Below are 72,089 nucleotides of genomic sequence, written 5' to 3' on the forward strand. Positions count from 1 at the left end.
TTATAAAATCAGGGGCTCTCCTGAGGCCTCGTTTTGCCGCTTACATGTACCGCACTGGAGCAGTGCTTGAAAAAATCCAATCTATCGTCGGGACGAAAAAAGCGACCCGCGACTCATATAACACCAGTCGGAACCTTGCCCCATCAGGCACTGCGATCACCTAATGGGGCGTCGTGCCCACTGCCTCACCGCGCGGGCAGCCAGCGGCAGAGCGTAAACAAACTCAATCCCACTACACAATGCCGGCACGCCTAGGGACAAACGCCTAGAGCACCCGCTACGAAACCTCCTCCATAGTGCCTATACACCGTTTCATACATCAGCTGCAACGCTGTGGAGGCTAGAGATACTTCTTGCAGTGGCCGCGTTCGCACTTGGAAACGGTTCGGTGGCTTTTGACGTAGTTTTCTGAAGTTGTTTTTCATATAAGGTCAGTTCTGAATGAAAATAAGAATTCACCCTTAGAAACAGGCGAACCATGCGCTCATTCGGCTGCTAATACGTTGTTTTATATCAATTTTCTTTTCGTTGTTTTTTATTTGCATTCCGTCGTGGCAGCCGCACCTGCATGCTCGCGCGAGCAAACGCCGCTGGCGCCAAGCGAAGCATAGCCGGAACTCGCGGAGTTATAAAATTTGGAAATCGCGCTACTTTCGTAACTTCCACAGCGTTCCACCAGATGTATGAAACCGAGGATATGCAGAGTCACATATTCAAGGAGCGAAAGCCCCCGATTTTCTCGCTCGCGCCCGCTCTTACTCGTGCCTACGCAGAAACGACTGGCGATCCCTCAAATGAACGTCTCGTCAAAGCAGGCGCCCAAAGCCTTGAGCCCTGAGCCCTGAGTCCCTGAGCCCCATGCTTAGCCCGAAGGAGATAGCAGCGCTACGGTGTGGCCCCTCAGCCACTCCTGCGCCCGCAGCCGCGGGCCGCGTATTTTTGACCGCGATTGTACATGCTTTGAAAGGTTCGATGCTTTCATAAGAAAACGCTAAGCGCAAGGTATCGCAAAAATTACAGTAAAGCGTGCAGCGTGCACGGGGTCCCTCAAGGTAGACGAGGGGAAGGATGGGAATGACGAGGAAATGGAGCCTACTGAAATACACTGTGACGCGGATGTTAGACTAAAGAAAATGGAGCATATAGAGGAAGGATGAGCTTGTGAAGCGGATCGAAGAGCTGAAAAATGAACTCGGTACGCGGCGAGATGCACGGAAGGCAGTAGAAGAAATGTTTCGAGCAGCCGAGGAAAAACCTAACAGGTCCGACAACCATGGACGGAGACGGCAGGGACGATGGAATACAGTCTCTCGGCGTAACAGAACAGGAACTGTCAACAAGGCACTTGGAACGTGGGCTGGTAGCAGCTGAGAAGAAGCGCACCTACCTTGAAGCGACCACAAAGGAAAAGGAGGAACGAAGGGGTCAATGCACCCGCGTCAAACCCGAGGTACGCAGAAAAAGGTGGCTAAGAGGCGCAAGAAGAGGCCTCGGCAGTAGGAGAGAGTGAAAAGGTGATTCTCAGCGGCGACTCAAACCTGGCTATGTGCTGAGAGTCAATTACTGAGAGGGCGAAAGGCGACAAAAGAGTGGAGTTAGGGACATTTCCAGGGCGAACATTGGGCTTGTCATTGAGCGAGAAAAAGAAAAGCTCGTGGAAAATGCCCAGTGACGCAAGCTTGTAGTAGTAGCTGGTGGGCTAAATAACGTGCGAAACAGAAAAGGGGTTGGGCTGGCCCAGCACTCGCTTGGCAAAAGGGGTAAACGACAAGCGCAAGACAACCGCCCAGGTGCAGATCGTGGTGTGCACGGTTCCGGGGGTGCCTGTACGTGAAGTCACGTACAATGAGCCGTAGTAGCTGCTAATGAGGCGATATGGACAAAAAGATGAGAGAAGGATTTTGAGGTTATAGAAGTAATTAGAGAAGTGAGAATGTATGGTGGTTTTCAACGAGACGAGATCAACTTCAATCACAGGCTTGTGCGAGCAGTGGGCTGGTGACTTGCTGGTTGCGCAATTTCTTTTTTGAAGGTCCATGGGCGCTTAGGAGGTCAGGGTAAGTAGTAAGGAAGAAGAAGGTCCCCTAGAGGTCCCTGAGACTAGCATCGCCGTCAATAAGAGATAAAGGCGGAAAAGAAGAAACAACAAAGCTCGCAGTGAAATCGGCCGCATAAACATGCAGGGTGGTAGAAGAAAGCAAAAGTGCTTAGAGAGTGAGGAGCCGGTAAATAAAGAACAAATAGGTGTATATATGGTTAAAGCAATGCACCTTGGCGTCTTGAAGAGCCACCAATGATTGAGAATTATCTTTGGGAAGAGTGCAAAAGAAATAAATGGGAAAGAAAGAGAGGGGCAGTCAGAATGCTCATACATAACGGAGCCAGAAGGGAGAGGGTAAATTCAAAATGTCAAGAACATCTTTGGTTGGAAGGCACGATGAGTGGAAAGAAAAGTTGGCTGGGAGTAAGTTACTTGTGAACGGGAAAGAATTGCAAAGAGAAGAACCAAGAGTCGGTGGAATGCCTAAATGCGGATATTAAGGGTTTCGGGAATGATGCCGAAATTATCCTGTTAGGTGACATGAACACCCGCACATAGAAGCTAGATGGTCATACCGACAACAACAGGAAGTTAATACTAGATCTCTGTGAGCAACGTAACCTCGTTATCTTAAATACGGGTCCTAAATGTGAGGACCAGATCACATCTGAAGTCGGAAACAGGCAATCGACCATTGATTACTGCGTTGTGGCAGGATGTATTTATCATAAGTGGAGATGAAATGGTCATTGACGAGGAGTATAGCAACATAGGGAGTGACCATAAACGCATCATTTTGAAAATAGGGTACGAAGTTAGCAAAGAGAGCAACCAGCGAGGAGTGACTAGTCCACATTTAAAAGCTGAACAGATATATTCACCAGAGTGAAGAAACAACTTAGCATATGGCCAGTCACAGAGGGGGAATGTAGTGAGCTAAGTGTAATGACGAAAGCAATAATAGGAAAGATAAACAAGACATTTCTTGGGAAAAAATGGAACCGTAAAACTGCTGGAATTGGCATATATGGGAAGCGATCGACGAACGACATAAAACATCAAGCGAATAGGCAAAACAAAAATATTCACAGTTGCCGCTTGTTGAACAAGACAGAAAATGGGAAGTATACCGTGAGAAAAAAAATTATAGTTAGAGCATGGGTTCAAGAAAAAATAAAAGTTGAAAGTCAACGTTGGTTGTAAGATATGTGTTCGAAAAAGAAGATCGCACCCAGAATACTTTGGAACCACTTAACCTTATAAAGCAGGAAGTCTGTAACACTACAACATATCCTGGAAAAAGATAGAGACAAACTGAAAGGGGATGCGGTGTTAAATTGCATCGGAAAAATAAGAGCTGAGTCACTCAAAGGCAATGACAAGGTTGCTTTAGATAAAAAGAAGAACTTGAACGAGAACCAGATGGAAAGGGAGCTGGTGCTGAGAAATTCCAACTCGAAGAAAGCCGAAGAGAAACCTCATCAGCGCACAGCTACGGGGCCAATAAATTTGCACAATAAATTTGCACAATAAATTGGTTGCTAGATTGTTCAGATATTTGCGCAGGAAAAACATTGTTTCGCAGTGGAGGAAAGGAACTAGGAAGCTTACCAGCAAATATGCGACCGGTATAGAAAGTAACATGGCAACAAAGGACGTCAAGAGCAATGTCAGACAGGCTGAGACCATCTCATGGATGGTGGCATGGATGGCGGCAACCATCTTAGAGGAAAACAAATTCAGTAAAGAAACATTTTACGGTATCTTAAAGGGTAGTTCTTTACTTTTCAAAGCGAGATCAGGATGCCTAAAAACGCGTACCCACAGAGCCATGTACAACCAGAAAGAAGAATGCGCGTGCTGTGGTTAAGCTACGGAAAAGATGGAAGATGTTTTAATGTGAAGATATCTACCCAGCTGTCGGTTTAGGCTCCTCTTGCCTCCTAGAACCTCTTGGTTTCAGTGACATCAGGGGGAAAGTAAACATGTTCGACATCGAGATTAGTAAGAGGCGATTGGATGTTTGGTGCCAGAAAAGTGCGCAGATCACAAACAACGAAAGTGTGCAAAAACCGAATTATCTGTAGTGGTTAAGAAAGCTTGATGCTGGGAGCTTGTTCTTTCTTTTCGTCTTTTTCTGTTGTTGGTTTTTCTTTCTTTGTAAATATAGGTGGGACATTAGGCAAAATAACAAGAGCCTGGTGTCGCTACGGGACGCTCATAGCATCCATCCACCCATCCATCCAGCACCCAGAGCTGCGTCTCCTGCAGCGGCCCAGCCCAAGAGGGCTTTCTGTTAATTGACTAATTAGCTTGTAAAACTATTAGCGCATTTCGGATGTTGTCCGTGTGGCCCAGTGTGCGCGCGTACCATTGCGCACCGCTTGTCTCATGCCGAATTTCAGGGATATTTCGTTGATTTTAGATGCGTGGACATTTACTATAGTAGGTTCCAATGTCAATGTAGCGGCTGTTAAACAATCCAACTTTGTACGTCCGTATATTTTGCCGAAGTTACAGTTGTTAATAATAAACTGAAATTAAAAGCTGTAAACAACTGCCTGACGTTTGTGGGCATTCAATATATCATCCAGAGAAAATCTTAAGTATAGCTTGCTTGCGTGCAGTGAGGACGTGCCACGAAGTCTTCGTGGGTCAGCGCAAAAAAGAAAAGGAAGAAGAAACGCCATTTAGTAACTGCACACTGCAAGCCGGGAACCGAGTTGGCGAGCAGTGTGGGCAATGTCGGAACAGATTAGGGGATCGCTCGTGAGCATGAAATATAGAATGTTAGCCAATGTGCATTATGAACAGGCTGGGAGAGTGACCAGTTTAGATAGCGTGATCTACACACGCCTGAAGGAAATCATGCGTTTCAGCATGAGAAGCTGCGACGATTCATTGTCCAGTTAATAACGACGAAATTAATATCACCACAGATCATAAGCGTAGAACCAAAAAAAAAGCACGCATATTTCATTTTCAATCCTTCGAAACTCGCTTGAAAATACATCGTTTATACTCGCAGGGCGCTTCAACGCACCCATGATAGCATTTGCGCTTGAGCAGTCAAGTGATTGAAGCATTGAAGGAGTCAATAAATGGGAATTGGAATGGCAAGACTCGCCGTTTTTAAATGTACGAACACGTGAACTCTTTTGCAGTTATGTCGATCACAAGGAAATATGTATGCAGACGTGCAGGAAAAATTTCTTTATAGGATTTGGTATTGTTTACCCACGTTTTGGTTGGTACAACCAGAGATACGGAGCTTGAATCAATCAGCGATGAAAGTGTGACGTTTTCAGTTTTTTTTCTTTTTTTTTACATCATACTTCGAATGCTTGTGCGTAAGAATAAGAGCTTTGTAGAAGTGTTCTGGGTGTGTGGTTGAGAGGGCTGTCTTGTTTCCAGACTTGCAGGCGATGAAGGTTTGGCCTGTCATTCCCAAACATGCTGCTACACACGCATTGCACAGTTTTCTTGCGTGTCCCAAAGAAGGTGTCTCCGCTCCCCAGGAGCTTCTTAAAAACTAAGCGAACCTGGTCACCATTTTTCTTAATCGTATTCGAATCGTAATCGTATTTGGCAGGCATTCTCAGATCATGAACTGCAGGTTGCCATTATCCCTCAAGAAAAAAGTGTATAATAGCTGTGTCTTACCAGTACTCACCTACGGGGCAGAAACCTGGAGGCTTACGAGAAGGGTTCTACTCAAATTGAGGACGACGCAACGAGCTATGGAAAGAAGAATGATAGGTGTAACGTTAAGGGATAAGAAAAGAGCAGATTGGGTGAGGGAGCAAACGCGAGTTAATGACATCTTAGTTGAAATCAAGAAAAAGAAATGGGCATGGGGAGGACATGTAATGAGGAGGGAAGATAACCGATGGTCATTAAGGGTTACGGACTGGATTCCGAGGGAAGGGAAGCGTAGCAGGGGGCGGCAGAAAGTTAGGTGGGCGGATGAGATTAAGAAGTTTGCAGGGACGACATGGCCACAATTAGTACATGACCGGGGTTGTTGGAGAACTATGGGAGAGGCCTTTGCCCTGCAGTGGGCGTAACCAGGCTGATGACTATGATGATTCGAAAACTGCTACAACTTTAATCGTGTATTCAGTACTGCTTCCGAGTAATAACGCGAGATGTCAAGATTTGTGTCTTTCAACTTATGCCCATGGTTCAGCCCGAACTAATCTTCTTCCGTCTTTGGAAAACTTAGCTATTATTGGCCCAACTTTTCCTAGTGCGAAGCGGCCTAGCCAATGTTCCTTGCAAACCCATGAAAACGATACTTCAAGGAGGTTAGTACAAATATCTACTGCAACTCGTTCGGAAGCTTACCATGATTCATTTTGTTCCCGCTTCTGTATGCCGTAAATTATTTAAGTAGTTCGTCTAGATGGGTTTTCAAGGTCGTCAATTTTGTCCTGCATTTTCGAAATGTTTACACTGCTTGGTGCCGTCTGTATAGCATACGCAGTTTTAACCTTGGAATCCAGTGCGTCTAGCTTGATCTGCTTGTCACTAACGTTCTTGTCAATGTTTGTTAGAATCCCTCAAAAAACCACTGATTCAAATTTCGGTTAAATGAATATTTAAACGCGAGTTATTAGAAAATGATACGAACAATTCAAAGGTATGCTAGATGTCTAACGTAGCGTAACGCCCAATAACATAAAGTTTTATTTACAAGAAAGAGAGAAATAGACATGAAAATGTAAAGCATGCTGAATGTGTACATGTAGCAGCTTAAGATGCTGCAATAACAGATTAACGGTATTTGCAAAACAAAGGAAGCGAACGTTTGAAAAGCACAGTTCACTGATAGTTCCCTTAACATATACACCACTTCCCGATTTCTTGCATTTTTTTTTCGTTTCGCGCTTATGATATACAAGTCGAAACTTATATATATAAGTTGCGACTAGTATATATCAGTTTGACTTATATAAAAGTCGAAACTGATATAGAAGTCGGCGCTCCTGTTTATCTTACTACGTGTCATGACCCCAGACGGCATGACGACGACTGTACGATGACGATGCGGTGGCGACGATGAGATAACAAAGAAGGAATGGCGTCGATAGCGAAAGACAAAGGCAGTACGACAACGACGGCACGACCACAATCGAATGACGCTATCTGAAATGATGAGGGCGGTATCACGAAGACAGGGTGACGACTATGGCATGAGGACATTGAGAGGACGACGTGTATAGCGGTGACGCATTGACGAGGATCAAATGACGCAAAAAGAACGACATCGATAGGATGACGAAAGCGGTACGACGTCGAGGGCACAAAGACATTGGGATTGACGACTGTATGATGATGATGGCGCGACAACGGAGGCTCGACGACAGGCACATGACGAAGCTGAAATAAGGGCTATGAAACAACCGCGGCGAAACGAAGACCGCGAGCACAGACCTAGTGGGCGAAGCTAACAGATAACTTGGGTCCCTGGGTCAGTGTAAGAGGATAGATAATAGACTGCCAATCGCATTATAAGATGTTCATCATCGGCTGCCATAGCCGAGAGCGGGTCACTGGCATGCGCACCCAGGGCTAATCTTGCTCTCATAAACAACAGCCAAGAATGTCAACATGAGGACCGCTAAATCAGTGGGCTTACTGGTAAAGTACAGCGCACGCAATGCGGGAAATGGGGGTTCGGCGTGCAGCTGCGTCAAGTGGTCCTTTGGCCCATTTTCTTGGCTATTAATTATGCATTTGAATTAAAGGTAACAGTTACCCTGCCCTGCTAGCATAGTGAGCTTGGCATTGCGATGCTAAACCTGAGGGCGCCAGATCAAGTCCCCGCCGCGCAAGACGTAATTTGATACGGGTGAAAGGCAAAAACGAACCTGTATCACGCATTGGGTGCACGTAAAAAGCCCAGGTGGTCGAAACTAATCCGGATCCCCCACTACAGCGTGCTTCATAATCGAACCGTAGTTTCCGTAAGCAGAACGTCAGAAAAAAAAAGAACACGTAACCATCATTTCGCTCGCGGTTTCTCTGGCTTCACAGTCTGGTTACTTCATATGACTGAAACTAAAGAAAAACATTGAGCCCCTTGGATCCAATTAGTCTTGTCGCTTGTAGCTTTTGACAGAGAGACTAGAAAGGTTCCGAAAACTTACAAGCAACATTTATTTCCCAATATGCTGGGAAAATTGATGTGCCAAGTTGAAGTTTATCGTGAATTCGGCTTGTTGCATTCGAATGCACTCTGACAGTGCAGTTGGCATTGCGGTGGCCAAAATCGAGTGCTCTGAACACCTGCGCCCGGTTTATTCAGAGCGCTTCCAGCTCGGAGACCTCGGAGGTGCTCTCACCTTTAAGTAGGGTGCGCGGCCAAGATCTGACAGAAACTTGTCACGTGGCTAAGCCAAATGCTCTGGGAGCGGTTATCACTTTCGGCTGGAGCAGGCTTTCTCTGTCTCCAATCTCGAGGCGCCTCCGCATCACTACAGAGTTGCAGCTCGGTAGGAGGCAGTCGAATGTACCATTAGAGTGCACGTGGGAAATGTTAGGGATGATATGCGGACACAAATTCAACTGCGTGGTTCACTTAGGGACTAAATTAAATTTGCCCTTTCATTCTGTTTAGCGCTATTATATGAAAGGCGTAGTAAGTTCGCCCGGTGTCCGGGAATGACTATAAGCGTGGCAGCTGCTTTTCATTTGGAAAGGCGAGAGGTATGCGATATAAAGCGAAAGTTTTTCTTCAAGGAGCTACAGTCTCCTTAATATTTCTTTGAATAAAAAAAGAATAAGCGAAACGTGCTGGTTGGCGTTTTTTATGTATCTAAAATATATGTGTCACTTATATGTATGTATATACACGTAGGTGTATGAAGGTGGTGCATGTACGACCTATATGCTGCGTGTATGTAAACTAGTGACATATATATCACATGGTTTTTGTAGTAAGCGTTTAGTTGTGAATGGGCACTCGCCCTGTAGTGTTTAGAGTCCTCGGCCTTTTTGTAGTCTCAAAATGCAGCATAGCAGGAAACTTACGCGGTCAGCTTGCGGTACCATTGCCGTGTGAAGCACAGAAAAGCAGACCGAGATGTTTGCACACCTAACCCGTTTATTGAAGTTGGTTTCCACAGTGGTTGTCAGCAGCGGTTCATAAACACTCGTCTCTTATATGGAAGCGCCACCTCTTGAACTAAAGCGCACATTCTTGAAAACCGCCTTGCGATGTATTCAATAGATGGCGGTACATACCTATTGTTTGCAGCAGATGCAGGCTATGGTTCTCAGTCGTCGCCCTTAAGTGATACAGTTACCAGGAGCTGCTGTATGCCTTTCTTACGTTCTAAACTAACGTTTCGCTATTCTGTGCAGACTACCGAGCCGGTACTGAACCAAAAGTAAAAGCCGTAAAGTAACCGTTATTTTTGCTCGAACCGTAACTGAACCCGAAAGTTACGAAGCTTCTTTTTTTAGCTTAGGAGTAAAACCGAAAAGAACAAATAACGTATTCCGCAACAAATGCTTTCATCAAAAAGCCTGTATTTACAAAACCCATTTGTTAGCGCCAATGAACAACAGGTACTTTAGCGAAACAAAAGAATGTTACTGGGCCCTTGGCCATACATATAAGAACGAAGCGACTCATCAAGGATCTCTCTGAATCTGTAGTTAACGCCGTCTTATATTCAGTGGCTGTGAATGGGCCCTTCGGGCGAGGATAAGTGTATAATAACATCTTTGTGCCTGTCCTTATTAGCACTCATCGTATCTCTTTTTTTCCCTCCTTTTCTTCTTGCCTCGGCTGAGTAGCAGGACAGATGCCTCTCTGCGTGTTGCCGATAAATTCTGCACTCTCTCTCACTAAAGTTTCGATTCACATATATTTCAGCATTGGGCGTTGTATCTGCATAATGCTTTGGTAACTACCGATTACACGTGGCCAGAAGAACAACACGGGAAATCATTCCGTGTAGCATATTAGCAGCCTCCAGCTCTCCTGTATTAAGAGATACGCTGTTTTCCTATGAATAATCTTTGCTTATGCAAATGAAGCTGAACCTGTTCGAAGCGGTTTGAATTGTTATTTTTTCTCTCCGGAGTTACATAGCAAATAGTGTTTTCGCTTATGCAGAATGAAAACCTTAACGAAAAAGGTTTTGGTTCGAGATCTTGAGAGTTGTGGTTACAGCTGCTAGGAGCTCCCGCGTGCCTTTTATTGCGACAGTGATGATGTTTACACTCCAAATACATTTCTGCTGTTGCCGACGCCGTGAGGTTTCGTATAAAGTCTACGGGCGATAAAATCTCCGTGGCCACAAAACTACAGAGGCAAAGCGCGCACGAGTCATAGCGTTTCTGAAAAGAGTCCCGCGTTTTAATCCACGTTAGTTTAGGTTCGGGAAGAGAAAACACAACCACCTTATTAGCAACAGTTCAATAAGACAGAACAGACCCCTGAGTGTAAACGTTTGCTTATTTTGCGGCTTTTCCCTTCCGCGCTTGGGGAAACGCGAGACCACCGCACGCGGAAGCTGCGTCGATTCAGTGTCTGTTTCGAGCAACCAAAAGGACTGTGAAACAATGCAGGGCTACTTCGCGCGGTAACACATGTCCAGTAGCTACGCGACCGTAACTTTATCTTCATAGCCACTAAATGTTTTCCTCGAGTATGGTATGCGTATGTTTACAACTTTATATGGCTGCTAGAACTGCTATCTTCACTTCTTATAGCTGCCCACTAATTTGCTGTCGCAATCGATGGTTCGCCTTTCATGCGAAACTGCGACTTTTTTTACAGTGTTAACGAACGTGCAAGAGTCAGCGCGCGTAGTTCAGAAATAGATGGAGGCGTAAGTGCTTTGACCATTGGATATATGCCAGTAGGTGCAACGCTCCTCAAAGAACGTCTTTGACGCCTACTTGGGTAACTAGGTAAGTGCTACTGTGGATAGACGCTTTACAATGGCGAAAAAGTGGAATCGAACCCAAGTATGAATGGTTCCTCAAGGACGCCATCCGAACGCATTAGCAGGCTACGCCACAAGTACATTGGCTATGTGCCGCTTGTCAGTGATCGTCTGTGACGCCAGCGCCTTAGCGAGCAGCGCCGTGGATGCGTTGGTTATTTGGCGCTTTTCATTGAACCTCTTGCTAACATGGGTCACTAAGGTCAGATGACACTGCATGTTCAGGTAGAAGCGCGACAGAGGAACCCAGTTGGCACGTGATGGATTTCTCAGCGTTCGCACGCACCGCTGTGCCATGCATTTCGGATGCCACGCGCAGGCTTCGTGGCGTTCGCGCTAGATGGCGCCCAGTGTTTTTATAGAAGCGCGAAAGAGAAATGCCGCTGCAGTACACGCCTTATACACAATTCTGTTCGACGGTGGCAATATGTTGTGCAGCTATGTCGATTCAACGCTAAACGGGTTACCGTCGATAGTCACCGTGAAATGGGTTCTGCTGAATGTTTTTCCTTTCTCTTTGCTGGGCGCCTGCGGCAGATATCAAAATACCTGGAATGGATAATGCTGCCACTTTACTTTGGTAGTGAAATGAACCAAATGCGTAAGGAAGGAGAATCTTTCGGTTGCTGCCTGAGGAAAGCAGCCGTTGGAAGCAGTGGATTCGCAAGACTGACGAGGGCTGCGCGTCACTCAAGGTCACGCTCCTCCGGTAGCCCAGAATTTTTGGTCGTGACCGTATGAGCAAGTGCATCTCGGTGGTGTGCGCGCAGTTGGTAAACCAGACGAATTAAAGTTCTCCAGACTTCGCAATATTTCAGGGCGTTTCTTGTCCTACAGTATCGATGCATGGTGTGTGGCTTAACTGCCAAGAAATAAATTTACAGCTAGAGGCTATCACACAGTTCTCGGCGTCGTCGCAGAGAACATTTGCGCGTTCTACAGAATATGTGGGGGAGATGCTTTATGGTTCTCTACTCCACCGCTAGAAAATCTTAGTAATAGAGTAAATACATGTTTGCTACAGCAGATCTGCATGTACGCTAAACCATTACTCGTTAAATTTATAGAGTGTGTATAATAATAAACATATACCCAACAGTAGGTAACTTCTTTAGATAGAATACCTATAAACAGGAAATAATGCGCGCTAGGAAAGAACCGCATGAAGTATTTGCAAAAAGCTGTCATGTGAAAACCTGCTGTGATGGCGGAAGCCGTTTAACCGGGCTATGACACCTAATTTTTAGCCGTCAATAACGTGTTGCATATCAAACAGCACGCATCCCACATCAAGCTTATAGATTATAAGTGCATTTTATGCGGCACATAATCCTGAAGACCATGCATTTATGTACTCCGAGCGCCGGATGCGATTGGCAGATGCCAAAATATAGGTCATGGTCGTGATGCGTGGTTTTGCGTTCACATGCTTGATTTGGCGATCCGCTCGAAATACGTCTAATGAAATGCGCAGGTGCGTATTTGGCAGACGTAATACTTAGGGCGGCTGGCGTCAGCCCAGACGCCGCCGGAGAGGACGTCATCTCGATGAATGTGAAGCAACATTCTATTCTCGTCGCCATCTTCAGCACGGAAAGGAAGCGAAAATACGCTGATTTGAAGCTGCTCGTGTTCGAAGGGGGAAATATCGAAATGACTACGTACGTCACTATGCCGGAGGACTGCGGGATAGGCGTCGTGCATGAAGTCCCTTTGTCCTTCTCGGACGCAGATACATTGAAAAGGCTGCAAATCAACGGCAATCCACCGGTCTTGGGAGTGCGATGACTCGGAAGAACGTCGAGGACAGTTCTAATACTGTTAGAAGACAAAGAGGTCGCGCGGTGGGTGAGACTCACGCCCGTGGCGCAACGCTGCGTATTCTACCGCAGAAAGCAGGAACTTTGTAACGCCTGCGGGCGGCTCGGACACCGCGAGGACGTCTGCCCGGACCTCGCGAATGTGAAATGTCGTGGCTGTGGCATGGAGCAACCACCACAACGCCATTTATATGAACCCAAGTGCCAACTGTGCGGAAAGGACACCCGCTCGGTGACAGAAAATGTAGAGACCTCTACCGTGTTCCTTACGAGTTGAAGAAGAGGCAGTGGGAACGAAAGATCAACATGCTACAGCAGCAACTTCAGAAGCAACAGCAGCAAGCTGGAGCGACTGTCGAGGTGAATCCCCGGGGTCGTTCCAAGGTCAGGCGCGGAAATGAGGACTTTTGCGTCAGAACCGACTCCTTCCCGAGGCTGGAGGAGCCCACCGGAGGGCACCAACAGCGTGGCCGTTCGCGGTCCCTCACCAGGGGGCACTCCGGGTCCAGACAGAAGGTGCGATAGAGCTCAAGGGACCCGGTGCACCCATGGACTAAGAAGCGGAAGCAGAGTAGGGACCGAAACAATGTAATTTGGCAGTGGGGTTTCCCAGGCAAAAGATAAGAAGGATGAAGCAATCGATAAATTACGGGAAGAGGTTGGGGAGCTTAAAGAGGTCATTAATAAGCTCACTCATGAGTTGCATAGAATATAATTGCAGACGTGTACGGGGTCCCCCTCCCCCCTACAACGGGCAAACAAAATTGGTACCGAAACCAGCCCACGCGGCCCCTAGGGCTGCGACTCCCATGCAACCTGCGGCACCGGAGGAGGAAAATATGATTATCGAATCGGCTAGACCATGCCCGATGAAACGCCAAGGGGAACAGGTTGATCCGTTGGTGGCATTAGAGGAAGGATTAGAAGCAAAAATCGAAGCTAAATCCGAGTCTTTCATGGCTCAAATTATGGGAGCAATACAGCAGGCTGAAAGCCAGATCCAAGCCCTTACGGGCGAAGTACAAAAGCAAAGGGCAGAATTAGTAACCATCGGAGAATGGCAACTAAAAGCGGAGGAACAATTCGACCAGCTCCAACATGGCCAGAGGCGCGCAAAGTGAGCCTTTAATCTGGCAGTTGAACTGTCACGGCTTCCAAGGCAAGCGGGCGTTAGTGCAACAGTGCTTGACGCTATTAGATGAGAAACCCTGCAGAAGACGGGCAAAGCAGCACAACTCTCGGGATACTAAGCTTTGTCAAGTGACAGGGGTCGAAAATTTCGCGTCACAACATTGATTAAGAAGAATACTGCGGCAATCGCGCACGAAATCAACTCGAGAGACATTGAGGCAGTGCTAGTGGAAATTCTTACGGGAAGGAAATAGGAACCGAGCGTGTTCCTATTAAACTTGTCCAGTACTCCACAGCAGAGAAAGGTGAGATTCAGGGCCCTCTTTCGCAAAGCTATTCAGGCAGCCGGGACTAACCCCTTGCTAATAGTCGGTGACTTTTTTGCGGCACATCCGGAATGGGGTTACGCTAAACAAGATCCAAAAGGTAGGCAGCTATGGGAGGACGCGCCCGAGCTAGGACTCACCCTACACACGGACCCTAGCAGTCCGACCAGGGTGGGTAACAGCGTGTGCGCAGACACCTCCACTGACCTGACCTTCTCCAAAAATATGACAGATCTGAATTGGAAAAACTCGGAGCTCAATTTCGGAAGTGATCATTTCATTCTGGCCTCGATCCTTAAAAAAGGGGTGAGGACGCGTCGTGCGCGTCAACCGAGGATCACCGAATGGGGATTATTTAGGGAGAAGCGAGAGAAAGCGGCCATAGGAAAAATCACAAACATAGAGAAATGAACGGCTGTCATCACGCGTCCCGTTGAAGAGGCAACAAAGACGCTTGAAGGGGCGATGCCCCGGAAATAGTCGATAGCAAACTGCTTCACATGTGGGAGGCAAAACTTTGTATGGAGCGCAGACTAATCAAGCAAAAGTGGAACTGTAATCTTAGAAAGCGAATTGCTAGACTTAACAAAGAAATTGAAAATTATGCGATCAGAATTTATGCAGCATATGCGACGAGATGGAGGGGGGCATCAGCCTTTCCAAAACATGGGGTCTACTGAGACACCGATTAGATCCGAACAATTCGAAAAGCCTATCGGTAATTAGATTATCAAAAGCCAGGCAGGCGTATGAAGGTACAGACGCGGACTTTATAGACAAACTAATCACCATGTACATTGGCTATACTCATAGCACCCCCCCCCCCTCCCGGAGTACGACGGAGCTCCCAATGAGGAGCTCGACGCACCCATCACGGAGGTGGAAGTCAGCGCAGTAATATTGGGACTAAAAACTAAATCAGCCACGGACCCTGACGGGATAACTAACAAAATTCTAAGAAATCTGGACGATGCCTACATCAGCGCTCCGACGGAGTACACGCAAGAAATTTGGACTAAATGCCACCTGCCACGCCAGTGGAAGATGGCAAACGTGATCCCAGTCCCAAAGCTGTGCAAACCCCCAAAACTAGAAAATCTAAGACCCATTTCCCTAACCTCATGTATGGGGAAATTGATGGAACGCGTAGTCCAGGCCAGACTGACGCGCTTTATGGAGCAGAACGACATGTGGCCGCATGAGATCACTGGCTTCAGATCGGGCTTGTGCACGCAGGACGTGATGCTCCGACTCAAACACGAGATAATTGACTCACGTTCTAGAGACGCCAAGGTGATCCTCGGCCTGGACTTGACAAGGCTTTTGTAAATGTTAAACACGAAGCGATACTCCACGGTCAACAAGAAAACGGGGTAGGCGCGAGAACATTCGACTATGTCAAGGGCTTTTGTCAGACAGGACTGCCTGCATGAACTTAGAAGATATTGAATCTCCAACACTGAAATTAGGAGGCAGGGGCACGCCGCAGGGGTCGGTTCTCTCCCCGTTCCTCTTCAACGTTGCGATGAGGGGCCTCTCCGAAGCTCTGAGAAGAATACAGGGGCTAAATTTCAGTATGTATGCGGATGACGTCATCCTCTGGACCAACCAGGGGAGCGATGCGAGCATCGAGGAGCGCCTGCAGGCAGCGGCAGACACTGTCGTGGACTATGCTGCCAGTAGGGGTCTCTCATGCTCTCCGCAAAAATCGGAATTATTCGTCTACAACCCAAAATCGCTCCTGTGCAAGCATAGCTGGGAATTTGACATTAAAGTAGAGCGAAACCAGTCCCAAAGGTAAACCAAATCAGTATCTTAGGACTTTTCATATTGGAAAATGGATATAACGATGCTACAATCAAAAATATAGAGGGATTTGCCACGCAAGCCCTTGGCATATTTAGAAGGGTCGCGCTGAACGGACGAGGCCTGAAGGAAAGAAGCTTGCTTAAACTAAACCCAAGCATACTTAATAATCCGCGTGAGCTATGCCACGCCTTTCTTAAACATTAGGTCAGAGGAGAGGTGGAAACTCGACTCACTCATTCGACGGTGCATAAAGGGGGTCTTAGGCTTACCAATTAGCACCTCCACAGAGAAGCTGCTCTCTATGGGAGTGTACAATACCTGGGACGAAATAGCGGAGGCTGTCAGAATTTTCCAGCTCGAAAAATTAAGCCGATGGACCACGGGTAGAGCTATCCTCGATATGGTAGGCCTGCAAACAGATAGGGGACCACGTGGCAAAACAAACATCCCGCGGAACTGCTAAGAAAATCTAATAATTCCCCACTTCCCTCGTAACATGCATCCCATATTCAACACGGAGAGGAGGGAAAGGAGAGCAGAAGCACTATTCAAACGCTTCGATTCGGTGGACAGCAAGTCGCGTGCGTACGTGGACGCGGCAAGTGGCAAGTCGGGTGCGGCGGTCGCCTCGGTAGCCGACGGCCGAGCTGCCCCGTATCGGCCGCCACCATTAGAAGCCGCAACTCGGAAACGGCTCAAGAAGGTGCGATAGCGCTCGCTTGCGAGGGAACAGAAGCAAATTTCATAATTAGCAATAGCAAAACGGCCATCTGGAATTTTGTAAAGGGCAGGATGTCGTCGGAAGCTGCAAGGGTTCTGGCCAGTAGACAGCTAAACAGAAGAATTAGCCTAATTTGGACCCCCGCACACACGTCGATTCCTGGCAACGAGGCGGCCCACGAATTAGCCCGAGATCCCTACTACCGGGTGACTGTGGAACCGCCCGACTGCCGGAAATATGGACTAGCGTCTGCAAAATTATACGGACATTGTCGAAAATTATCGGCTACGCAGGAGACTGGTGCCACCACCGGATAAAAGTCTAAACAATAGAGAGGCAGTCGCATGGAGGCTCCTGCAAGCTGGGAACTTCATAAACCCGGTCTGGGCATACCATGTTATACATGATAGAGAAAACGATGTGCAAACACTGTGGGGCGAGAAGGAGCCTCGATCACATAATCTGGGAATGCGCTAGCTCCCCAGGGGCTAAAGAAAGCATAAATTGTAGAGAGGCCTGGGAAGCCCTGCTGCGGAGCGAGGACCCTGCTCCACAGCAACACGCCATCCGCCTGGCGGAAGAATCCGCGAAGAGTCAAGACCACTTTGCTTGCTTCTAATCGCGGAGGTCCCGGTCCCCGTCCCCAATGCCTGTATGATGGGAACGGGGAGTAGGGGGCCTCCTTAGCCGGCGGTACAATAAAGTTGCTATCATCATCAATCACGGTAGCAGGCATGTGCGCGGCAATACCCGCCCGCTTCCTGCACCAAGACAAACACAAATAAAGGCCCCTGCTTATTCAGGGACTTCAGAAAAATACGAATATGTTACTACCGCGCCACAGAAAGAAATGTTGATTGGGGGTAGGAGGGAGGGGGTTATGGTTTATAGTAGACACCGCGAAAGCACAAAGAGTGAATGTGTTGCGACGTCACACACTTTAAGAACACTTATCTTCTTCTACTTACAGACGCCGGCTCAACCAAAGAGCGACAGCGCTTTTCCGTTTACAAGTGCGATCAATAACAGTGAAGATGTACCTTTCGACTGGCAAGTGCTCCTCGCGAAACATTTGTTTAGAAGGTCAGGATTATTTGACTATTCAATATTATGTACCGCACAGTGGGTGTTGACAGTTATCGCAAACCACCAAAACTGCCCACACACACAACCACTCACACACAGATCAACCCACTCGTTTCACCCATGCCAATAGTTTCATCGAGTGCACTGTGTATGTAAGTTAGCGACACCTTCAAAAGATCGAGGTCCCTGGCGTGAAGCGAAAGTTTAGTGCAAATGTCGACAATGTTCGCTGGCTAATTCACCTGGTGTAAAATTATCTCGGTGTACGTATGACGTATCAAAGGAGCTCTTACCATGTTGGGGAAGAAATGCTAATGAACGAACTCACAGCTGTATAATACGCACTGAAGCTCTGATGCCTGCTTGTCCGATGCCGTCGTCGTCTGGCAACGTTCTCATCCTAATCTTCACACCCATCACACGGAGAAGGAAAGCCAAGCTCTAAGCACCATCGCACTGTTGAATCGTAATCAACATCAACATTGGGGAACGAACCATTGTCCTGCGGCAATGCGTAAGTGGCTCCTGGATATTCGCGATTTGAAACTTCTGGCGGGGTTAACAGTAAATTATGCAATTTATCATTGCGAAGCTGCGCACTGGACTATGAGGCATGCCGTAGTGGAGTGCTCTGGAACAATTTGACAAACTAGATGTCTTTAACGCGCACGTAATTCTATGCACACGAGCATTTCCGCATTTCGCCCCCAACCGAATGAATCGAACTTTCGGCCTACTGCTCTGTATCAGAACGGGATGCACAGCCACTAAGGCACCGCGGTAGGCATTTTTGCGGCGTGTTGTGCATCATGCGTACTTTTAGAGTCGTGGCGCCGGGTAATATAATTTGCGGTGTACGGCAGGCAAAATTGTAGCGGACGAAAATACGTTGTTGTGAGCATCACGAACTTGTCCGTGACTGCACGACAGTCCTACGAACTACTCGAACAACCACCTTGCACACATATAGTACGTATCACGCTCTCTTCAAAGTGCTCTTGCTTGCCTCGCCGACTGCACCACAACCGCGGCCACCACAGCCGAAATGCTATAGTGACGGTGCTGTAGCAGCCGCTGCAGAACGTGTTATAGCGCTCCTTTACGTCTCGTTTCGGGACAAGGTTAGGCTTACGAATGTGGGTTTCTTGGTTGGAATCGCGGTGTGGCATTTTTTTGTTTTTCATGTTAACGCTGCTGCATTAGTATTTTTCGCGTCGACTTCTGCCATACTCGTTCTTTTGTCGTATTCTTCACGACAATGCCGGACACGGAGGGCCCCTGCCGTAGGAAGCGAATCTATCCGTTGCGTAGCCCAGGGGAAAGGAGGTGGGTGTTAGATGCCGCCGTAGCGACCGCAGACCAATGAATAATGGCGCGTTGTTAGTTTGCGCCTCCGCGAGACGGCCCAGCCCCTGACTAACGAAACTGTGCACATAACAGGCTATGGAATAAAATAGGGCCTCTTCACTTTCTGGAACTACGGTGAGGGGACCTCTCAGAATTGGGTATAACGTGTTACGACGGCTCCTTCACCATAGTGAGTGTCAAAACGAAATGCGAGGAGTACCGCCCGAAAGTGACATTGTCGTGCTTCCTTGCTTTTCGTTTTATTATTGCTACTAGTCTTCTTTCTTTTTTATCGCGCGCAACCAGTAGATAGCGTGCGCGAAGACAATATACGCGTGGAGGTACGTCATCTCAACGAGTGAAAGGCTGTTCTTGGCACGGTACACCCGGCGAATTGTGAGCCTTGAAAGGGCTGGGGATATCAGCGGACAGGCTCTCCGACTTGCACGGGAGAGCCAAGGAGGGCAGGGAGACTCCCAGACGATCACTGCCACCCGCCGATGACAGAGTTGTCCGCTTGCTGCGAGCCACAGCGCTCGGGTTGAACGAGCGACGCCGGCCAAGCATGTTCTGGACATAGAAGGAGTGCGGGAAACGCAGGCGAGAGCTTTTATTCAACTTTGTGACTCAAAAGCAAATGCGAGGAAGGAATTTTTAAGCATTAAATTAGAACGACTTCACATGTCTTCGGTGATTAGTATGTCGACTAAAAATTTATTTTAAGATGAAGTTATTTTGAAAAATTTACAAAGGAAAACAAACAGTGGCAAGGAAGGCTAAAGTCCTTATTCACACATGACCACGGCCTGCTCCACCTAAAGAAAGCAAAGGCAAACATTGGCGGTTATCTATTCGCCCTTGTCGATACTGGTTAGCACTTATGCGTTACTATAGTTATCGGAGGACGTGCGTATTTTTGTTTCACAATAAGTGCTCAAATTATGTATTACAGCAACTTCAGTGCTGACAAAAGTACACCAAGTTAGGTAGGCATTATCGCTGACGATATGTAGACATTTCCTCAAGATATCATGTACAAATGCATCAGAAGAGTGCTACTACGTTCCTTCACAATGCTAACACCAGGACAGCCTGAGGCGTCCATGTGCGAAAGAGAATAAATGGAAGGATCATATTTTGCTGGCGTAACACTCTCACGTGTCGCACTGCAGCATACAAGATGAAATTATTAAATATCTGATAACCGAGCATAGAGAAACCATAGTTAGTGCGCGCAACACATCTCGTAGAGCTGCCCGAAGGAAGAAGCACAGCGGTATAAAATTTCTGGCTGACAGCTTTAGAAAGGATGAACATTCGATCAAGAGCAGAGCCTGTTCAAGTGCCTGTAGCAGTTAGGTCCACATACAGGCGGGAGACTCAATAGCGTCGATCTTAGCAATCACACGTTAAGCGCATCGCTTTTCTACAGTGACAGTAACTAAATATCGGCATCCTAGTTATAAAATCGGCCTACTGCATGTACTAGATTTTATCTTCTCACCTGAAATGCTACAAGCTTCATCAAAACTGGTAGAGTGGTGGCCGCGAAAAATGAGTGCAGCGTTCGCATGTATTTTCATAGGAGCTCCCGAACTCGAGCAGTTTCTAAAATAAATAAAATATATCAAGCATCGATGACGACCATTAGTGTGTAACACGATAAGCCTCAAAGGGTGCGAACATTTCTCTTCGGCGAATGCTACGGCAGTTTCGGGGCCTCCTTTGCGCCACGAGAGTCGGACGTAGTGCTAGGAAGCTCGCCGCTCGCGCGTACGCACCTCGACGGGGCATTCGTCGAGCAGGATGGTCTCGAGGGCGAGCTGCTTCGTCTCCGGCATGAAGTAGTACAGCACCAGCCCGTTGGCCAGGGTTAGCGTGCCGTAGAACCAACCAAGTTCGCTGAAGCCGAAGTCTCTGCGAACGCGCTCGAAGAAGGCCACGCTGCAGAAAGCGCACGCCCAGTAGAAGGTGCACACGCTTCCTAGTTCCACGCCGTGGCCGCGAAGGGGCGTCAGCTCCACGGCCTGCGGCGCAAGCAGTTCGCACTGGCGATGAGCAATGTGATCCGAGGTCGAGTGAAGAGGGGCTGCACTGAACGTCGAGATGCACAGCGTTACAATTTACAGCGTTACAGCTTAAAAGAGAAAAATGAATTTTTATTTAGAGCAATGAGAAAGTCTTCACGAAAGACTTGCGACTGGCACGGGGAGCTGCAGACGTTGGAAAAAAAGCTACTGAATAGTTTTTCTTAGTTCTATGCACTGGGTCGAGGCACGAAGGCAAACGGACAAATTTAAATAGAAGCCAAAAGATGCGCCATGTGTTACTGACTCAATAATTATGCTGGCAACTTTAAGATTTAGGAAGACGAGAGCATCGATCAGAGAGAAAAACGTGGCAGCTTACACCGAACAAAATCTAATATGCATATTTTACGACCTTCGTCCAGTCAAAACCCCCCCTCAACTCTAATGCCGGCGGTGTGCCTCAGCGACAGTAATCGTTGGTTATTGAGCAAACATTTCGTAACATATGGTATTAGCCGCGTCTGCTCGAATGCACTGGAATACACGGTGCTTGTATGCTTCTAAAAGAAGTCTTCTTCGTAGGTATGTATACCAAGGTGCGTAAATTAGGCAGAGTTTTTTCTTCGCCGGAGAGGTGCCATGGTGCTTCACTCGTTGGCATAGAGTTACCTGCAAGAAATACTAGAGGGAATTTTGGCACCAGTGTGTACGAGAGCTGCCAATAAGGCCTTTCGTCCAGCATGGTAATCTTGACAGGTATATAGATTTGCCTAAGTAGCGTCCTATTTCCTTTTAACGGCACTGGAATTTGCTAATTTCATTTCATTCATTTACTTTCAGGGCCGTCGAGGCAGCACAGAGAGGAGTGGAAATGAAACAAAATAAAGAAGACTAACAGAGAACGAAATGGTCAGAGACAGCAGACGTCAACTCCTCGTGATCAGTGATGCTAACACTATAGGGGTGAAGGCGATTACAGCCTTGACTTGTTTTAGGAATGAAAGTACACGTAGCTCTTCACGGTGGCACCCCGACTTTCATTTGACGATCAGTGAGAGATTACACGTGGCTGAGAGGTGAAAAATGTCGATTATGAAATCGTTATCAGTGCAATATATTTTGTGTAACACACACTGTGGGAGACTGAAGGGAGGAAATGCTGTGTCGAGTAACTAGGAGGGGCAGGTCAATTTCTTGTTTTATGGGAGAAACACTAGCTAAGCGAGAATAATTAAAAAGGATAAATGTAGCATAAACGTTTTGACAAATGCAACTCGAGCTTCTGTTTAATTGATTATTTACAACGATCTAGGGCGCTATAACTTAAAACTATTCCAAACTTTTCTATTCCAATTCTGCAATCAGCCTACCGCGATTGGTCAAAAGCATTGCTGGACCACCCTACTTCACCTGTCTGTCACGCGACGTCACGAAAACCGTGATAGCACCGCACTGATATGACTTGTACACGCTGATTTTACGTGATTTGACCTAAAAAACAAAAATAGTTATTTCTGTTTCGACGCCTTTTCACCATCAGCTCCCCGGCTATTGGTCAAAAGTTTTCGGGCTGCACCCACTTCACCTGCCTGTCACGCGACGTCACAAAACCACAAGAACTTACCGCGTCAAAGTTACGTGTGCGCATTAAAGATGCATTAATATGCCGCACAAAACTGAATTTTCTTCGCAATAGCAGCAGCCTGTCCCCTTCCGAAAGGAATAAAAGATGGCAGCCGCCGATCGCTCAGGCGCTGGCTACTCGCACGTGCCGGAGAGCATGGGTTTATAAACGTGTAATAAAACTTCTTGCGTGGCTGTGTAACGTTTTCGATAACTTTCGGCACGTTTAGGACCTCGTTCTGCCAACTCTTCTTTGCTGAAGATCCATTTTAGCGTCATTATTAAGCTTCCGTTGCATACCGCCGCGGTTGTCGACGAGCCACCGCAAGCTAAGTAAGAGAAAGCGCACCAATCGCAGACGCCGGCACCACCCTCTTCATCCGGTTATCGATATTCAGTGCAGTGTCTCGGCCCCATCGAATCCCTCTCCACTTGAGCATGCTTCTAGCCTCTTGTGATCCAATTAGATAAGACAAGCCGCTCAGTGCAGGCACTGTTATTCGTTTTTCAACAAACAAAAGTGACCTCCTATGAACGAGGGGATCATTTGATTGGTTTGTTCAGACAACCCTGCGATTGACCGCCCGATGCTTGCGTCTGCAGTTACGCAAATTTGACGTCAGGAGATTGGAATAAAGACATATTGGAATAGTTTTACGTTATACGGCCCCTATTCTGTTACAAACGCGATACTTACTAATGATTACGCATGTGCGCAGTAACCTTTTGCTTTGCCCTGTTTAGATAACTGTTTGCTTGGAAATTGAGAGAGATAAAGAGTTTTATAAAAAATGATCCTTCAAGGACCCACAAGAGCGAAGATAAGATAAAATTCATGTACATCTAGCACCTCTAGTACGATTGCAAAACCAGAGTTCGCGCCAGTACGTTTTTTGAAAAACTACGACTGATGAAGCCGGAGGAAGAGGTACTTGTCGATGGTAGTTTGAGGTTACAGGATTAACTGGAGCAAGTGGAGTAGCGACGGGTTTCAAGCGCGGATACATTTTCATCGTACTTTAGTGATATATGTTATGATCGACACACGATGTTGGGTATTGTGCCGTCCGATTATTACCGACTGGTTCCTCAACTAATATTCCGCATCGGGCAGGGCACGCCGCTCGAGCTCGGAAGCCACGGCAGGAGCGCCGTGCAACGATGGCAACGCGGCGCGTGTGCTCGCCGGAGCCGCGTGCTATAGTGTCGGAGATTCGCTGCAAAGAATGCTGTACTTCTCCAGCACGAAGCTGCTATATGGAGTTGAAGCCGGTGGGGCTGAACACTTCACAGCTAATACGTGTTTTGTATTTGCCTCTTAGATCCCGTCATTAGCAGGACGCTGGACAAAGCTGTCCGCCGAAAGCAGGACAGGTTCGAAGCTCGCTTCCAGCCTGTCCTGCTTTCATGCGACGAATCAGCTTTGCGAAGCTCACAGTACTTCTTATCGCACAGACCCGCGGCGACACCAAGGTGAGACACGTTTGACGGATAAAGGAATGATAGACGTCACTTGGTCGCCAACCTCGGCACTGGGACCGACAAACTCCAGTGATGTTGCTTTCAACGCCGCTTCGTTACGGCCACTGCTGGTCGCCAGAGCCGACCGACAGATGAATGCGCTAATTGGGCCATTCCAGGAAATCTCCTGTCAACTAGCATCCCCTCATTTCTCTGGGGCAGTGACACGTGTGCCCATGATGGAACTTCTCAGATCATGTTCAGTCAACAAAGGTACCGGAGTGATCGTGCGCACCCTCGCCCGCAAGGCGAGGGTGTGCTCCGGCGACTACGAACGCCCCAGATTGGGGGATTTTGTGACCGCGGAATTCCCTGGCCTTGTGATCTAGGGAGAGAAAGCGGATCTAAGCGCACTGTTTCGTATCCTCCGGTGTGCTCTCCGAAAAGATGTCTACCATTACTTGTAGGTCGTGCTATCCGAAAAGATTTAGTTTGCTCTGACATGTAGCTTATTCTACGAGCACGCTTCACTGCCCTCTGTGCTTCGGCCAGTATGAGTATCCCTTGTTCTGTAAAAAAGTTTTATCTCCTATACAAATAGATCCTCTATCCCGTTTCACCATCTTCTTGACCTCCTACTCAACACGAAGGAAGCAGTGCTGCAGGGGTATTCTGTGAGAGTCCACCTAGTGGACTGTCCACTTTGGCTGCTGCCGATTGGATGTAGCTGTACGAGAGAGGAGGAGACGAGCGACCTTAGCCAATCAGCAGTGGCCAAAACGGACAGTCCACTAGGTGGACTCTTACAGAATACCTCCGCTGATCAAGAACGCTGGGACGACGGCGCGAGCCCGCTTAGCCTCCGTGGGAGGCCCCGGTCGCGTAGGCCAGCTAACCGTTGCGACACGCATCGGCGGCGTGGGCTAGAGAGCGACCCTCAGTTGACGCCAGACTCGGGACCACTACCCCCGAATCCTACGGTGTGTACATACTGGCAGAACGGTGGCGTCAATGTGGGAGAAAAATCTATACGGATCCCCCGGAATGTTGGAGTAGCCGGACCCGAAACTACTTAATCACATCCGTCGTAATGCCGAGACACTGTTGGCCCCCCGGCGCTGCTTGAAGGCTGTTCCAAATTAAGCTTTCTCGTTTTCTCAGAATTAAGAACTGGGAGGCACGCGAAGACTACCTGTGCAGATAAGTTATGTCGCCAGTGGGACACAAAGACACAAAGTGAGATAATAATTATCGCTGTCAAACGCAATTCACTAAAATTGAATAAATAACTTTTTGACTGCAGTAAGTGGGTATGTTTGTATTTAAAAGCTAGAGGCAGTCGTGTCTCTACACAGTGTCAGTTGGAAGAATTCTTCTAGCATGTCGGCGCTCCCAGATATCCGACTCTAAATTCTAATTATGGTTCGAATGATTACGCATGCAAGAGAGTAAAGATCGGCGCAAAGCACCTCCATGATGGGATGCGGCTGTTGTGAGCGGCGTTTAGTCTGACAACGGGGCGGATGCATTGGTAAAGATGATAACTGTCACCCTTCTCCTCTCGGCTGGCGAAATAAAAATCGAAGAACCCGGAACTGCTGTTGTTACACGCGACCGCGCAGCCTGTAACGATGGCGGCAGCTGCCATGCCGAAATAATGGTGCGAGCGGAGATGCCGGAGGGCACTGCGCATGCGCAACAGTGGCTAGATGAGCTGGCATGATCCTTGCCTGGGCTAAGCAAATAAATTGGCTGCTGATTTCCAACTACTGTAAGTTTCATTGAAATCAAGAGCTACGACTGCACGGCACACGGAGCTGTCATATCTTGAGTTCGCCAGCCGAGAGGGGAAGGGGAACACTTATCATCTTTGCCTATGACTTCGCCCTGTTGTCAGACTAAACGGCGCACGAACATCCGCGCCACATTAGAGAGGAGCTTTGCGCCGATCTTAACTCTCTTGCATGCGTAATCGTTCGAACGACAATTAAAATTTGGAGTCGGATATCTCGGAGCACATATATGCTAGAAGACTTCTTCCACGTGAAGCTGTGTTGAAACACGACTGCCTATAAAATTTGAATACAAACATGCCCTCTTACCGCAGTCAATAAAAAGTTCTTTCTTCAATTTTAGTTAATTGGGCTGCTGACAGTGATAATTATCATCACCCCTTGCGTCCCCCTGGCCAAATAACTTATTATTTATGAATATCTTTATAGGTTGCAATGAACTATGCAAGTATTATTTTTGGCGTATAAGCCAGTGCCACTACGCAAGTGCTTCCACTTCATGTTACTCAACGCTAACGTCATGCTTTTTGTCTCCGCGCCGAAGCTGTGCAAAAAAACGAAAGTTATAATATACGAGAAAGCTTTAGGCCGGGGTGAACCCAATTTCTGCATTTCAGATAAATGTAAAAGGCCAAAACACTCTCATTGGACAACCGCTCGAATGATTTTAATGAACTTTGTTGAACTGAGAAAACAAAAAGGAAATTCTACAAAATGTAAAGAGCAAATGAGGCCTTGTAGCTTTTACATAGAAAAAATAATGCAGTAGAGGGAGAACATTAAAGCATAAAATTTACTGATCTATATGTCTACACGGAAAAATTATATCGGAGTTCGATAAAATGCATCTGCTAGAGGGCGTGAAGAAGGCGGATGCGGTTAGGAGTTCCCAGCTAACGTGAAATTTCGGTAACATTCACAAACACTTCGAAATGTCCTACACACAAATAAGGGATATTTCAAAGCTATGCATAATACCTACGTGGATTGTGTTCGCTTCAGAAGCCTCAATTAACTTTGTTTACAGAAAAATTTCCGAGTTAGAATTGGCAACGTTTCCTTTTTGTGTTGTAGAATTTAAGTAACAAAAGAAAGTGGTCGCTTTAGTACACTATCTCCAACAAAAAGTCAGTATACTCAAATTTCTTTTTTCTAAAAGCAAAGATTCCCTTCAAAGCTGCCACAGGGGGCACGGAGCAAAGTCATTTCTTGGTTCCCATGTGCTTAGATAGGAGCTCCCGAGGTGAAGCTGTCTCTTAAAAGAAAGTAACGGGCTGGGGTGACCCCTTCTTGTCCTCGCCTGTATCCAAGTCAGGGGCCCAAGACCGAGTGCGTAGCCAAAGTAGAAGACAGCCAGGAAGATGAGTCCCAGCGGGCTCCCATTAGCGCCGGATCCGCCTGCTGCCATTTCGGTGGCGTTCGCAGCAGTGGACGCCTTGCTAGCGGTGTACAGCACGGCGTCAGCTGGCATGCTTGGATACACGCATGCCAGCAGGATCATGCTTACGACGCATATGTTCGCGGAGGCCACCAGTAGACGCAGACGACCCACTGTGTCCATCAGGGGAAGGGCAGCACATGCCACCGCCAACTGGGGCACGAGATAGAGAGTTCGGTATTACTTATGGCTTCGGCACCACGGGACAAATCTTTCATCTTAGCAGCTCGCTTTGCGACTTCGATATTGATAATTGGCTTATTTTGTTTCTGTTTCTTGTTTTGGTTACATTATATTTCTTTATCAATGCGATGACAATCAAATGGCCACTCTAGGCGAATTGTCGCCGTAATGTTCGCTACAGAGTCCAAGGGTTATAACACCGTCGCCGTGCGTCGTGTGCTGTGTGTGCGAGTGAAAGCGTGCGAGTGGAGTCGACTATCACGGCACAGTCTCGACCGCGCAAGGGAGGAAAGCGAGGAGGAAGCACGCCGTCTTCCGTTGCGCGCGGGGCAACGGAGGGGGGACGGAGCGGCATTGTACTCTGGCAGCAACTGCGCATGCGCGGCCGCGCGAGACGTATCTTAAAAGGGATCTGCGCTGGAGGCCCAGTGTAGGAGCGCCGACGGCTCATACCATTGCGCCTGCTCTGATCTCGCCTCTCAGTTTGTGTTGAAGCGATAGACAGCACGAAGGTCATTGCGCTCTCTCCTGCTGCCGCGCTTCTTCACGACAGCATTTTGGCAGCGAGTGTCTGCGGTCGTGGAGTGTGATGTGTTCATGTTTGCGCGTGCGTTCTGACACCATGCTTCTTAGTTAATAAGCAAATGTTTACAGGTTTATACGGGCGATGAATTTACATGTATAGCTGTCTACTGAACTGTTATCGCAATTGATGCTTCGCTATTCTGGCAAAGCTGCCGACTTCTTAAACATAAAATATTCGTTTACCCTTTTTTTTCCTGGGCACCTTTGTAGTTTGTTGTTTATTGCACGGTTGTTCCTTGCTTCTTCACTTTTCAAATTACGTGTTATGTTAGCGTTAAAGCTGTATAATAAAGCTGATTTATTATCTTGGACCTGTACGAGAGCCCGTGTGAAATCTTATAACTTTGGGGCTCCTTTGTGTTAATAATGAATGTACTTTTTGTGGGATCCACTCGCTGCTGAATTAGTCTAGAACACGGAAACTGGCAGTAAATGTTGAAGATGGCGAGACCCGCTAAACTCAATAACATTAAATGGCGAATGAATCCTCCTGAACTCTAGGGTAACAATTATCGCGATATTTAGGGTAATTATAGATAAGAAATTGTTTTTCTGTTTTTATACATAAAGAAGAAATACGCACGCGAATAAGTATTAAAGAATAAAGAGACAACCGACTACAAGTAGCCTAATATGAAACATATTTGCATCACTTGTAGGGCAGGGGCTCGTCAGATGCGTTCGCCCGTAGCCGTAGGGCTCATAAGTGTTCTCAGCCTTGATCACCTGGAATACAGAGGACGTTAAAAGAAAAATTTTGCTAATTGCTAAAAGAGATATATTATAAGTGCTTAACGCTTGCGGCAGATAAACGCATCTACGCTAGACATACCGGAAGGCATAACAGAGAAAGTCTGATTAAGTAGCGCGAGCAGGTATGAATGGCAATAACAGAAATTCGCTCATCAGATTTGCCATCTTTGAACTGTTCTGCCAGCTGGGTCTCATGGTCCATTGTACAGAGATGTGTGTTACAATAGCCCTTTAAAATAGCTTGAGAATGATTCAAGTCACTGTGACGGCTGTTGACGCATAGCACCTTATGAACAGTTCTCGATGAGCAAGTAACCCAATAACAGGTGCCTCAGTAGCACGACCTGCCTCAACAACATGTAACTAAGTTTCGACTTTGTTCAGCTAGACTGCGCTAATTAATGGAGCACGTTTCGATGAATACGTCGAAGAGAAAACAATGCGAGAGGTTCGTATTTCATTACCGACGTCCACGACGTTCATGGAAAACTAAATAAAACGGTTTAATAGTGACACATTGTCGACCTAGCTTACAGCAAGAAAAACTTCGTTTGATGCTTACGCGTAAGCGCTGTAATTTCTACCCATTAAGCAGTTCGAAACAACGACGGGAAAAACCATTATTATTCTGCTTCGTTGAAATGTCCTAAATAGAGGCGCAAATGTCAGTCGATCGTGAAGCTTTCGACCACCAGAACTAACGAACAACGGTCTTGGCGCTCAATACACCTAGCACTATTGTCGGCCCACCTATATTGTAGATACGATTATATTACCTCCAATCACCTTATACCTACTCGTGAAAGCCCATGAATTAACATATGCATCATTCTGGTGTGCCGTCTGACACCACTGACCCTTCGTAATTTTTGAGGCTATTAAAGGCACTTAAGTAGAAAAAGTAGTAGTGTAAAAATACTTGGGTGTAACAATCAAAAACAAGCTGTCCTGATCTAGTAAGATTGGCGACGTCTGCACATCAGCTACGCAAAAGCTTACGTTCATAGGGCATAAATTAAAGATGGAACCGGCTGACGCCAGACCTGTTACCTTTAAAACTTTTACCATTCCTAAACAGGAAACTCCTAAACTGGTGCGAATGCTTTCATTTGCAGGACATATGCAAATTGAAAAATGGTACGAAGTCGCGCTGTGCTCTTCATAACCGTAGATCGTCGGATTTACCAAGCGATTTTTCGTGACCGTAGAAATCCTTAAAGGAACCCTGCAACGATTTTGGCGATTTTCTACAAACGTACTGAGTCGTTAGAGTAGGTCCTTCTGATAATTAATTGACGTATCTAAGTGCTCTGCGTGTAATTTATTATAAGGTTTTAAAAATGTACATCGCTGCCGATCGCAGCACACTGCTCGGTGGAATTTTCAGCCGCTCCTACCCATATGACGTAAATCACCCAATTGACGTCATGTAGGCGAGCTATGCGATTGTCCTCCAGGGCGCGTCACCTCTAATTTTTCCACCTTTATGGTGAACAAATGATGTTCGTAACAGTTGAAATGTTAGTTAATTTGTTTCAATAAAAAGAAAGTAACGGAAAGAGAATGCACAAAAACAATTTCTCAGTACACTTAAGCACTTGCGGCACACAGCAAGCGTCGTCTGTTTGTGTTACAACGGGCTCCATTTTGACGGGAGCTCCGCGGTCAGAGTCGGTCTCATTCTTTTCGCGAGCACTGCGATTCGACTGTGTTGCGTTGTGGACTGCAAACGTAGCGACTGGTAATATGTCAAGCTGCGACATCGTGTCCCTCTGCAAGGCAGCAGACGAGCGGACAATAGCTTCAGCGCATCGGACTGCCGCTATCCGATCGGCGCCACGATTTGCGCGTTTGAGGCCGCCTACACCGGAAGATTAATAACGCAATAGCGTTTCGCGAGTCCGGTATTAGGGTAAGCACAAGGGTGCAGGCCTGGCCGTTTGACTGTGCCGTTCAAGGGGATGAGCAGAAACGCAAATGTGAGTTGTCTGCACGGTGCAGCCACCTGGTGGCACAGAGATCAACCACACATAGTAGCAGTAACAAAATGTATTCTCCTTTTCTGCTGGTGTACATTTTTCGCAGGAGGGTAATCATTAACACATTATTCTTGTATATGTTTAAAATGTTTTACTTTTGGCTAAAGCAATATTGGCTCTTTTTTGGGCTGGTTAAGCTCTGCGCCACGGGTGGCTGGATCGTGGACACCGATCAGGCAGCTTACGTACGTCTACGCTAATGTTCCTTCATCAGCTTGAGTTTATGCCTCCATTCTTTCGTTGGAACGCCCAGCTAACCTATGGTTACCGGAATACCAGACACGTTCGCCACTGCGGCAGAATGCTTGCAACGCACTCTGTTTCCATAGCTTTTGCTTGGCGTCGACTGCGAAGCTGCTGCCGGAGAGTTTGGAGAGGCTTCGCTCGCTCGCTCCTAGAAAACCGGAAGTCGACGACACGATGTGCCATCATGACGCAGAGCCAGTGAAGGCGGAGCTTAGCCCTGATCACTCGGCGAACGAGTTAAGGAGAAAATGCACGACTATGGAAGTGGGTAACTTATAATGATCCGTAGCTCTCTTAATGTGAGACGTCGCACACAAATTGTGGTGCGAATGATTAACTTTAGCTGTAACCTACGTATGTACAAAATTTCTCCTAACCGTTTCAGGGGCCCTTTAATAAAAGATCCCGCAGAAAATCCCGAGAATGAACATTTTGTACGGGCTATGCAAAGGGAAATTAAAAAATTAGTGCACATATCTGCATCAAAGCGCTCCCTTCTTGCGCACCTGGTCACCGACATGCACGGAACTTGCTGCCTTGTTTTGCATGCACCGACATGAAAACTCACTTATGCGTAATCCCGCAAGATGGGGGAAGGTCTATGAAAGGAAAAATTGTCATCCACCAGAATGTGGCACTCAGCTACAAGGGAAACCTACACTGGTTTTTCACAAATTAAGCTTCGCAGTCGAAGAAAAATTGCGATATTCAGTGCTCCTGTGCTTCGAGCTATCGACTAATTCGGCTTCGTGCTGTGATGCGCTCGCTTCCTGGTTAGGTCAGACGGTAGAACGACCACAATGGAAAGCTGTTAGTCCGGAGTTCAAATCCATGCACAAGGGGGTGTTTTTCCTCCATTGTGAAGGTTTCTACCTGAGAAACTAGTCCGTATTGCTTTGATTCGTTGCTTGGTGCTAAATTCTGGAAGATGACAATTTTCCCTTTCACGCACTGACATTGTTACGGGGGATAACAGGTATTTTCAAAGGGGACGAGGACCGGTATGGTCGCGGCGATAGAGATCGATGGCCTTGGGACTCTGAGTAGCTAAACCTGGAGTGTTGAACGGCGGCATCGGAAGCACGTGGGTCAGAGTGAGGAGAAAAACGTCGAATATGGCCTCCAGGACGACGCCAAGATCCAGTGGTCCAGTTTGAAGGCAATGAGCAGCTACTGCGGCCGCGATGGGCAATGTGTCCAACGCGTGAGCAGTTGAAACACATCTGTCAGTCGTTTGCCGTTCTCCAGTCAGCCGGTTTTCAATAGTGCGGAGGGTGGACCTTGTTCTCGGGGGCATTTGCAGGAGTACGTTCAGGTGCACGGTTGGAACACACGTTGCATGATAAACCAAGGTTCGCGAACTCTCGCGGACGACTGCTTGTATGAGCGACATATGTCGGTGGACAGGCTGGATTACTGAACGTCTGGAGGGATGGCTGTAGGAACTATTGCTTGGAGTTCGCGGCGGACAATGCGAGTTACACGTTCCCACGCTGTAGACTGCGCAGGCATCATTCAGTCCCCGCATGATGGTGTTGCGGCGGTGTTAGGCAGCTGATGGAAGTGCCAGGTGAAGCGGCGGCTTTTCGCTCGTTGAAAACGTTAACATCCCTTTCCACACCACTTACTATCGCTCATTGTTGAGGACTTCTGTATTATTTTCTGCCTGACTAGTGCTTCTATAATTGCTTATGTTGAATTCTTCTCTCGCTTTGTTTGACGTACCACTGTTCTCATTGATATGTTACTCCGCACCATCTGCACCGACGTGTAATGCGGGTGTTAGGCCTCGTCAGGAGACATCCTAGTCTCCTTTAGCCTCTCCCCGCGGATACCATGTATTGTTGTCCGAAATAAATACATTAAAAAAAAACTATGGCGACTACCGTCGTACCGTCCTTAAATACAAGTAGATTAAACGCATTGTCCGCCATTCTCTTCAATATTTGCGAAATCTTGTCAGCTTCAGTGATTTTTGCGTCTCCCTTTCGACAAAGGCCCAGTACGCCCTAAATGTACGAAATTTACAAATCAGTGGTTGTCTGGATGAGGGATCGCAGCTCCTTTTTAGCGGCCTGCCAACGGTCAAATGGTCTACCAAACAACTCATGCAGCTTCACCTTGCAGGAGCCTAAACTTGTAAGATCTTCCTCATACGTCTTGTACCACCCGTGTGCCGTTTCTTTCAGGTAGACAATCACGTTGGCTAACATCATCGTGGAGTCCCGCCTGTAGTGGTCGCTGACGCGCTCGTACATGTCGATCCACCCTTCGACGTGCAAGCCATCCGTGCCAGGAGAGGTTCCCGGGCCCCGCGGGTGTAACAGAACCACAGGTGCCGACGGCTGCTGCGCCGTCGTCACTTCGCTGGTCATCGCGGAGCCACCAAGATGGCGACCGCTTCCAAGTTCCGTGCTTTGTTGTCAGAGCCGGCACGCTCTCAGGTTTACGCAGCACCTCCAGCGAAAAAGGTGTTATCGGGATAACGTGTATTTACATATCATTCCTATATGCAAGGTTACAATAACCACAGGTAACTGCGACTGATGCAAGGCTTTCGCGGGAGCCTCTGGCCACTTCGTCGCCGTTGTCTTTGTCCGACCGACAGTAAGAGCCCATTCACTGCCTCGTGGCAATACATTAAAGATGTTTTCTCCCCGTACAATTACATAATAAAACCCGTTACGTTATTATACATTAGCAAGTCAATTTGAAAAGTGGTTTGAATGTGCAGTGCTGTCACTCTTGAAATGACCGTTATGTCATTATTTAGTCATTCACTGGGTGATCCTGTTAATTTCATGCATGTCACACACTGTGGTGTCTGATATATTAAGTCTAACAACTGAACTACTCGTAAATATGGTCGTTTTTGTTAACGGTGCGAATTTTATCTATTGTCTCTGTTTTACAAGGTTCTGCCCTAGCTGCTTGGTTTTCCTGTAGATTGTAGTGTGTATGTGAAGAAATAAATAAATAAGTAAATAAATGCAATGGGCATACTGAGGGGCCACTGATGTTTTGCTTTACGAGCTTCTATCGATTTCTTTTTCTCACTACCCTCGAAGGTGATAGCGCACAGTGTGTAAAAATTACGCACAGCGGCTGAGCATCACCTGTATGGTGAGAATGGCGAGATCGGCGTGGCCCTCGTCCAGCTCGATGCCCGCCGCCGCCACGATTACTCGCGCGTAGGTTGCAGCAATGTTGGCTCCGCAGAACTGCTGCAGGAACATCATGTGCGCCGCCAGCCAGTAGTGCAGCGACGGCGTTACGGCACGCGAGAATGCCCTCTCCATCAGCCTGAACTCAGCGTTGGCCTCGACCGGTTCCTTGCGCAGGCTTCGCTGCATGGCCATGGCGTTTTCACGGCGGCCAATCTGTGCACACGGTGGGACATTGAGCTTGAATGGAAGTTGTTCGATGCATCTTGTGTGAACTAAAGCAATGATAGTAATCTAGCAAAAAAAAAAAAAAACAAGCAGCTTTTTCCACTTTTAAATCCTTAAAATCTTACTTTCGCAAACTTTACCTTGCCGTTACATATGTTCTGTTTACGTGTGTACCTGAATGAAAGCACTCATTCGTCGCGATCGGGATATTCGAATCTACCAATGTACTAGTTCACTAATATTCAAGAAATATTGCAAAGCCAGCATCTTTGATGAAGTTTACTAAAATATGAAGCTTTTGTTCTTCACGGTCATCATTATAGCACTATAACAAAATTGGTTTAATATATAAAATCGTTGTTAATCTTGAATACTATAACCAGAAAGGATTGCATCTGAACAAAGCTTCATCCTGAATACTGTAACATTAAGGCATCAAGGTTGCTACGCCGCCCGTTCTCTAAGATCAGGGAACAACAGAAGACAACATCCTAGTTCGCTATCAGTGTTTCGACTGCATTGTTTGGGTTCACCAAAGACATTGCCTTCTCTTCGGGAAATTGTTGTCTGAGGAACAGGCACGACGAAAGATAGAGAGAGAGCGAAAAAACTTTTATTGTCAAGGTTGAGTGGAGTTTTCATTCCCAGCGGTGTGGGCTAGCGTGGCGTCTGCTTCGCCGCGACGCTATCAGCCAATTCCGCCACCCCTCTCTGGTCTTCCGGGTTGTAAGTTTCCGTCTTCATCTCCCACTCTTCGTGTCAAGGAGCTCGCCTAAAGAGTTCTCTCGGGGGAGGGTTCTTTTGGCATCCCCACAATATGTGATCTTGGTCCGCCAGGGGGCAGTTACAATGTTTGCAGTTTTGTCGATATTCACCACCGGTCATTGCAGCTAGTCTTTTTGGATTAAGTACAGATCTAATCTGCACTCTCCTGAGGTTAGTGGCCTGTATTCTTGTCAGTGTATCGTGCGCGGATGGAGATATTCGCCTCGATTCGCGGTAGTAAACGGTCATTTCGTTAACGGTGTGGATACCTTCGTGTCGGTCAACCCCGTCGGGCAAGCCCACCTCCCGGTTACTTGCTGCTCGCGCGGCTAGGTGGGCGGCCTCATTGCCAGGGTTGCGCGCATGAGCGGGTACCCACACCAACTTCAATTGATCGAGTTCTTTTTTGATGATTCTGAATGCTCGAGGGGAAATGAAACCCGAGGTGCAGTTACAAATTGCCGTTTTCGAGTCGGATATAATAATCTTGGTGCCCGGGATGGAGGTGCCCATGGCGATGGTGGCCTCTTCCGCCTTTACAATGGAAGATGTGTGTACCGTCGACGAAAGGTTTTCTCCGACATCGCTTATACTCCCCGTACTCGAGCTCTTCTTTACAAGGCTTCCTCATCTTATTTCCACGTACCATTTGCATTGGCCATTGCGTTAACAGATCCATATCAGAAAAACTTCTTACACTTTTAAACAGTGATGCCTTCTGTAGTCGGCAGTTCAAGGAACATCTCCTCTGAATGCCTTTCAAGGCCCACAAACGCAGTACTGCACATTGGCTTGTTTTAGGAACGCGCTGCACTGGCACATCTTTGACCCCGAGAAAGCTCGGTCCCATAGAGAACGGTGTACGGAGCTTGTCGTGCTGTTCTTGAACAAAGTAAACTGAGGTGTTTCTCTGGGCACCCACAAGCGCAAATATGGCGTCTGTGTCACTAACCGTGCTAGAGATAGGGCAGCCACTAAGCCAACACTTTCAAGCAGTTACAGTAACTAAAGAGACAAGGTCCTTAAGCACAGCTTGCTTCAAGAACTACCCTCTTCTGGATTACATCTGTGGAAAGATAGGACAGAGCGAAGTCATAAAAAGGCTGCGTCCTATCTCTTCTTTACATTTTATTGCATTTCTCGTGGTAAGTTACGTAAACTCGTCGTGTGGTTATTAAGTAAGGAGTGAGGAAGCCGTGCGCCTTTAGCATGTGATTGAAGGACAACCCCCGTGCTTGCGCAGTTCCACAGAGGCGCAAATGGGAACAAAAGACCGAATGATTGAGTAATTGAATAAAGGGCATTGAGTAAAGCGCAGGTGAATGCTCCAATGATTGATTGGATGCGCTGTAGTGGACGGCCGCGCAAAGATATTGGCCAGCCAGACGCATTGCACGCACATCGATCTAAACATGTTGCCGTTAAGACTGCGAGTGGGCCTAGTTGGAACAAATTCATCTTAAAACTTATTGTGCGCAACAAACAGGGACGAGGAATAGAAGAAACACAAGGACGAGCGCTTTCTAACAACTGGTTTTATAAGCAGGTGGTTCTTCAAAAATAAAACCAGTTGTTAGAAAGCGCTCGTCCTTGTGTTTCTTCTATTCTTCGTCCCTGTTTGTTGCGCACAATAAGTTTTAAGGTGTTGCCGTTCCCCGTATTGCGAAGCATACTTCTATATGGTGACTGACAACGAATTTAGCTCGCGAGGTCTGTATTAGCAGTGGAAGTGCATATCTTCAGCATGACGTTAAATTGCGTCAGTGTTGCACGCAAATTGTAATGTAGAATAGCTAGACTAGATTATTAATAGATAGATGGATAAGATACATAAAGAGGAAACGAATGTGCGTGTAGGTCATAATTTAAAGCTGATCGCTCGTTAAGAATGATGTATGTAGCTTATGCTTCAACGTTGCCTCGAGTGCATTGTAAAATATAATAAATAATGGTTACTATCATTATAACTGACGGACCACATCTGAAAACAAACGACGCAAATTGAGTTTCACCGCAGGCCACTCAATAGGCACAGGCCATCACCATGTTTTTCTCCGGCGTGCTTTTACCGTGTTTCAAACGAGGCGCGGCTCATTTCGCCCCGACAGCATTCCATATGTCGCCACAGACCACATTTGCGGTATATTCATTCGATGCGAAACAGGCAAGGTATATACCTAACAATGTTTTACCTAGCACCCACCAAGTGGAACAGCCATTCTCTCACCACTGTCATACTCACCTGTTCTGATTAGTTTGCTCATTACGTATCTGCACGCTCATGAGTACTTGTTCCTTCACCAACACGCAATGTATACATGTACTGTATAACGTTTTTGTATATGTATGTGTCTGTGAAATACATTTATCTAGCTATGATTATTTTATTACTGTTTCCTCCATGACTTACGTAGACCCGCCTCTTGCGAAATACTCTTTAATTATGGCGGCATTATGGATGAAATATGGGCTTCAGCAAAATAAATGCGGTTATTAGATTGCGCGTACCGCGGAACGCCACCGCTGCACGAAATTTAGGCGCGAGCGAGCCGTCGTGGCGGCTGGCCGATAATAAGGACGCGGTGAAGCCCGGCAGGCAAAGGCAAGTTTTCGTTCGAAGTGCTCCCACGGCTAAAACAAACAATTCTGGACTGGCACTGCCGCACTTTACTGAGCATAACGGGCGGCTGGCGGTGGGGGCGGAGGCGGTTGTTGCTGCGGCTGCTGCCGTTACCACTGCCGCCTGTGCCGCCACTGCTGCCGCAGCTGCTGCTGCCGCTGCTGCTGCTGTATTACCGTACATATAGCGCATACAAACGACATCGCTCGTCGCCTCGGGACACTGTAGAACAGGCACATCAAGTCTATTGAAAAACAAGAACAAAAACCCACAAAGAGGGAATTCCTTTTAGGGCGACTGTTGAAGACCGCGGAACCTGGCAAAGATGCATCGCGGACTACCTTCAGGCATGTTTGAACTCCTTACCTTTCGACGACCCGTTCTTGATCCGCAACTGCGACGAAGTTATTGCAACACTAAAAAGTAGCCCACCGACGTCTCGTTTTTCAATAGACGTGACGGATTTGTTCTACAGTGTCCAGAGGCCAGCCGTGGTACAAGCTGTACAAGAAGCCATCGACGTGTTCGGCTACACCAAATTTCAGGACGTGTGCAAGTGCAGTATTTCTAGTTTGGTGAACTTGCTAAAACTATATATACAGGGTGCGTTTACCGAATTTGGTGACAGTGTGTATCAGCAGAAGGATGGTACCGCTATTGGTTCCTGTATAGCTCCCTGGCTTTCCGACTTATATATTGCCGCCTTGTTTGAAGAAACTAACATAACTACCTGTTTCAGATATATTGACGATTATTCCGTGTGCATGAAAGAAAACCAAAGCCAACCAGTTAGCGTAGAAAGTGCTATGCTCAAGGAAGCGCATGAAGGTCTCGAATTCCCGTACGAGACTCCTACCAAAGGTCGACTACAGTACCTTGACATAAACATCAGGCTGAGAGGCTCCCACATGTGCTCGTGCTACAAAACTAGAGGAGAAAAAGAAATCCTGAGGCATGACTCTTCCCATTCAAGTATCATTAAAAGAGATATCGCCAAGGCTTGCATCAGTCAAGCAGTTGAAAAATCGTGCCGCCATGCTGTGGGGGAAAGCATCGATTTGCAAGTAAGCCGCTTAAGAAACAGTGGGTAGCCGAACACTATGGCGGCCCAAATCTGTGGAAACATGTTGCCCGAAATCGGAGCCAGCAGGAAAAGGCAAAAAACACAGGAAAAAGAAAAATTGAAAAAAACACGTGGTGTTGCCTTACATCCATGTGTTGTCACATAGGATAAAAAAGCAGCCCAACGTCATGATGTTCAAGTACTGTTCTCCGCTCCGCAAAAAATAAAAGGCATGTGCAAGAGAGTGAACGCAGGATCCAAAGAGGGCAATCCAAGTGCTACTGTCGGTCAGACTATGCACGTGAAAAATTACGTGGAATGTGCTACTTCAGTGGTTTACCAAATCCCAGTAGATTGCGGCAAACTGTACATTGGGCAAAATGCACGTTGTCTAAATGATAGGTTACGGGAGCACAAATACACGTGCCAGCTTCTGACAACACCTAGCAACTTGGCTGCACACTGCAAACGATGCAAATGCTGTCCGCTACTAGAAAGCACCGCAGTCATTGGCACATCAAAAACAAAAACGGAGCGAGAAATATGGGACGCACTTGCGATAGCTAAAGAAAAAGAGATGTGCATAAATACTCCGTCCATCGTGCTTATCGAAGCTGAGGTCGGGTTTGCCAGGACGAACGGGTGCAAGTGAACGAAGTATGTATGGCCCAAAGTACGATCACATGTCGTGACCTTGTCATATCTTTTAAATCTCCCCCCCCCCCCCACCCCGCGCCATATCTCCTTGTATGTAAGCGCAATCTTTAACAGTATTAAACAGCTGGTAGTTTGTGCTACGTACGTCCGTGTCCTGTCCTTCACTTAAAATTGTCCGTGTAACACTAAACGCAATATAATCATGAGCAATGCTCAACACGTGCATCGTAAAACGTCTTGAATGCCAAATCTGATATGAAGCGCTGCAATGTTTAGAAGCGTATATAAGACGTGACCGTGCGACAAGTGTTGTAACTCAGGCAATGAATGGCACCGTCAACATGAACTGGTTTGGGAAGCATGGTGCGTCAACTTTCTTCGCGTAACACTTATGCTCCGTTGCTATTGGGCGCCAGTTACACTATCCATAGTTGAGTGCAGAGGCATCGAGAGCAGGAGATATCGCAAAAATTTGACTTGAGCCAAGTTCTTCGGCATTTGCTCGTATTCTGAGGCGGCATGTGGAACCGGGCTAGTTGGTAAGCCATCTGTCCTCCATCCACTGTTGCGCTGTTCTTGTAATGCATTTTTATGCCCTCGATTCGATAACTTATGCTCGCATGCGTTACTTATCGTAGCTTTGTTGGTTGCTACGTCTCCCACGAGCAAACTAGATAATACAGGTAAGGATCACGGCCTTAAAGAAATGTGCAGGACCACTTTAGGCCCACCACTCTCTGCATTAAAAATAAACCACGCTGCGGCTATAGTGCACAGTTTTATGAGCCTATGTGAAACGACAAACTCTCTTTTACGTGAGTAGTTCTCACGCTTGCTTTAAATAAATAATTTTAATCAGCTTCTGAAATTCTTTATTGTTTTACGGCAATAGTCCGAGATATATGGCACGAAGAAGAATTTAATTTAAACACCTTGATCCAGAACACGTTATTTACAAGCCTTAGGGCCCCCAATATTATTCGCACCTGCAGAAGCCAGCGTGGAGATTCCACGACGAACCAGGACAAAGGAAGCAGCGCGACCGCTGGTATGATGCATGCAAACGCCACGCTGGACCAAACCGTGTAGCGTCCCAGCAAGCCGACATATATTGAGCCGATGAGCATGCTGATGTAGTGGCGAGCACCCTGCGCAAGCGACAAACCATGTCATTCATAGAACCAGAGGCAGCGATATGGGGAGCGCACAATAATAAACCATCAAACGATACCACAGCGTAAAAAAAAAAAAAAACAGACACATAAGAATGCGCTGCTTTCCTTACAGCATAGTCAGCAGGATTTCGGAAATGTTTGTGCGACTTTTACTTGAAGGCTTCACTAGATCGGGTGAGAATAACAACAGACGTAAGCTTGCAGTCATTTGTCATATTCATGTTGTGTTCAACAAATAACAAGAAAACTTTATGGAAGGGAACAGCGCGAAATTATCAACTAGCTGAGATCAAAAACAGTGTCAAGAAAGTTGCCGAAAGTGCCGGAGTTCCGGCAGTTTTATCTACCAAGACCAAGCTTAAATCGCTGTGCCGACAGGTCAATAATGTCAGCCTGCCATGTAAGACTGCCAAAAGACCTGCACGCGGTGGTCATTCCATGCAAGATGAGTGCTGTCAATGCGTTTCTTTGTGGTCGTTCCGGCATCGGGGCGTTCTGCCAACTACTGTTCATATGAACACGAGAAGTCGTTGCACACACACACACACACACACGCACGCACACACACACACACACACACACACACACACACACACTATATATATATATATATATATATATATATATATATATATATATAGAAACGAGAAGAAAGGGGGTTAGCAGAGGGGCCCGATTTTGATTAGTCATATCATAAGCAGCCAACAAACACTGACACCAAGGACAACATAGGGAAATTACTTGTGCTTCATAAATGAAATAAAGAAACCATAAATTGAGGGAAAATAAAGTGGATGAAAAAACATCCATTTTTTTCATCCACTGTAATTTCCATTGATTTATCGTTTCTTTGTTTCATCTAGTAAGCACAAGTAATTTCCCCTATGTTGTCCTTGGTGTCAGCGTTTGTTGGTTTCTTATGATATATATATATATATATATATATATATATATATATATATATATATATATATATATATATATATATATATTCTTAAGAGATTTAGTAGCAACGGGCGGGAACGGGTAGCAGTCACAAGCGTTCGGCAAAGGACAGCAACCACGAGCTAATGCCGGTAGCGATGGTGCTGTAGCGCAGGCAGGCTACTCTTATTCGTTACAATCGCCCTCCGCAGAAAAAGGCGCCATCCTGGCGGCTTTAGGCGAAGAGACTACTAGTGTGTCGTAGTACGCCTTAATGCGAGAGGCGTGGACAAGTTCGCGGCCGCGTTGGCGTAGGTCCGTCGATGACGTGAGGGGCTCTACGATGTAATTGACGGAGGACGTTTGCTCCAGAACGCGGTAGGGTCCTAGGTATCATGATCGTAAAGTGTAGCGCGAAGTCACACGGACACAGAAAGGAGCAGACAGGACGAGGGCTAACTGTCAACTAAATTTTTATTGAAACGAAGAACATATATATATATATATATATATATATATATATATATATATATGCGATTGCAAAAACCGCAGCGTAAGAACGTGACACGGTCAAAAAATCAGTGATACATATCAGGAGGTACGGAAGTCAAATACGGAAACAACACACAAAAAAGATTACTTGATTACTTGTGTCAACCATGTCACGTTCTTATGCTGCGGTTTTTGCAATCACATATATATATATATATCTAGTTACCCTTCTGCTAGGCGAACACCCCCATTGCAAAACGAAGAACATAAATATATATAAATATAAATATATATATATGTATATATATATATATATATATATATATATATATATATATATATATATATATATATATATATATATATATATATATATATATATATACATATATATATATTATATATATATATATATATATATATATATATATATATATATATATATATATATACATATATATATATATATATATATATATATATATATATATATATATATACATATATATATATTTATATTTATATATATTTATGTTCTTCGTTTTGCAATGGGGGTGTTCGCCTAGCAGAAGGGTAACTAGATATAGGTTGTAGCACTAGGCGTAAACAGGTCGGCGCTATATCGTAACGGGGAAGCAAGCACTTCTCGTCGTCTTCTCTTGCACCAGCACACCAGCACCATGCCCACTGCCCAGTGCTTTCAGTACAGTTTTAACAAAATTTAGTTGAGAGCGCTCGTCCTGTCTGCTCCTTTCTCTCTCCGTTTCCCTTCGCGCTACATTTGAAGATCATGTTACCAACCAACTCGCCCAACTTTCTGTCCTAGGTATTTTGCGACAAGTTTGAGGAGAGGCCGGGTGTAGTAGCAGGTACCCGAAGCCATACGAGAGAGTCAGGCGAAAAAGTTGGTGCAGAACGGTCGGCAGGTTGACGGGATTGCTGCTGCCACTTGTCCTCGGTGGAAAAAGAGCGGGCAAGCTGGCGGCATTCCTCGGCATGACGAGCAGCTTCAGTTAGCGGAGTACTTTCGGACGCGTTAGGTGTACATGAAAGAATGGTATCGAGCGTAGTAGAAGGTTCTCGTCCGTATAGGAGAAAGTAAGGGGAAAAACCAGTAGTTGCTGGGGCCGCAGTACTGTACGCATACGTCACGAAAGGGAGAACTTGGTCCCAGTTTGAATTCTCAGAGGCAACGTACATCGAGAGCATATCGCCAAGAGTACGGTTGAAGCGCTCGGTCATGCCGTTAGTTTGCGGATGGTACGCTGTACTGGTGCGGTGAACGATTCGGCATTCGTCGAGTAGTGCCTTCAAAGCCTCGGAAAGAAAGGCGCGGCCTCTATCGCTCAGAAGTTCGCGAGGGGCACCGTGGCGAAGAACGAAATGTCGTAACAGAAACGATGCAACGTCGCGGGCGGTGGCAGTCGGCAGAGCAGCTGTTTCAGCATAGCGGGTCAAGTGATCCACTGCAACAATAATCCAGCGGTTGCCTGCTGGAGTGGAGGGTAGCGGTCCGTATATCTCTATACCAACACGATCAAAGGGCCGACTAGGGCAGGGAAGGGGTTTTGACGGGTAGACTAGCCCGGGAGGTAATTTTCGGCTTTGGCATTGAGCACAGGAGCGAATGAACTTTCTGAAGTAGTTTTACATGCCGCGCCAATAAAATCGGATGCGTAGTCGAGCAAAGGTCTTGAAGAGGCCGGCATGCGCGCACTGAGGGTCTGCGTGGAAAGCGCCGCAGATAAGATCACGGAGATCGCGGGGTGTAACGAGAAGCCACTTGCGGCCGCCAGAGAAGTAATTACGGCGATATATATATATATATATATATATATATATATATATATATATATATATATATATATATATATATATATATATATATATATTTCTAGTCATTCCGGCAAGTGGGTGTGAGTGGTGCGTGCCATTCTTTGAAAGTACGTCCTTCCTCATAATTGGTTACGAGCAACGTATGCCTGAGGCATATGCTGTTCAGCGTGGGAGCATTCTATCCGTAATCCTTTGTGTATAGAGACGTTGCATACCAGTGCGGCTTCTGTGGTATGGCGTAAGCTATTTGGTATCTCCAAACTTGTATAATGATAATTTTACCTCGTGCTTTAAATGCATTAGCATTCTTAGGGTATTTCACACACATTGAGTGATCTATCTATCTATCTATCTATCTATCTATCTATCTATCTATCTATCTATCTATCTATCTATCTATCTATCTATCTATCTATCTATCTATCTATCTATCTATCTATCTATCTATCTATCTATCTATCTATCTATCGAATGTTTGTATATAACCGTTTTCTCGACTACCTGGGGCACTTGCTAGTCACTGGTCGAAAGGGTAGCGTTAGGCTGCTGCGCGAAAGTAACAGGATCCGAAACAAACCATGGGGCCAACTTGGATCCCTGATCATGTGACAGTGGGTACATAGGTTCCGCTTTTCAACAAACTTCTTTCACGCCGACATGGGTCACTGTCGACACGGACTATGTAGGTACCGCAGTTCGAAGGAACTCTTCGACAAAACCTTCGAATACTGAACATCTGCCATTCAGTTTGCGTGGGATTCCAATGAACCTGTTTGATGCCGACCTGGATAAGAACGAATTGGTCACTAGGAATGTGCCGCCCTACAATGACGAAAAGGAACTTCCGATTCTTCCGATCCAGAGCGGAATGGAATTCATATCACGAGGGTACGTTCATCAAAGAAGGCGATCCGACGCATTAGCAGGCTGCGGCACAAATGCGATGGGTACGTGCCGTTTTTCAATCAACGCCTTTCTCGCCAACGCTTTAGTGAGCTGCGAATTGAATGTGCGTCGTGCGCACCGCTCTTCAATGAACCTCACGTAAACTTGGGTCACTGATTAGGTGCCACTGAGTTCACGGAATGCGAGAGAAGGATTCACACCGTTCGTAGGTATCGGCACGCGACGACTCTAATATTTTTTTTGTTGGGGGGGGGGGGGGGGGGGGCGTGAGGGGAGGGGCTGCTGGCGGACTTCTCGGTATTGTCACTAGACGGCGCGACGTGTCCAGAAAGAAGCGTGAGAGATGATCCCCACGTCGCCTGGTGCGTGTCTAGCGTTCACAAGCACCTGCGGGGTCATGAATTTTTGAGGGAACGCCCAGGCTCCATGGCGGTGACGCTAGATGGCATCCAGCGTTTAATAAATAGTTAGGGGACCACATCAAGGGTAATAAACTATTCTGTTGGTAGTCCTAAACAAGTACGGTGTCACCTAGTTGCGTTATTGGAGGCCCGAAATGCAGAACAAAGTGTGCAAGGCGCTTTTTGTGCATTTCACAGGAAAGAGGCGACAAGGACGACGATTTTTAGCAGAATGCATTGTTGGGCAAGTTGGTTCATTGTATTTGGAAAGACTGGATGTGCTTTGTTGACGATCACAAAGGAGAAGACGGGACATGCGCCTGTCCCGTCTTCTTCCTTGTGATCGTCTACAAAGCGCATTACCACTTTCCAAAGGACGACGATTGATGCAGACTTCTAAGGAGACCTGCGACGTTCCTATTATATTGTTCGCAGCACTGCGACACATAAGCATATCGGCAAAGCAAATGAGTAGCCCACGCTCCACTTTTCCTGGCATCGGAAATTGCATATGTAAGGAAGCAATCTGACGACGGACTTTACGGGAACATTTGGAAATCTTTTGCAGTGAAGAAATTTTTAATTGAAGCCTTCTAGCTCTCCTATTGCCACAAATAGTAAAGAATTTATGCTGTGAAGTCGATATGTAGCTCTTTTTTGATTTCGCTTTCTTTTGCGATCGAGAGAAGATTCACAGGACGCACACGGTTCAAAGGGAACGTTAGGATCCTCTTCATTAAATAAACGAGAGCATGAATTCCGCACAAATAAGAGCCTGAAAGAAACAACTCGACTTGTGCATCTCGCCGTTGCTATCATATATTGCGGGCTCAGCAATGCACATATTGGATGTATGCTCTGTTGTGCACATAGACCTGTCGGCGAAAACATTGAAGTTTACTATGAAGGTAAAGCCTTGCAAAATGTCATTTACTTGCTCTTTGGTTGTCGTTCAATTTGGAGGTGTATTTCTTGCCCTCGATGTTTTTCTCCAGAATCTTTCAAAGGTCTGAACATGAAGAATATAGAGAAATAAAAGCACAGCATTCCTCTCGGTCGCTGCCAGTTTACGATACTGAGTTTCTTGACAGAAAATGCTGACTGTATTTACTCACCATCTTATTGGATGGGGTTTGACTGATGAAGTTCTGTAGAAAAATAATCAGTCCTTTCACGTCGACTTTGAGGTGTGAAGGGACATTATACGAGAGGCTAGTATCATCTTTTGTTATCGTTGGATCCATTGTAAGTGTTGCACGTACCCGAAGAAAGCGTAGACGTAGCTGAAATTGTGCTGTGCTTCCGTTGCCGTAGATCTATGGCATGACGTGTGGAATTCATGCATCTACGCGAGGTGACTTGTCGTGCTCCGTCTACAGCTGTGAGTATTCACCCTGGTCATGCTATCAATGTGTTGCATAGAAAGACGCTGAACTGTTAATACCCAAACGTTTATTTAAGGGCATGAATAACTTAAGAGAACAGCATGTGCTGCTACTGACCCCAGTGCGGCGCCTGAGCTCCTTGTAACTTCGTCGTTTTGGAGCTTCTAAACGACAGTGAAAAAATACACAAAAGATAATGAAGCTTACCACTTAGGCCCTTTCTATGTGACCAACAACTGGTCCAGTCTATCTGCTGTGTAATTTGCGTGTTATCCTCTTTTCAATTTGCTTAAATTATGACCGATCATCTACGGTAACGTGGGTACACGCATAGAACGATACACCAATCCCTTTACGCTTGTGCCTTTACCCCTTTCTCTTGCTGAAAAATTTTGAGTTTTACAACGCCAAGGTCTCTAACTGCCAGGTAACTGCCATATATGTGGAGGGCTGTTTCTTCGTTGATTCTGTGCAAGTGAGAGGAGGGTTAATTTAGCCATGAAGCATTGCTGAACGTGGCTTTTCACATTATGAGAAGGAAATGATGGTGAAAAAAATATTATTAGGTAAGAAGCTGAACAAGAAACAACGAAAATAAGAAAAAAGGGTATTTACATCCGGATTCGTTTGAATCTTCTCAAGCCCTCGTCCTGAATTTCCAAAGTGGTGGCAATTAAGCTGACATGTAAACAAGAAATCAAAGTTCGGTGCAATAAAATTGCGTCTTTCCGAGGATTGGCCGAAGAAAAATTTCGCAGTTCCGGAGGAAAGGCGAAGAACCGATTGCGATAGCAAATTATTAGATAGCTCCACGGAGTAGGGCTTTACCGGCCGTATAAACTCGTAAACATTCACTTTCTAACTAAATTAACAATGACAAAATGTGTAAGCGTGACTTAAGAGGCGTAGAAAGAAACACACACGGAGGCAGCACTGTCTTTGTGTGTCTGCTTCTTTCTATGTCCTTGTTCAGTCGCGCGTACAGATTCTATCATGGATTCAAACCAACTAGCCTGTCAACGTGTTTTAACTAAATTAACCAGCACGGTGCAACGCGCGCACAGGTAAACATGAACACACATCGCTTGATGACAGCGAAAACTGTCTGTGGCCGAATCGCGGCCGCATCCGCGAGCCAATTGACCTCCGTCCATCTGTCGCTTGAACGCGTATTAAACGTCGAAAGAACAGCGCATACGAAGCTACCGGCACTACTCGCACGCTGCAAACATCGCAGATCCCTTTGAAGATCAGGGCCACGCGCGCACACTTTAGCCATGTCGCAAACCGATTAGAAGACACACGAGCGCCGGCAACGCGTCCCTACCGCGTCCGCCAAAGGCCTCTACTACGGCATCCGCTATTCGCCTGACCTACGCCGTAGTAGACGCCGCGGTTGTCTCCACACTGTACGGAGTGGCGGGTGAGGAGGACATCGATGCACCGTAGCAGCAGCCGGAGAAGAACGCCCCTCCTCACTCGCCCCTCCCCCCCTGCCTCGTGCGCCACAGGAGAGGGCACGCATCCGGGCCGCCGGCTCACCCTCACAGTCTTTCACTTATAGGGAACCTCACGGCCACGGCATGAACGCGCCTGTAGTGTCCATATAATTGCTATCGCAATAAAAGTGGGCTGTGCAAGGGTGCACACAGCGCGGCGAGCCTTCCATGAATTTGAGATAGGTTCCTTTTATAGAAGCAGAAAGGAGTACCGCTTTTTTTTTTAATGGCCGCAATATTCTGTACAAAATGAAACCAGCTTCGAGCCATGCGACCTGCCATTGGCGTGACAGACGCTAGCCCAGAGGGAAAAAAAGGCGCCAACGGCATTTTCAATCTCTGGGAACACTTTCTTCAAAATGTGGCTTCGGCCAAGGTATAAATTAAGAACAGGAAGCTGAGGTAGTCATATCTTGGCCGACTCGCAGTCGCCCTCATCGAAGTTTTATCCCCGACAATTGGCCCCCTGTACTCGTGGATTGTCAAAGCTAATCAGCAGCCGGTGAGAACTCACTGAGCACATATATCCAAAATCTAACAAATTTTTCGCAGTGTAGAGAAAATTTTTGCCCTCTTTACGATTTTACGAATGTTGTATCAAGATTTTTAGAAACATTAACTCTGTTAGCGAAATTCTTTCACACATTGATCTTGTAACTTGTCATTTAATTCTGTCTGCTGGTGAAAGGATGCCGGAGGGATATTTCATTCGAGCAAGTTTATGCGGACAACTGACAGAAGAAGGAGCAATCAGCAACCTCAAATTCGCTCTAAATTTACTTTTTTCTGTTTTGTTGCCTGTAAGTCTCAGTGGTGACATGTTTCCTGTTGATCGTGTGTTGCGTCTAGAGGTTCTAAAGGGTCCGTAATGAAGTTTCATATGTATATGTAAGATTCGGTCCGCTGCATTGTTGCAAGGCCCATCTTCCCCTTCTTGCCACTCCCCCTTGTGACAAACCTCGTTCAGTGCCTGTACGTCGCCAGTGACTCTAAGAGGAAACATTCAACCGTTCGTTGATTTGAGGTTGATGACTGTGGTTTATAATTTTTTGTTGAATAAAAATGTGACGCTACACAACTGCTAGTGCACCCACTGCAGATATATATGAGTGGATGGGAATATTCTTTTTTATGAAGGGGCTGCCTTGCCTCCACGTGTATTCTTTCATTCTTTTGCTCGAAAGAAAGCCAAACAGTGAACACCTCTTTTTTTTCCTCTGATGATGCAACATAAGTACTGATAGCATATCAGCAGACCGCACCATAACATAGAACTCAAAAAATACTCAGGATGCTCGGAGAATCGCAGCAGAAGCGCCCATGGACGTATACCTGAGCGCCTCGGTTCCTGGCGTCGGCCAGCTCAGCGATGAGTGCTGGCACCACCAAGGACAGCATACCGGCAAAAAAGCCGTTGATGAGGCGGCCAATGTAGAGATACCACAACTGCTCCGCGCAGCCGACGCACAGCCAGGTGCAGAGGGCGCCCACGGCACTGACTGCCAGGGTGCGGCGGCGCCCAATGGCTTGTGCCGACATTGCGCCAACCACGGAGCCGCCCACGGCCCCGAGAAGCCCAAGCGAGAAGAACCTGCCGTCATATGTAACGAAGATCGTGACGTACATCAGAAGCGGATTTTTTGCTGTGGCGTTAGTGGTGATACGGACTGAACGTGGACTATAGTTAAAAAATCGACTACAGTTAAAAAAAAATGCGCAGTTCCGCCGCAAAGGCGAACCACTGATTGCGATAGAAAATTAGTAGACAGCTGTACGAAGTAAGGATAGTAGTTTATTGCTCGTATAAACTTGTAAACATTTGCTTACTAGCTAAATTAACAATGATAGAATGTGTAAACGTGACTCATAGAGGACGTAGAAAGAAACAGACAAACGGAGACAGCACTGTCGTTGTGTGTCTGCTTCTTTCTACGTCCTTGTTCAGTCGCGCTTGCAGATTCGATCATGGATTGGAACCAATTAGCCCGTCAACGTGTTTTAACTAAACTAACCCGCATGGTGTCACGCACTCACAGGTTAAACATGAACACATCTCGCTCAATGAGCGCAGAAACTCGCTGTCAAAATTCTGGAGTGAGGAATCGCGGCAGCAGCAAGAGAATTGACCTTCACGCATCTCTTGCTTCAACACGAACTACACGTCGAAAACACAGCGCATACGAAGCAACAGGCACTAGACGCAATCTGCAAACACCGCAGATCGCTTTGAAAATGTGGCCAGCGCGGGCGTGAACTTTGGTCACGTCGCAGATCGCTTTCAAGACACACAAGCGCCGGCAACGCGTCCCTGCGTCGTCCGCCAAAAGGCGCAACATGGCGCCATTGGGGCGAAAAAGATCGTTCTGCCGCGCACGTCGCAGAGCGATTTTCGCTGACAGCTTTCACATGCGTTTGCGCCAGCGCGATTTCCGTCGCAGCGATGCGCAAGGTTGCCTCCTGCTCACGAAGTATCCATGCCTGCATCGTTAAATAAAAACATGGAAACTAGTCAAATATTCCAATTTTCCTATTATTATTCGATAATAGGATAGGTACACCATTTTGTTAACGTTTAAAAGCGTTGTGAGTTTACGACAGCTTGCAGATACGGTGAGGGAGGCGCTGCACAACACCGCAAGTATGTGCGTTCGGCTTGGCGGCGTCGGAGGGGTGATTTCTTTTAGTACACTCTATTTTCGTTGTTAATATGGAAGCCACAATTTTTTTTCCTGGAGGGGTAGTTGCTTTTGCAGAAGAACAATCTACCATTAAGTGGGCATGTACAAGCAGCTGGCGCAATTTATAGCTATGAAGAAGTTGACGACGGTGACGATCAAGTGGGTACGTGCCTTATGTTGAAGCGGCGTCCTTCTCCCGACCTGGATAGCGTGCAGCGTGTGTGTGTGTGTGTGTGTGCGTGTGTGTGTGTGTGTGTGTGTGTGTGTGTGTGTGTGTGTGTGTGTGTGTGTGTGTGTGTGTGTGTGTGTGTGTGTGTGTGTGTGTGTGTGTGTGTGTGTGTGTGTGTGTGTGTGTGTGTGTGTGTGTGTGTGTGTGTGTGTGTGTGTGTGTGTGTGTGTGTGTGTGTGTGTGTGTGTGTGTGTGTGTGTGTGTGTGTGTGTGTGTGTGTGTGTGTGTGTGTGTGTGTTTAACTTCTTAAGCCAAGATGGGCTGCTTCCACGTTGGCACTGTCAGGCCAAGCCCTTCAGCAACATCATGGGCCCTCTGGACGGCCTTTAGTTGGTCTTGAAACAATGGGCTTCGAATCCTTTCTTCCCACTTTGTCCATTCTTCAACGAAGTTATGGAGAGTCGCGGGACACCCCGCCAGCATATGTCTGATTCCAATGATGCCATTACAATCGTTGCATTCCATCTTAATCTCTCTCTCTCTCTCTCTCTCTGGATATATTTTATTAATGTGGTACGGCGTGGGATACGTACCTGTTTGCAATGAGCGAAGGGAGACCACCTGAGCACTGTTCAGTTTTGAATGTGGCAATGGGAATTGCCTGCCTCCTAAATAGTAATGTTTGGTTATGTCATTGTAAGTTAATAAATGATCTCTAGATTCCCTGGCTTGATGGTGAACGGCTCCTTTGTGACTGTCACGGTTAGCAAGTCCTTGTGCCAAGTCATGAGCAACCTCATTGAGGTTTACCCGAGTCTCGTCCACTTTCCCCATATGCGCAGGAAACCACCGGATTTCAGTTCTCATAATCCCAATGTTTTCAAAAAGCTTAGGTGCAACTCCAACTGCATAGCATTTATCAAAACACTTTATAGCGGATTTCGAATTACTGTAAATGCAGGCCCACTTGTTACTCCTGATGGCTAGAGCGATTGCCGCTTGTTCCGCCACCATGGGGTTCTTGGTAAAAATAGTGATAGCGTCTTGCACCTTCCCTTGACAAGTTGATACAATGGCGGTATATGTTTCTTTACCTTTCACCCAGGCAGCATCAACTATAGCTGCCAGTTAGTTGTGCTGCTCTATTTCCTGCAAGAGTGCTTTAGCTCTTGCCTTTCTCCTTTTGATATTACATTCTTGATGCGTGTTTCTGGGGAGAGGGTTGGTTCTGATCTTGTTCCCAACTTCAGTCCCTAATTCTACTTCAGCCTCTATTAGGCCCCTTAATCTATTCAGTTCTACACCTATTGCCTGTAATATGTTCCTGCCAGCTTGAGCTAGCTGTTAAGCCTCCCCGATTTCTTCCATTGTGATATGAACCCCTAGACTTATGATTTTCTTGGTTTCAGCGTTACTGGGTATCCTTAGTGCTACTTTAACAAGCTTACTGAGCATCACATGAAGTTTGTTAAGTTCTGCTTGCTTCCATTTGAATAATCTAGCCATATAACAGAAGTGACAGAGAGCAAAGGCATGTATTAGCCTCAAAGCACTGTCTTCTCCTAAGCCTCTGTGTCTATTGGTAATTCTCCTTAGTAGCTTAATGACTGCATTTGTTTTATTCGAGATATGTTGTATTGTTATATAGTTAGCATTGTTTCCTTCTATGTAATACCCAAGAAACATGATTTTTTCAACTAGCCTGATTGCGGATCCTTCATGAGTGTATAAGCACACTCTTGTCTCATCTTCTGGAGTGTAACCTCTTGGTTTACGAGTTTTTCTACGATGTTTAATGACCAAGAGTTCTGATTTGGCTGCCGAGCTCTTCAATCCCATATCTTTCAGTGTGTTCTCTACAACATATAAACTTTCATGTAATCTGGTCTCTGTCCTACATTACCCTTGGCACTCCATATGGTTACGTCGTCGGAATATACCACATCATGGATAACCTCAATTTTCTCCAGATTTCTTGCAACCTTGGACATTGCTAAATTGAATAGCATGGGTGAAAGCACAACCCCTTGTGGAGTGCCCCTATTTCCCAAATTCTTAGCTTTTGATTTAAGCTCTCAAAGCATGAGTTTTGCAGCTCTGTTTCTAAGAAAGTCCTTAATCATGTTAAAAAGTCTCTTACCTACCCCCACCTCCGAGAGAACGCAAAGTATTGCCTTATGCTCTATACGATCAAAAGCTTTTTTCCACATCCAACCCCAAAAGAGCTTTTGTATGCGCTGGGCTGGCCTGTATAAGTTGGTGTTTGATCAGCAGCATATCATCCTGAGTTGACAGCCCGGGACGACAGCCGATCAAGTTCTATGGGAGGATGTCATTCTGCTCAATTTATTTTGTGACCAGATTTAGGATGACATGTACCATAGTTTTGCTTAGACATGACGTTAAAGAAATAGGACGGAGGTTGTCCAGAAGTAGTTGTGTGCCTGGCTTTGGTATGAGGATAGTATTGGCCACCCTCCATTCCTCTGAGTATACCCCTTTTCTCCAACATTCCTTGAAATGTCCAGTTAGATAGGAAATTGATTCATCATCTAGATTTCTTAATGTCTTGTTAGTTATTCCGTCAGGTCTGGCCGCCGATCTACCATTACTACTGTGAATAGCCACCCTCACTTCCCTATCAGTGAAGCTCGGGTCAAGTTCTTCACATATGCCTCCCGTATATTCGGGGCTCTCGCCTCCTTCGTTTGGTTGTTTAGATGGGAGATATTTGGCTGCGAGACTATCCATGATATCCCTCTGTGTTTTATCCTGGCTTTCCTGATGGACCAACGTAGCTGTAGCTGTTCTCTTGCTTGTCCTTGTTTCATTCTCTTTGAGCAAGTGCTTGAGGAGGTTCCAGCTACCTCCATGTTTGAGCCAACCATCAGCCGAGTTACAAATTTCATCCCACTGTTGCTTCACGAGGGCATTCGAGTGATCATCAATTTCTCTGTTTAATTCCGCTATTTTTTCCCTTAGCCTTCTGTTAAGTGTTTGCGTTTACCGTCTCTCCCATATAGCCTGTTTGGCCTCAGTCAGATGCGCAAACGCTAGTGGGTACGCTCTATTAAAACATAGCCAAAACTGGCGCGCGACATTGTTCCCCAGAGCTACCAACGCGCGCTAAAACAGGAAAGCACCTATTTTGACGGCGGTTAGTTTCGTCACACATTGCCCCTCCCACATCGCACTGATCGCTGGGACTCAGCGACTGTGCGACCAACCTGTTGGAATCCAGTCGCGGAGAGCCCACGAGGTCGCGGCGGTCGCTGAGCAACCGAATTCACTGTGTCACCGACTGAAAATCACGTCATGTGAAACAGCCTAAAGATCTCTACTACGACGTTCGCGATTCCCATGGCCAACGTCTTAGTAGTCGCGGCGGTTGTCTCAACTCTGTAAGGAGTGATGGGCGAGGAGGGCATCGAGGCAACGTAACAGCAGCGGAAGGACGCCCCTCCTCCCTCGCCTCACCCTCCTGCCTCGCGTACCACAGGAGATGGCACGCATCCCGACAGCCTTCCTCGCTCACGCACGCGAGATTGAACCGCGTTAGCCGGCTCACCCTAACACGCTTTCACTCATGCGGTACCTCACGGCGACGCCGACGGTCGAAAGGCGCCTGGAGTGTCGATATAATTGTTATCGTAATAATACTTCGAGGGTATTGTACTGCACTGTCTGCGTCCTTTACTTGCATTCGTAGTCAAGTTCCAACCTTGCGGTTCAATACCCTTGAAGTATTTTTAAACTATAGTCCGTATTTTGTCCCTTCCACAGCAAGGATTGAACTTGACGACTACGAAGAGAAGGACACGAACAGCAAAAAAAGTTGCTTGTTCAAAAGGTTTTTTTTAATCGATGTCACTTGAATGTCACGTCATGGTGCAAGGAATATATGGGCATACTTAACGCGGGCTGGCACCTACGCCCGTCTATGTTTTGTTTGGCCACCTGCGCACCCACTCACACATGCATCAAAACAGCGTAAATATCATAAAAAGTTGATCTACTCCGTGCACCCGGAACACGTCTGACCCACTTCCATTAATTTCACAAAGTGTCCCTCTGAAAACATGAAAACTTTGGTGAATTTCATCCCTACCATTAAAAATGCTTGAAACAAATCTCTGTTGCTCTACTTTGAGTTTACTTGGAGAACGCTTTTGTTAATAAGACTTTTAATGCAATGGCGTAACTAAGTACTAAACTGTAGTTAAAAATAACAGTTTAATTACCTATGAGCATAAAGTGAGTCAAAACGGGGAGATAGTGCACCCTTGCCTAACCTCCCTTTTTACTGTGGTATTCGGTTTTCTCATGAGCATTAAGATATTCGCGGAATCTTCATTTATGTCGGCTAAAATATTCCTATATAGTTTGACACCTTCACTATGCAAACCCTCCATGGGTTAAATAATAAAACCGCACGGCTTTGTTACATAAGACAATCAATGGGGTTTAATATATAGACAGCTTGGTTATTGTCAACATTTTCCTCAATGACTTAATCGATGACATTGATGAGATTCATTGAATATGCCTTCGTTAACCAGCCTGTTTGCTCGGGGCCTTGCCACGATACAGTAGGTAATTGTTTTAGTAAATAGATTAGACAGTATCGAAAGCAAACGAACAGGTCTTTATTTATTCAAACATTGAACGTACCTCCCCTCATGAATTATTTCGGTAGTGGCACTCATCCAAAGCTCTGCTACATTTGAAATCATGACGTGTAGCGAATAAGGACAACCAAGCTTCTTGAATACAATAACCCTTCCACCTTTTGTCAACACGATGGCGGTTCCATTATCTCATGCCACGTTTGCCCTGGAAATGTCTTTCGAAGCCCCTGTAACCTTGCCGATAGTTGCATATGGAACTTCTGCTCCTAGTTCGTCAGTGATTGCAAGCACTGTTACGTGGATGATCTAGCTATTGCCCTATATATTGGGGTCTGCATATGCTGGCGGCCATGACGAGCTTGAAAAATGTTACATCAGGGTTTCAGTTTCGAGACCGAAATTTACTCATCCTCAGGGGGCGCTGTGATAGCGACGCGGAGCCTGTTTAAAGTGCCGCGCTTTCAATAAACTCGCTCTCAGCCTCGGTCCCCATCTGCGTCTGCGTCTCTCCAAAGGCCGCCGTCCCGGTGTGTACAACGTAACCGGCGTGGCATTCTTGGCGGCCACGCCGACATAACAAAGAAGTCCCGCCTCCCTTTTAAGCCTCTTGAAATCTGCGACGTTATACTGCCTATCGTATCCAAGGCAGATTAAAATGAAAGAGATGACATTTACCAGAAGGGGTCTATGTTGGTGAAGCGCGGATCTCCCTTGAGGGTCGTCCACGCAGGAACGGCGTAGCCGACGACCGTGCCCAGGCACACAGAACCCGTCCAACAGGCAACCAGCGACTGCAGGAGCGGACGGCTGGCGGCCGGTGCGGGACCTGCTGCTGACGTCGTGCCCGAGACCACCATGGCCGCGTCCTTGTCTTCCGGTGCGGCGGCATTGAAGCTTGGTTGTAAGTCGACCGCTAGAGCCGCAGTGTTGGACGTCATTCGGGAGTGAACCGCTTCACCTGAATTCATTGCGATTGACTGAAGTGCGGACGTGGCATCCATCCTGTTTCCTTAGTTTCTTCGTCTTGATTCTCAGGGGGTTAGCGATGGTGATGATGATGCCATAGATTCAATTTCGTGCCGTATTAAAAAAATATGGCACCTACCCACAATGGCGGATGGGGCAAGAATGGGATCATCTTACACGCAGCTAGTCACATCAGAAAAATGAGCTTGAAACTCGAAACTGATATAATGGAGTGTTGTGTAATCAAGAAGTGAGACCAAGCGAATGGACGATTACATTTTAAAAGAAACAAAATGAAGATTCAATGAACAATTTAGGATGCAATTAATTGAGAAAACTTACATTAGGAACAATAACAAAAATAAGAATGACCGTGGTACTCGCCGTTCTACTTTCTTGAAATCACACACAGCTTAATCACGTCCCAGCAACAAAAAAACAAAAAAATGTGCACTGATGGCTGACTGAAAACCGGGTAAGACGCCAGCACTTAAGTTGAAGCCAAGTGTACTAAGTGGCAATTAAGGAAGTATTTGCTTTGTATTCGACGGCAGAAGAAGGCTCCTAACTTTTTTTTTCGCCTCATATCGCTGAGCATAGCCACTAAGGGGCTCGGTCGACAATTATGTTTATAAGGAGAATAATGAGACATGGCGCCACCTGTGTGTCATGTGGTATACCATTATCACTGTTCCAAATGCCTTCAGGAATGCGTGCTTCTTGCAGATCTGTGCTAGAATACTGCTATAAGAGCAAAAACAAGAACACATAAACCTCGCTGTTTCAATTTTGACGACGTAATATCTGAAAGAGAAGCCTTTGCCATAAGCATTAAATACTCCGCTTATAGGTTTTGGCCACCTTCTTTTCTCTAGGTATCGGTTCACATTCATTAAATTGGGAAAGTCGTCGGCAGGAAATTTCGTTTAACCCATTTTATTGTCTTAGCCCCTCCATGAAAGGTCTCTAAAAGACAACTGTAACGATATTTCAATTCGGCTAAACCGCCTATAAAAGCCTATACTATCAATATAATTGTCGCAACGCCGCAGGGCTGATAATTGTGTAATTTTCCTATAAGCAGCCTTTGAATATCGCCTAAGCAGACGACGCGTGCACATGGCGGTAACCGGCGGCGATGCGGAAATGGCGAAAGTTTGGAAACCCTATACGACCGCTGATGTCTCAGTGGCGCCTCGGCTGCCTAGGCGCCCAGGTCCCTCATGGCTCGTCGCTCTCTCAACATGTGGCGGTTGACGAGTGTGTCTCTCGCCGTGCTTTCTTCATGCGTACGTCATTTGAGCTGCTGCAAGAAGGCCGATGCGTTATGTGGACGTCGGGTGCTCGAATGCGTACTCGAACACGAGTGCAGGCTGCGCAGTACACAACGCTGAGTAGAGGCAGGCCGAAGACATCTTTCCTGCCCCTTCTTTCAGAGCGAAAGCGTGCACTGCGGCGCAACAGGCAAGTGCGACGCGGACCAGTGAACGCGTACGAAGCTTGTAAACTGCAGTTGAGGAAACTTGCACAAGCTATGTTGCAACAGCGCAGTCACTTGCCCATCAAGATCTGCTTGGCAAACGCTTTCTTCGGATGACTATATGTACTATAAGCCGCGATGACGCATGAAAATTTGTAACCAGGGGCGATATTTCAGAGGGATCATTTCCTGTAGTGCATTGTCGTCAAGACCATATAGTTTCATATTACTATAACTAGAGGGAAATCTGGCGCTGCGATCGTTCAACTATCATGGGAATGATGGGAAGACACAGGCTACAGATTGGTATTTTCAGGATTGGCGAACTAGTGTACAGGTATTCTTTGGCAGTTTTTGTTTCCCTCCAAGTGCAATTACTATATATACACAACCCGCAGAGGGACAGTGCGACGCAAAGCTCTCTGCCTTTGTTATGTTGCTCGAAGTGCCGAAAGCGCGCCGGGCCAGCGATGGTGCCGATGTTTGTGTTTCGGTGTGGTGACAAAGTCCTGATGAGAAACGACAGCATCGTAAACGTTGAAAGAACGTGCCTTGACCGCTTTGACTTTGGTTAGTGCGTCAGGTTGGCGCCGTAGCATTACGTGCTTTATCAAACATCTGAAGAGCAAAATAAGGCACTACTGATACAAGCATGATACTACGTACACGCTCTATGCTTAGAAGCTTTAAAACACGTAGAAAACGTGGCATGCCTAATAATAAGCTTAAGTAGTACTTTCATTAAAATGCGACACGATTGTGCATCTACTAGTGCTTGCTTCTGAGATGACTAATGGGGTGGCGTTTACCGGTCCACCGGTCATATGCTCTACGCATTACATGGCCTGCCCAGCTCGATTATTTTCTCATAATGTCAAATAGAATATCGGCTTTCCCCGCTTGCTCTCTGACCCACGCTGCTCTCTTCCTGACTCTTGCCGTTGTACCAAACATCTTTCGCTCAGTCGCTCTTTGTGCGGTCAGCATGCAGATGCGACTTACTGCTTTGCTACAGCTGTTTGGTTTCTTCTACATGCTTATATTCGCAGAGCGAGCCCTTAAGCTGTAATATTTAGCTGCACACAGGTGCTGGGTTTTTAATAACCTGCCAGCAACTTTTCTCTACTAGTGATGCAGAGTGCAAGAGAAAGACGCCTGACTGCTTGCATAACGCATTTTGTTTACTGCATACACAGTTGTACTTTTAGTGGCTTGACAATCAAATTTGATTGAGGACTTCATTACGCATTGCTCATTTATGTGCTCATTGAAATGTGTGTTTATGGACATTTGAGAAGACAAACTTACTTGTGGTAGGAAAGGTTGTTGCGTCGGGGCTGTAGCCTGCCGTCGCAAAATGGGTAAGCGCGAAGCCACGCCATAACAGCTGCTGGTGCGCGCTTCAGAAGAAGCGGTACGTTAACATAAAATAAAATTAAGCATACTCGTAGGAAGCCACAAGCATCCCAGCTAGCACTGTAGCAGATGTGCTTAAAACTACTTGAAAGTCTTCAGCTCTCTTTACAGCCGACGCAGCCTTTCAATAGAGCAAGAGAGTTCGCAAGTGCCTATCGTCTGCGATGTGGTGGTGGTACAAACTTTATTTAGTGAAGGCCTAAAAAAATGAAAAGAAAATTAATATGCCACCGTTCCGTGGGTGGCCTTCAGGCTGCCGGTCGTGGCCACCAGATCATGCCTGGCGGCGACTTCCGCTGCCCAGATCGTTTGCCGTAGCTGAACATCCGGCTCCAAGCTGGCCAAAGCAGCCTCCCACAGATGCGGACTAGATACATGCCAAGAGGCAGGGGGAGAGTGTTTCGGGCATGAATAGAGAATATGAGCATAGTCTGCTCGTGGGTGTCTGCACAGCGTGCATTCGGGTGAGAAGGCACCGGGGTGAATAAGGGCAAGTCAGGCAGGAGAGATGAAAGTGTGGGACTCTAAATGGCACCACGTGCTCTGTTGGAGCTTAGACAGGTATTTGTGAGGGGGAGGAAGGGATAGGCGAGAGTTGCGGTAACGAAGGGCGATGTCATGGAAGGTGAGGAGGGAGTCATGCGTGTCCATCCCGGAGTGGAGGGGACCAGCTGGGTCTGTCATCTCGTGAGCGATGGAATTTGGCGCCTCGTTGCCAGGGTGCCCCGCGTGAGCCGGATCCCAGAGGAGTTGGATACAACGAGAAGGGGAGGGGAGTGCTCAAGGATGCTGAGCGCAGAGGAGCATATGCGACCCTTCGGAAAGTTGTGGGCTGCAGCTTTGGAGTCGCTGAATATGAAACGGGCCGGGGTAGTGGCAATGGCGAGCGCAAGAGCTGCATCCTCTGCGGCAGTGGAGGTGGGGGCAGATATAGTGGCAACGATGAGCGGAGAAAGTGTATGGGAAGTGGTGGCAAGGGCGTAGGCGGGGTGGGAATTGTATGGCGCCGCATCAACATACTCAGCGTTAGACTGTGTGCCGTACTGGCGCCAGAGGGTGGAGGGGCGGGCAGAGCGGCGGGCGGCGTGTTGCTCAGGGTGCATGTTCTCAGGAAGAGGGTTGACAGTGAGCATGGAAGATACAGAGGAGGGTAAGGGGTGGATTACACATGCAGGGGACATCGTCTGCGAGAAAAGTCTCGCGTTCGCAGTGAGCAGGCGTCGTAGCAGACGACACTTGTAGCATTCATCTGAAAGGCGCAACACCTTCTCACAATATAAAATCTTTATTTCCATGAATATTTGATGAATATTTTTGTATACGCACATGCACGGCTGTTACTGCTGTTGTAGAAAGCTAAATATAATTATTCTGGAACAGAATCAAAACAATGCATACTCTGGTGTTCGTGGATAGTAATCAGTTCTTCTATATCAAAGGCATACAAAACATATGTAATTTATTGTGCATTATATAAGATACTGCAGAAATAAAATTACATTTTACGCCAGAACATATGAGTATAGCTTCGTTTACTGTGCCGCAAGCAAGTGCCACTAGTCTAAATATCGAAGTCAATTCGAAGCTTGTACTTCCCATCATCCCCATGTAGGCTGAGGCAACGCTCAGGAGAGCCTCCGTAGACACTAGCGCCACATTTCCATCTAGGGTGTTTATTTAGAGACTCTATGTTCGAGACACTTCGCGCATCTCTACATCGGACGCGTAGAAGTTGACGAACGGAAGCCTTTCTGACACAGCGCAAGAAATTTCCCCAGCGAGAACCGCATGCTGCGTTTTTTACGAACAAGAACACGACGTGGCGGCCGTGGTGCAGATGCAGCGGCAAGTCATGGTGGCATGCAATTACGCCAGAGCGAAATGGGTGAAACTTTATCACGGTCGGAGTTCGGCCTGTCTGGCCATGAGTTCACGCGCACTTTGCACGAGCGCCCGGCGCATCTAGCCCCCGCTGTGCCGGGCCATAGAGTTAATATAACAGATCTAGAGTAAAAGCTACCCATATCACATATGCAATGAAATTGGTAGCCGTAAGGGCACCGCCATGTTGCTACTCTATGCTGCTGCGCAGGCGCACACCACGACATTCGATTCAGACGAGCCGCGAAACCAGTGCGATCCCGAGCCTCCATCAGTACGGTGGCGCCGTCTAGCTCTGGCCGCTGTCAACACGTCCTATCTCGCACCGTAAATTTTACATCAAAATGTATGAATAGTCTACGGATTGTTTTGAAGAAATTATACGTAATGAGCTTTAGACTCTGTCCATACGCGCGTGCTACGTGTAAATCCTTGATTTTGCATCATATACTGAATAGAATTAGAGTTACAAAAATGACAGGTAGCAACATGGCGGTGCGCTTGCGGTTGCCATTTTTTCCACGAGCGCTATTATACTAACACTATATGCCGGGCCTCAGGTACTTATCATCCTTTACTAGAGATGACGGTAGTTGTCTGATCGGTCGACGAGTCCGGCGTTTCCGGCGTGCCATACAGCGGCCGGTGAAGGCGTATCATCATCATCAGCATAGTTATGCCCACTGCAGGGCAAAGGCCTCTCCCATACTTCTCCAACTACCTCGGTCATGTACTAATTGTGGCCATGTTGTCCCTGCAAACGTCTTAATGTCATCATCATCATCAGCCTAGTTACGCCCACTGCAGGGCAAAGGCCTCTCCCATACTTCTCCAACTACCCCGGTCATGTACTAATTGTGGCCATGTTGTCCCTGCAAACGTCTTAATGTCATCTGCCCACCTAACTTTCTGCCGCCCCCTGCTACGCTTCCCTTCTCTTGGAATCCAGTCCGTAGCTCTTAGTGACCATCGGTTATCTTCCCTCCTCATTACATGTCCGGCCCATGCCCATTTCTTTTTCTTGATTTCAACTAAGATGTCGTTTACCCGCGTTTGTTGCCTCACCCAATCTGCTCTTTTCCTATCCCTCAACGTTACACCCATCATTCTTCTTTCCATAGCTCGTTGCGTCGTTCTCAATTTCAGCAGAACCCTTTTCGTAAGCCTCCATGTTTCTGCCCCATATGTGAGTACTGGTAACACACAGCTGTTGTACACTTTCCTTTTGAGGGATAGTGGCAACCTACTGTTCATGATTTGAGAATGCCTGCCAAACGCACCCCAGCCCATTCTTATTCTTCTGGTTATTTCAGTCTCATGATCCGGATCCGTGGTCACTACCTGCCCTAAGTAGATGTATTCCCTTACCACTTCCAGTGTTTCGCTACCTATCGTAAACTGCTGTTCTCTTCCGAGACTGTTAAACAGTACTTTAGTTTTCTGCAGATTAATTTTCAGACCCACCCTTCTGCTTTGCCTCTCCAGGTCAGTGAGCATGCATTGCAATTGGTCTCCTGAGTTACTAAGCAAGGCAATATCATCAGCGAATCGCAAGTTGCTAAGGTATTCTCCATCAACTTTTATCCCCAATTCTTCCCACTCCAGGCCTCTGAATACCTCCTGTAAACATGCTGTGAATAGCATTGGAGATATCGTATCTCCCTGTCTGACGCCTTTCTTTATAGGGATTTTGTTGCTTTCTTTGTGGAGGACTACGGTGGCTGTGGAGCCGCTATAGATATCTTCCAGTATTTTTACATATGGCTCATCTACACCCTGATTCCGTAATGCCTCCATGACTGCTGAGGTTTCGACTGAATCAAACGCTTTCTCGTAATCAATGAAAGCTATATATAAGGGTTGGTTATATTCTGCACATTTCTCTATCACTTGATTGATAGTGTGAATATGGTCTATTGTTGAGTAGCCTTTACGGAATCCTGCCTGGTCCTTTGGTTGACAGAAGTCTAAGGTGTTCCTGATTCTATTTGCGATTACCTTAGTAAATACTTTGTAGGCAACGGACAGTAAGCTGATCGGTCTATAATTTTTCAAGTCTTTGGCGTCCCCTTTCTTATGGATTAGGATTATGTTAGCGTTCTTCCAAGATTCCGGTACGCTCGAGGTTATGAGGCATTGCGTATACAGGGTGGCCAGTTTCTCTAGAACAATCTGACCACCATCCTTTAACAAATCTGCTGTTACCTGATCCTCCCCAGCTGCCTTCCCCCTTTGCATAGCTCCTAAGGCTTTCTTTACTTCTTCTGGCGTTACCTGTGGGATTTCGAATTCCTCTAGGCTATTCTCTCTTCCACTATCGTCGTGGGTGCCACTGGTACTGTATAAATCTCTATAGAACTCCTCAGCCACTTGAACTATCTCGTCCATATTAGTAACGATATTGCCGGCTTTGTCTCTTAACGCACACATCTGATTCTTGCCTATTCCTAGTTTCTTCTTCACTGTTTTTAGGCTTCCTCCGTTCCTGAGAGCCTGTTCAATTCTATCCATATTATAGTTCCTGATGTCCGCTGTCTTACGCTTGTTGATTAACTTAGAAAGTTCTGCCAGTTCTATTCTAGCTGTAGGATTAGAGGCTTTCATACATTGGCGTTTCTTGATCAGATCTTTCGTCTCCTGCGATAGCTTACTGGTTTCCTGTCTAACGGCGTTACCACCGACTTCTATTGCGCACTCCTTAATGATGCCCATGAGATTGTCGTTCATTGCTTCAACACTAAGGTCCTCTTCCTGAGTTAAAGCCGAATACCTGTTCTGTAGTTTGATCCGGAATTCCTCTAGTTTCCCTCTTACCGCTAACTCATTGATTGGCTTCTTGTGTGCCAGTTTCTTTCGTTCCCTCCTCAAGTCTAGGCTAATTCGAGTTCTTACCATCCTGTGGTCACTGCAGCGTACCTTGCCGAGCACGTCTACATCTTGAATGATGCCAGGGTTCGCGCAGAGTATGAAGTCGATTTCATTTCTAGTCTCACCATTCGGGCTCCTCCACGTCCACTTTCGGCTAAACCGCTTGCGGAAAAAGGTATTCATTATACGCATATTATTCTGTTCTGCAAACTCTACTAATAATTCTCCTCTGCTATTCCTAGAGCCTATGCCATATTCCCCCACTGACTTGTCTCCAGCCTGCTTCTTGCCTACCCTGGCATTGAAGTCGCCCATCAGTATAGTGTATTTTGTTTTGACTTTACCCATCGCCGATTCTACGTCTTCATAAAAGCTTTCGACTTCCTGGTCATCATGACTAGATGTAGGAGCGTAGACCTGTACAACCTTCATTTTGTACCTCTTATTAAGTTTCACAACAAGACATGCCACCCTCTCGTTAATGCTATAGAATTCCTGTATGTTACCAGCTATTTCCTTATTAATCAGGAATCCGACTCCTAGTTCTCGTCTGTCCGCTAAGCCCCGGTAGCACAGTACATGCCCGCTTTTTAGCACTGTATATGCTTCTTTTGTCCTCCTAACCTCACTGAGCCCTATTATATCCCATTTACTACCCTCTAATTCCTCCAATAACACTGCTAGACTCGCCTCACTAGATAGCGTTCTAACGTTAAACGTTGCCAGGTTCAGATTCCAATGGCGGCCTGTCCGGAGCCAGGTATTCTTAGCACCCTCTGCAGCGTCACAGATCTGACCGCCGCCCGTGGTCAGTTGCTTCGCGGCTGCTGGGGACTGAGGGCCGGGGTTCGATTGTTGTATTCATATAGGAGGTTGTGGCCAAGTACTGCACCAGGGTGGCCAATCCTGCTCTGGTGAGAGAGTGCGTTACCGGTTCTGGTCACCGGGATCAGGCCGCACTCCAGGCCTGTTTGTGCAATTTTCTCAACACACGGTTTTTTTTTTTGTATTTTCCGGTGGAGAATAGCGCGGCACCGGGATTTGAATCACGGTCCTCTTGCACTGGAGACGGATACTACCGTCCCCGTAGGAGTTAAATTAAAAATTAATTTATGGGGTTTTACGTGACAAAACCACTTTCTGATTATGCACGCCGTAGTGGAGGACTCCGAAAATTTCGACCACCTGGGGTTCTTTAACGTGCACCTAATTCTAAGTACACGGGTGTTTTCGCATTTCGCCCCCATCGAAATGCGACCGCCGTGGTCGGGGTCCGATCCCGCGACCTCGTGCTCAGCAGTCTAACACCATAACCACTGAGCAACCACGGCGGGTCCCGCAGGAGTTGTACGCCTCATTTAACCTACAGTGGTGCCCTACTTGGTCAGTCAAGGTGGACCAATCTGAGCTCGGTTATACCGCATGGATGGCACTCGGCTAGAGAACCTGGTATTTATGACCTGCACATGTGAGTGTGAGGCCATACATATTTGAAGATATATATCTTTCTTTTGTTTTTCTTTTTTTTTTTTTTTTTAGGAGGGTTCCCGTACAGTGATAAAATGAAGGAAAAGACATTAAAAGAAAAAAAAAAGAAAGAAAAAGGGGCGGAAAAAAAAAAGGAACATAACAGGTGATTTGAACTCGTGACCCTTCGATGTTGCCCGGAAAGATAGCTCAGTCGGTTGGTTCGTCAGGCCCCAGGCTACTTTCAAGCGCCACAGCTCCTGCTCCGAGCCTCACACTTACGTGGAAAGAGACTCATGTTGTCCGCGATAGTCGGTTAATAATACTAATTGTACTAATTGTAAAAATACTAATTGTAAATATTCATCTCATCTATGGGATCTAATGCGCGCGCTGTTGCTTTGTTCTGTGTGTAGTAGTTAAGAGAGCCAGTTTAAGGGTGGAGAAGAAGGGAAGGAAGGAAAGTCTCTGAAGCAAAATTACAGCGCCGTGGTTTTAAAGCTCATCCCGTGGTAGAGAAACGGAAGGCGATATAAGCGTGCGTGGCCATGATACGCACACGACAAACTGCCTTAAAATATTTAGACTTGAGGGAAAGCTTCGTTAGCAAACGATAGCACGGCAATCAGCACTCGAATATAATTATAGCTCTAATAATAATTGTAAATATTCATTTCATCTATGGGATCTAATGCGCGCGCTGTTTCTTTGTCTCTGCGTGTAGTACAGTTAAGAGAGCCAGTTTAAGGGCGGAGAAGAAGAAAGAAGAGAAAAGCGAAAACTGCAGCGCCGTGGTTTTAAAGCGCACCCGTGGTAGAGAAGCGGAATGCGATATAAGCGTGCGTAGCCATGATACGCACACGACAAACTGCCTTAAAATATTTAGACTTGAGGGAAAGCTTCGTTAGCAAACGATAGCACGGCAAGCAGCACTCGAATATAATTATAACCCTAATACTAATTGTAAATATTCATCTCATCTATGGGATCTAATGCGCGCGCTGTTGCTTTGTCTCTGCGTGTAGTAGTTGAGAGAGCCAGTTTAAGGGCGGAGTAGTTGGAAGGCATACTTTCTAGGAAAAATGGCCGCTCAAGGAGAAGAGCGAGCTCGAGCGGCTTTAGAGGCTAGGAAAACTGCCTTAAAATATTTAGACTTGAGGGAAAGCTTCGTTAACAAACTATAACACGGCAATCAGCACTCGAATACGACGAGAGAAATTACTGAGACGTGGAAAATTCCCTTGAAAAAAAATCTGGTTTGCTAGACAAATGCTTGTATGTATTGAACCTCTTAAAAGATGAGGGGTGAAATATGCGCTCACCGAGAGGGCATCTTCAGCACGAGACATCCACAAGGCACCTTACAGAGATGTGGAGAGCTTCGCGGCCAGAACGAAGCCTCCCTTCTCCGCCGGCCAAGAGGGGGAAACGCGCTTTCCGATCGCTCAAGGTTGCGCGGACAAAGCATAACTCTAGCGTCTAGGAAAAGCTTAACCAGGTGCGATGGCGGCACGCATAGCGTGGGAAGCTAGCCGCCAGAATAACTATACCAAGGACTGCTGCTGATGAGGGCGAAATACCTTCGTGTAATTATAATAACCCTAATAGGACTACTTTCGAAAAAAAAAAGGAAACGGCCCAGAGGGCTGTACTACGAGAGCTATGACTGATAGTTTTCTATATATATATATATATATATATATATATATATATATATATATATATATATATATATTCATCTCATCTATGGGATCGCATGCGCGCGCTGTTTCTTTGTCTCTGCGTGTAGTACAGTTAAGAGAGCCAGTTTAAGGGCGGAGAAGAAGAAAGAAGAGAAAAGCAAAAACTGCAGCGCCGTGGTTTTAAAGCGCACCCGTGGTAGAGAAACGGAATGCGATATAAGCGTGCGTAGCCATGATACGCACACGACAAACTGCCTTAAAATATTTAGACTTGAGGGAAAGCTTCGGTAACAAACGATAGCACAGCAATCAGCACTCGAATATAATTATAACCCTACACTGTAAAAAAAATTTCTTCAGTTTACGGTCAAAGTTGCAGGTAAAACGTTGCCGGACACTTTTCCGTTAAATGAAAAACGGTCTTTCCGTAGAACGGACAGGCCGTAAAAATTATTTCCGTTAAATGGAAAACGGTGTTTCCGTAGAACGGACAGGCCGTAAAAATTATTTCCGTTAAATGGAAAACGGTGAGCTCCGTAGTTGTGATCACAGAATTGACCGTATTTTGCAAATAAGAAAAACGGTGAGTTCTGTAAAACGGAAATGCTGTAAATTGAGCCCCGTACTTGCGATTATAGTACATGACCGTACTTTGGTAATGAAGAAACGGGGACTTGAATGGTCGTGTTCTCGAGCCAAATTGTTTCGTTTATTGGAATAAGTTATTTTGGGCAATGAACCACCCAAGTCGTACATTACAATGTGGATAACGTGCAACATCATTTAAGATATAGCTGGAAATGGGGCAGAAATCATAGCACACAGGAAATACACCACACAGAACGTGCTGTGTTTGCATGTTTCCTCCTAGTGTCATTGTTTTCTACACCGCTTATTCTTCGTGTCAGTGTTGTCATGTTGCACTTGGGTTCTGCACCCAACATGTACACAGCATACATACAGATTTGTGTTCGAGAAACAACAAGCCACTTGAATCTGAAAAAACCTGTGTTTATTCTGCTTTACTGAAAAAAGCAGGGTGTGAGACCGGGCTAGTTGGTATTCCATGCTAAAGTGACCAGCGCAAGAGTGAACGCGGGACACTAAAAAAGTGACAAGAACAGGTGCGAACTTACAATTGGTGTTTATTACGAAAAGGCATGTATAAATACTCTTGTGCACTTGATCATAATCAGTTACAAGAGCACACTAAAGCCGCCCCAAGGCCTAAGGCGGCCTCCCGCATACAGACCCCAGGTATGCAAATTCTTTAATGTCAACGCTAGGGATAGTTTGCTAATGCAGTTGCCTTACGCGATATCTGCCCCCTCAATGATGGGCCTAGTGCTTTCTTGTGCGTTGCTTGCTATTATTTCTGTTTTTTCAGAGTGCATGACATTTGCATTGGGAGTTGTGGATTCAAAGGAAACCCTCTCTCCCTTTTGTACTTTTGTATTATGTTCCTGTAGTCTCATATTTAGGCACCTTCCCATTTGCCCCACGTAACGCTGCCCACAGAAAAGAGGTGTGCTATTCACTACTCCCCCCGAGCATTTCACGAAAGCTTTTCTGTGAGCAATGTTGCATGAAATTGATTGTCTGCTGACAGGGCTGGTTTTGGCACATAACTGAGATAACTTGTAGGGTGCGGGAAAAACGACCTATACTCCCGCCCTTTGGCCTATTTTCTTTAGTTTATGCAAGATAGCCTGAATGTATGGGATGACTGCTAGATTCCTGCGAACAGTATCACATAGGTGTAACTAAAGAAAATAAGCCAAAGGACTGCAGTCTTGGTCATTTCTTCCACGCCCCGCAAGCTGAGTTATGTGCCAAAACCAGCCCTGTCAGCAGACAATCAAAATCATGCAACATTGTGCACAGAAAGGGTTTCATCAAATGCTCAAGAGGAATAGTGTATAGCATACCTCTTTCCTGCGGGCAGCGTTACGTGGGCCAAATGGGAAGTTCCCTAAACTTGAGACTACAGGAACATAATCGGAAAGTACAAAAAGGGAAAGAAGGTTTCCTTGGAATCCATTGCTCCCAATGCAGATGTCATCGACTGTTTAAAAAACAGAAATAATAGCAAGCAGTGTGAAAGAAAACACTAGACTCATCATTGAGGCAGCGGCTATTGCAGAATGCAACTGCGTTAGCAAGCCATCCCTATATGTAGCACTGACTGTTAAAGAATTTGAATATCTGGGGTCTGTATGCGGGAAGCCGCCTTAGGCCTTGGTGCACTCGTTTATTTGTGATGACCATGCTGACTTGCACGATTGTACCAGATTATGATCAAGTGTGCAAGAGTACATATACATACCTTTTTGTAATGAACACCGGTTGGAAGTTTACGCCTGTCCTTGTCGCCTTTTTAGTGTCCCGTGTCCACTCTTGCGCAAGTCCTTTCCGCATAGACACTAGAAATTGGCTGACTAGAGGAAGGATTGGTTGAGACTTGGAATGACTGGCTGCTTGCAGAGGCCTTCGGCTTTGCCTGAAAAGAAAGAAGCACCAATCAATTAAGGCTGTTCAATTATTTACTATCATCATCACTATTGTTACTCAGATAAACAATGATTTCATATTCACAACTGTCCCTACAAGTGCTCTTGTCAAAAGAAATGGTTCAGACTCAGCCATGTTGATATATATTCATTCGTAGCCTTATAGCATAAAAAGCTTCAGATAGAAAGGACCCAAGTCAATTGATGGTTTGCTTGGAACAGCCAAAGATGTCACGTGCACATTATGACATTTGGAGATTACATCTCCCATATTTAGGTAGAGCTGCCATGGCCACATACTGCAGACCATAGCTTTCAACTTTCACTGCTCCATTGCTCCATTAAACAACCTTGCAGATTTTACTGTTTCCCAAAACAATGAAGCACTCTTCAAGCAAGCGCAAACCATGCATGTTGTTTACTTCCGACGCAGAACAAGCAAGCCAAAGATATTGTCCAGCTGACAGGCTGGTAGAATAGCAACAATAGCAACAATACAAAAAACCATGCTTGCACCACAACTGTGCCACGACAGCTGTCAGCCCCTTTCGGATATGGTTTGTTGTGTCACAGAAGAAGTACCAATGTGTAATATTCTTTTTACTCAAGCAGTGAAAATTGAAAGTTACGGTCGTGAATGCATCAACATACCCTTCCCAGCTTCATAAAAAGTTACAATATTGCACTGTGTTCACCGAAAAATTTGCCCTTTTTGTTAAGAAGCCTGCAATTATGCCTAGACCCCATACATGGCTCTGGCAGGCAGTACTGTTTATTCTGTCCGTTTCTTGACTTGCAATCCCATAACGAAACAAATAATGCAACATATTTTTCCAGATTGCATTGCTTCATGTGAATGCGCCTAATTCGGGAAATTTCTGAAATGAATCCAGCCTCTACTAAAAATTTTAAAGTAGAGTAATTCATTAACATGCCTAAACATGAGCACTTCCCGTAGATTTTGAGAGCCAATCAGGACAGAGCTATTTGCTCAAATTTCTACGACTCATGGCAACAGGATGGCCAAATTCTGCGCTGTTAGTAAATGCAAAGAAAAAAAACTTTGGTCAATTTGTGCAATGTTTCGTTCCAAAATTTTCCTTCTTTATACCGTAGTGGGGATACTCTGAGGTAATTGGTTGGAATTAATGCTATTGGCCTGCAGTCTGGTACAAAATATTTTTAAAGCCGCAGCGACAACACTATTTCCTTCGGGTCTATCCAAAATGCACATTCGGTAAAATCCAGGGAAAATGCTTCTAACTAAACAGGTCATTCTATATTGTTTTTTGCAGACACCTTTTTTTTTCTTGGAAAACTAAGGTTAATTTCATTCTCGCCAGGCTCGGAACATGCCCTACTGTCTGCAGTACACATGTTGCCACTTTAAAGGCCTGCAAGAAGGCACCAGTTATATTTTCTAGGGCAAGAAGGCAATGAAGTATGTTACTTAAGGCAATTAGTCACAGGAGTCCTGGATCAGTAGAAGAAAATTTAAAGACTATAAATTGTTTAGAAGACTTAAGTCACACATTACTGAGTCACCATCTATAGCTTACCATTAGTCTTAAAAGTACCATCATTGCATTGTGCTAAAACTAACAGAGACTGACACCTGGCATGATAAAAATGGAGCTTGAGAATGAAGGCTTGCTCAACAAGCAACGGAACGGCAAAAAATTATATTCATAATAAATTTTAAAAAAAGGCACTGTTGAGGACGGTAAAGAACTAGGCACCATGACGAAATTTGTAAATATGCAAGCATAGGATGGAGTCAGTTGGCGCAAGCCATATATATTTACAGATTACTAGGAAGGGCCTTCATGCCGCA

General features: G+C 46.3%; 1 protein-coding gene and 1 long non-coding RNA gene across 4 annotated transcripts in view; both read right to left on the minus strand.

Annotated features, from left to right (window-relative positions):
• Positions 1–19,239: 19,239 nt before the first annotated feature.
• Positions 19,240–57,373, minus strand: LOC126525284 (solute carrier family 2, facilitated glucose transporter member 8-like). Of its 3 annotated transcripts, XM_055067603.2 has the most exons (7): positions 56,661–57,373; positions 49,843–50,101; positions 40,879–41,040; positions 34,512–34,775; positions 27,452–27,742; positions 21,026–21,271; positions 19,240–19,814 (listed from the first exon to the last, which is right to left on the minus strand). In XM_055067603.2, exons 1-7 carry the CDS (start codon positions 56,984–56,986, stop codon positions 19,596–19,598), a joined length of 1,767 nt encoding a protein of 588 aa, XP_054923578.2. In that variant the 5' UTR covers positions 56,987–57,373; the 3' UTR covers positions 19,240–19,595. The 3 variants fall into 3 exon arrangements, with proteins under 3 accessions (XP_054923578.2, XP_054923579.2, XP_054923580.2); XM_055067604.2 differs by lacking the exon at positions 40,879–41,040; XM_055067605.2 differs by lacking the exon at positions 27,452–27,742.
• Positions 57,374–68,924: 11,551 nt separating this feature from the next.
• LOC140216407 (uncharacterized) overlaps positions 68,925–72,089 on the minus strand; it is a 15,633-nt gene continuing 12,468 nt past the window's right edge. Inside the window, exon 4 of the long non-coding RNA XR_011893068.1 lies at positions 68,925–70,245. This is a non-coding gene — a long non-coding RNA (uncharacterized lncRNA). The remainder of the gene's footprint in view (positions 70,246–72,089) is intronic.

This window comes from Dermacentor andersoni, chromosome 3 (genome assembly GCF_023375885.2).
Source record: "Dermacentor andersoni chromosome 3, qqDerAnde1_hic_scaffold, whole genome shotgun sequence".
Classification (NCBI taxonomy): Eukaryota; Metazoa; Arthropoda; class Arachnida; order Ixodida; family Ixodidae; genus Dermacentor; species Dermacentor andersoni.

Excerpts from the sequence above, each read along its gene's own strand:
- LOC126525284 (XM_055067603.2), bottom strand. The coding sequence starts at position 56,986 with ATGGATGCCACGTCCGCACTTCAGTCAATCGCAATGAATTCAGGTGAA. Across the intron at positions 50,102-56,660 it reads ACCAACATAGACCCCTTCTG|GTTCTTCTCGCTTGGGCTTC; the intron begins GTAAATGTCATC and ends ATATGACGGCAG. Across the intron at positions 27,743-34,511 it reads TCGCCATTCTCACCATACAG|TTGGCGGTGGCATGTGCTGC; the intron begins GTGATGCTCAGC and ends CTCGTGCCCCAG.